This window comes from Cherax quadricarinatus, chromosome 23 (genome assembly GCF_038502225.1).
Source record: "Cherax quadricarinatus isolate ZL_2023a chromosome 23, ASM3850222v1, whole genome shotgun sequence".
Classification (NCBI taxonomy): domain Eukaryota; kingdom Metazoa; phylum Arthropoda; class Malacostraca; order Decapoda; family Parastacidae; genus Cherax; species Cherax quadricarinatus.
Window position 1 is genome coordinate 1,824,489 of NC_091314.1, and position 72,089 is coordinate 1,896,577.

General features: G+C 39.1%; 1 protein-coding gene across 9 annotated transcripts; it reads right to left on the reverse strand.

Moving 5' to 3' along the window:
• Positions 1-7,409: 7,409 nt before the first annotated feature.
• Positions 7,410-48,891, reverse strand: LOC128685803 (nucleosome assembly protein 1-like 1). 9 transcript variants are annotated; one of them, XR_008406557.2, is made up of 9 exons: positions 48,627-48,772; positions 44,656-45,017; positions 43,268-43,372; positions 32,489-32,667; positions 32,084-32,378; positions 31,774-31,921; positions 25,460-25,627; positions 11,481-11,548; positions 7,410-8,784 (listed from the first exon to the last, which is right to left on the reverse strand). XR_008406557.2 is itself a non-coding variant. In XM_053772464.2 (9 exons), exons 1-8 carry the CDS (start codon positions 48,745-48,747, stop codon positions 9,581-9,583), a joined length of 1,401 nt encoding a protein of 466 aa, XP_053628439.1. In that variant the 5' UTR covers positions 48,748-48,772; the 3' UTR covers positions 7,410-8,784; positions 9,555-9,580. The 9 variants fall into 9 exon arrangements, 8 of the variants coding, with proteins under 8 accessions (XP_053628439.1, XP_069943864.1, XP_053628438.1 ...); XM_053772464.2 differs by lacking the exon at positions 11,481-11,548 and adding an exon at positions 9,555-9,603; XM_070087763.1 differs by lacking the exon at positions 11,481-11,548 and adding an exon at positions 24,806-24,830.
• Positions 48,892-72,089: the final 23,198 nt, after the last annotated feature.

Genomic DNA, 72,089 nt, shown 5'->3' on the forward strand with positions numbered 1-72,089 from the left:
TTGAAATCAGTTAAATATATAATTTTGTTACGTTTAGAGTGATTTTGCCGATTCTGCTGATTCGGCAGAAAACACTCCTGGCAAATAGGCCAAACTTGCCGGTGTATGTGCATGTGTGTGCGTATATATTAGTTATTATTTTTAAATTAAAACACTTATACCAAAGGTATAAAGGTACCACCTACAGCTGTACATAGCCCTAACAATTCTCTTAATGGCACATGGCCTTTTATGAATAGTTCCACTGCAGTAAATAAAATTCCATCCTCAATGAATTTGATATCCTATGATCTCAAGCATTGAATGGTTCTGAAAATAATGCAAGAATATCTCAACCAATACAAGCACTAACTTCATTTTTCAAAGGAAGCAGCTGGAGTCCATATTACTGTCTAAACCTGGAGAAAACACTGCACTGTGACAAAAAGCTAAAGTTTTAATAAAAAAATTAACAGAACACCAAAACAATTTGAACTGTCAGGCAGAAGAGAGAAATTGACAATTCGAGTTGTCAGGCACATGAGAGGCAAATAGATGAATTGAACTCTTTAAAGCCAAGTGTTCATATATTGCAGAAAATTGCAACTCGATATAACCATCTAATGGGTGTCTGCATTAGAAAAAAAAAGCACCAGGGTAACCATCTGTTAACCCAACTGTAGTCCAGAATCACACAGTACATGCTGAAAAACATTTACATACTTCATCATTCAATGGCTAACATTTACTTATACCAAAAATCAAAGTATGGGCATTATCCTAACATTTAATATAAACAAATGGATTCAAGATTTTAAGAATAATTAATTAGTAAATGACACAGCAGAGGGATAAGTAAATGAAATACAAGGCGAATATTACTGTCATAACAGCAGATGACAACAGCTATACTAAAATGGAGCACAGTTGGCAAATACAATACTGAGCATGATGAAATTGAGGTATACACATACATTACAAACTATGAAGCACTTACCGTACTAACAAGGCATTATGCAGGTTAAATACACGAGGCTAAATAACGAAGTACTGTACTGTATGACACTTACTGTATTACTCCATCATGCAGCAACCATGTCATATGGCTCTGCAAAATTAAAGGTATTTCAAGTAATAACTAAATTATTAATATCTGGAAAAGCATATCTTAGGAAAAAATAAAATAGGGCGATTCTTATTTTAATGCACAGCACTAAACATGCAAGGCATTCAGTGCTAGAGTGAGGGGAGGCTGAATTTATAAATGCAATCATTATGATTATACAGTGGACCCTGTTATCAGCCGTTCCGCTTATCCACCAACTCGGTTATCAGTCGGTTTTTCGGCTTCCGGTTATCGGCCATTATTTAGCTTATCGGCTGTATGGGACTCGTCAACCCACCGCCGCTCGCGCGTCAATCTGGCCGTGTCTGGGTGAGTGAGGAAGCTTCTGCTCATTCATTCAAACATTTCGCTATAATCCATAGTTTTTGATGGTTATTTATTAAGTGCAACTACGAAATAAGTAACCATGGCCCCAAAGAAAGTTCCTAGTAAAGTTCCTTTAGTAAAGAAAGTGAGAAACACGATGGAATTTAAAGAAAAATTGTAGCAAGGTACAAGAGTGGTGGTGGTAGAGGGTGGTAGTGGTTGTGATGGTGGTAGTAATGGTGGTAGAGGGTGGTAGTGATGGTGGTAGAGGGTGGTAGTGATGGTGGTAGAGGGTTGTAGTGATGGTGGTAGAGGGTTGTAGTGATGGTGGAAGAGGGTTGTAGTGATGGTGGAAGAGGGTTGTAGTGATGGTGGTAGAGGGTTGTAGTGATGGTGGTAATGGTGGTAGAGGGCAGTAGTGATGGTGGTAGAGGGTGTTAGTGATGGTGATAGGTGTTAGTGATGGTGGTAGAAGGTAGAGCTACAAGACCTTCATCTGGAACAGCAACAGACCACAGCTGAGTAAATTGCTTCAGAGGGAGGGAGGGAGAGGGGAGAATGTGCCTTCTTCAGTGATTAAGGACATGTGTGCAAAGTGGAGCGAGTTGCAGGGGTACAGTGACTCAAGCCTCTCTCCTCCTTCCTATCTTCCATGTATTTATTTTATTTAGTTCTCATTGTTTTGTGTATGTAAAACTATAATTAATCTTCAAAAAATTACTTTTTCTGTGAATATTTTTGGGTGTCTGGAACGGATTAATTGTATTTACATTAATTCTTATGGGAAATATTATTTCGGTTTTCGGTTTTAGGCCTCGCTTCTGGAATGGATTACGGCCGATAACCAAGGGTCCACTGTACTATTTTTAAGATTTAAGTTAAAAATTATATATTACAAAATACTATTGGGTATAGACAGGGAAGTATATTTACCATGGATGCATCTATAAACATTTAATTACTTCATTTTAAAAGCCCATCAGCCTTTCATACATTACCAAGGATGCAATTCACCAGCATACTTTAATTCCCATAATAGGGTTTAAAGCAAATTTTCATCAATGTAAGAGTAAAGAAATGAAATGAGTTATGTAAACAGCAAAAGTAAACTTCAAACAGGCACAAAAATAGATATGACAGAGCTAATTCACATCAGTTGACAAAGTTTCGAGTTAACCCACACCCATTCCCATAAAATTTAAAGTATTAAAAAATCTTTAAAGGGATATTTATCAATAATGTAGTTGTAAGTGATCATTCTCAGTTGTAGCATTATTATTGCAATATGTATTAAACACTAACTTCAGTTTCTAGAAAAACTGGGAATTCAGAATCTAGAAACTGGCACTAAATCCTGTGCAAATGCAATTATAATCAATGTTATATTGCAGAAAATCATACCTACACATCCAAGTGCTCTTTTTTGCACCAAATCATATCCAAGGTTATGTCAGCCAAGAAAATATGAAAGTTGAGCATTTAAGTACAGTATTGTGGTTGATTACATAATACAATTTACAAAGGTTTGTAAAAATATGTTAAAAGCAATTGGGCTGACAGCTACACGATGAATTATTAAACCTCAAGACTGAACATGTATACCATATGAATATGCAAGTTCAACAAACTGTGGCAAGCCTGCTCTAACATTCATATATTATAGATAACTGTAACAGCAAGATGGGCTGAAAAACTGTAAGTTATAAATTTAGTTACTATTTACAAAAAAAGTGTGTACTAGACAGGAAAATTAGTCAATAAGCAATTTGAAGCTAACATTTCTTACAAGTAGATCCAGTGGTCATAAAAAAAAAAAATGATCAGTATCATTATATAAAAGTACTGAGGAGCACAATGTGTGATATATTAACAAGGCAAATGTAATTTTTAAAAGGCTAAAAGTACTATTAAAGAACTTTGCGTTGGATCATACTTTTATTCGTCTGTAGATGAGCTGACATACAATTTGGAGAGAATGCTTACTATAATCAGCATTTCTGGACCAGTGTAATAAAAAAAAAAAAAAAAATGAAATAAAAAAGGAAAAGAATGTATGAGTCATTTGAAAAAAAATAAGTGGGAGAAGGAAACACTAGACCTCACTAATTGTGGCAATGGTGAATGAAATTATTTTACCTCGTTTTCCTATCTGGCACCGACAGGGAATTCCAAGCAACTTTGAGAAACTGTCAATTTTTTTTTTTTGCACGATTTTAAAGCTTACATATGGCAATACAAAGATTTTAACTTAAGTGCGCAATTTTTTTTTTTGGATCTTGTGGATTACAGCGTTCCTTGCAATTTTCAAATGGTCATGAAAACGTTATGTAGCTTAGAGTAAAATATGAAAGCTGATCAAATATTTACATCACTGAACTCCCTATTTGTGAATAGCAATTTTACAGTGTACCTACAGTTTTCGTAGTTACAAAAATAAAAAGGTACAATACACAATAACCCACAGACTGAAAGAAGCCTTTATGCTGTATCAAATATTATAAATACTGAACATTTAAGTGGACAAGTTCCAATTGGTTTTAGCTTTATTATATTCCAATCATTTACCACTAAAATATTTTAAATTTTACATAGCTTATGCTAGTTAAAAAGTTATGGCTTCATGCTCTGCATTGCTGGTACCAGGAAATTATCCTCCACCTTTCACAATTCAAATCTTTTCTCTCATCCACCTACTAATGTTGGTTCCCAAATCTCTCTTGCTTTTAAGCAAATGTAGGCAAACTGCAGCTCCCAAGACAATGTTTCATTGCCATTTTTCCTAAAATTTTATATTAATCTGTAGTATACTATGTACCAGTATCAGTATCAACGGCCGACTTGTTGGGAAAAAAAAAAAAAAAAAATTATATATATATATAAATTATATGCGTAATTCACATTCTCTTTTCAAACATCCATATGCATTGTACATGTATACAACACTGACAAGATTTAAAATTACACACATGTGCAACAAAGATAACCAGATGTTGCACATGTCTAATTTTTCATTCATATGCATTGTATCCAAACTGCTGTTTAAACTCTAAACATAATCAAAACGTTTTAAACAAGTATGGATGATGCAACTGGACTCTGCGCCATCACTCTTCATGCAGTACACCCAAGTTACATGCTTGCAGCAGTAGCAGTGTAGATAAGTATTTATTAATCAGAAAAGTACTTAAGATAAATTTAATGTTAAAAAAAAATTTAAATAGTCTGTGGCTCTTGAACATTCAAAAATGCATGAAAACTATTGTATGTGACTCTTCCTATCGATGAACTTGCCCACCCCTGCTCTTAAGCTTCATTATAATCTTCAATTTAACCTGCCATATGTAGTAACAGTTTCTTTCATACAATATCCTGAACTACAAGTACCCAATATTAGAGAGAGAATAGGATATATCTAATTCAAAGCCAAACAGCTTCTCACTGACGATCAAGACACTAGAACAATGGCTCCAAACTGACAGTTCACACACCATCTATATCATTAAAGCTGTTTTAAAGTCACGCATGATGCATATATTCTGCAGCTACATTAAATGATAATCACTAATTTCAAACACCCAGGGTTATGACATCTTAGGAACATGAAATACAATGCAAAATAATTGCCATTAAAGATATTATTGACATGTTGCTAGTTACCTTTCCATGCAACTGATGAACCTTCATTTCAGCAGTCAGGAAAACTGGGAGCAATTAAGCAGTTTCATTAGTAAATGTCCACAAATAACTGCTGGACTTCGCATAGTCTAAAAATACTTAACCATGACTTTGCTGTGACAACCAATGCACTTCAGTGAGAAAAAATGTGTACGCTCACTGTCTGCATCCTTTAATTTAGACTAGATTTGGCAAAGTTTATGATTTTCACTGAATCACTAAACACTGACAGCCATTTCATGAACTCCTTTTACTAAGACAAGATTATTTTTTGCTTCATTATGGGACCCCGAGAGGTGCAACTACCAGTACCCATGAACTTACAGGGTACATTATACCTGTTGGGCTTAACTTTTGATGAACTAACTTCAAGAGACCACTTTAATCCCCTCCCCCCTACTACTGCAACTACTAATCAAGGTGTGCAATTTCCAACATGTCCTAGATTTCTTCCAAGCTCATCCTTGCCCACTGTATGCATCAATTTACTTAATTACTTCTGTTCTAGTACATTCTAGACAAATCTCTAAACCTTCACATGATTAAACAGTAGAAAGCCACAATGTCGTCTCTATAGTACCAGAACGTAGAGAATTCAATGAAGTTTCAAGATCTACCTTCACCTATGGAATATACCAAGGGTCCAAGACCTCAAAACCCAACTTCCATTTACAAGGAAAATCATTCATTATTCATTAGGGATTTACCGGTACTTCTGGCCTGGAGGAAAATCATTAACAGGCACATCAAGACTTCCTGATCAGCCTGGCTGTGACACTTCCATTGCCATGCATACTAACATACAAGATGGCCTAAAAGGCCAGACCAGCAAGTAAGAGGCCTAGTCCAAGATAACACTATGGTGGGAGACTTAGCCCTGCTAGTCAATCCCATACCTCCAGACAGCTGGTAGTATTACACAAGAGATTTTGGTCCCACCTAAACTGCCAAAATGAGCAAGTCTATCTGAACCACTGCAGTTTCCTTCCTTTAATTTCTCGGATCATTCCACTTTACAATGGAATCCTCCTTACCATATTTGTTTATTTGGGCAAGATCCTATAATGGCTGTCTTTCAGTTCAGCATCCCCATCTTTACCCTGATTATATCCATCAGCAAGTCGAGATCTTTTTCTTCTAAGATCAGTTTCCTCAGCTCGTGTACCAGGTCTTCACACATTCCACATTTCACTATTCTGTCAGCAGGATGGTGTAGCACCATCTCAGGGAAGTAGGAAAGCCTAAATTAAGGAATGTCAGACTAAGTAACTGTTTAAATAGGATCAGCCCATTAGTTATAACGAGATTTGATTCCAGGTTCACCTACATAGTATGTTGTACTAGTTGATCATCAAAGGATTACCTTACAATTGCCTGGATTCCCCCACCCCTAGGAAAGGTTTTTGTCCATAATTTGAAGTCTCGTCCAAGGTTAAAGATTTTCCATCACTGGTGTATTCCAACTGGGAAAATGTTCATGCAACTAGTGGCATATAGAACTGCCTGCTACATCCTTTGCTTCTAACTGATCTCCAGTCTGAAAAAGATCTACAACCAAACTAATAATGACACTTACGTTGGATGCCATACATCTAACTTAAGCAATTTGCAATACACATTATTTTCTTTAGAATCAATGACCTACAAAATCTAGTTTCAGCACATGGTCAATTGCTACACAAGGTTTTTAGCTGCCCAATTATGTAACCATTGCCAAAGAATAATTTTGGTATGGTCTTGGCAACATTTCACTGGTGCTAGTTTTGTAAATTCACACCAAGTTATTTTTATTGGTTGTATAGTAAACTTAAGCAAAAACAGCTTACTACACTTAAAACTGGTGCAGTACTGGTCTTTAAAATAAGCACCAAGTAGAAATCAATGATATCAGGGAAAAGAGGATGGCATTTGTTCCATAATGGTCATCAAAAGGAAAAATTAAGGAAAAAAACATTTATTCTAGGATAAGCAACAACCGTGAGAAGAGGGTGCAAGGCAATATATTACTAGTGCCAAAGGGAACAATTTATTACCTTGAAACTGGACTTCATACACGGACTAGCTAATTTTCCACTAATTTGAGGCAGAGATCAGGAGTGAGCACAAGCCACGTATTGTAACTAAACTACAAACACTAAACTTTTGCAGTATATTTTACCTTGCAAAAAAAAAAAAAAAAAAAATATAGCTTGATAGAACAAAAATTACAGCTCTCCAACTAGTGTTTTTACTTCTGGCCATGCAAATCAAGTATCAGTCTTAAATGATTAATAAACAAGTACTCCGATGCTGCTTACCCAATAGGTTCATTAACCTTTCCAACTTACATTTTTTATTAATTTATTGTCTTGCTCTTTCCCAAGTGATAGAAAAATAGAATATGTGCAATCCTGCTATAAAAGGTTAATGTTAGAGAATGTCATAATACATGCAATATATTCTGCAAAGGTAAATGCAGAAATAAAGTATATAAACTTAAAAGGACATTTATAGGACTGATAAAATATGAATTATAAATAGGACATTTATTTGACTAAGGGTGAGTATTGGGAATTGAAAATGTGGTACAAATTCTGCACACAGCTAGTACAAAACAGCAAAGATAGGGTACAGAAACATTTTTTGAAAAAGGAGCATATATATATATTAGCAGTAGTGGTAACAAAGCTATTACAATGATTTACCAAGCATACTGGTTACACCATTTATCCATAGTTTATCAGGCAATTAACAGGCATTAAAAATAATATCCACATTAAAATTTAAACTCCTACAATAGGAAAATGCAACACCCTTGTCAATCCCCTAGGTAAATATACCTCTATGGTAACTGCCCAAAACATCGCCAATGGGACTTAGGACTAAGTGCAACATAACAGCCATCAAATACATTGTTAAAGCTCTGAGTAATGCAGTGACACTTGTAAAAAATAATGAACCTAAAACTTATAAATCTCAAATGATTACAGAACCGTGCAGACATTTTTAATATGCATTATATCACAATTAACTTTTTAGTACCCTTATGGATGAACAGAGATCCCATCATGCTGGTCCTACAACAAGTTAGCATTGTGGTAAAATAGTCTACAACCCACATTACAAATGAACAACTTAACTGTAGGTACCAACAATCATCCTTCCATTTTATTAATCTAAGAATATTCTTTGGAATATACATAAATTTTTAATAGAAGGAAATTGATCAGATCTACATAAAATTCCCCATACTCAAAAGATTTGCTAGTCCCTGGGTATTCAGCAACTCTGGGGGACACATTCTGCTGATTTGGCATGGTAAACCCACAGTACTAGGAATCCTCTTGAAAAAAAAAATCTAATTTCAAGAAAACAGCAGCAGGCAGGCAAACCTATTGCTATTTTTGCATGATCCAAAGTCTAATGCCAGTGGCAAATCATATTTTTGCTTTCCTTTAAACTTTCAATATCCTTTATACATTTTTCACAGCTGAATTAACTGAGAAGGCAATCCACCAATTTTCAAATCATTTACATACAACCATACAGCCTTTTCTTCGCCACCAAACATGCCAGATGTTGCTGCATCAGGTTAATGAAGTCCTAACTTTTACCAGAAGGTCACTGCTGTTTACACTCGGGTGGTTGACCCTTTGCTGCTTTGTCTTTTGTTGGATCATAATCTGGATCGTCTTCCTCCTCGTCATCACCTTCCTCTCCTTAAAAATAGTAAAAGCATGTAAAAAAAAAATTCATTGCCAATTACATTCTACAACGTACTGAAAATCAGAAATTACTAATATATCATGAATATAATCACATAAAGGTTTGTTGTTCAAAACTATCTTAATATTAATGCTAAGAAGCACTAGATTGGTCTCATTCATAGTGTATATTAAAGATGTTCAGCAAGTTTAATTAAATGCCCTACTTGCTGCAATAACTGGTCAGTATCAGAAGGCAATGTGCAGCTCTTAAGCAACTAAATGCAAGGGCTACTTCCAATTTGTGGGAGGCATTTAACAGAGTTAAGTTTCAGCCCTGTGAAAACCAATGGTCCACTCCCAGTACAAGCATTAGATTTACTAAAAATGGAATGAATTTTATATCTCAAAAAAATGAAGCCTGTTGTGAGAGGTGACAACAAACAAGACTGATAAAATTAAGGTGGTGTGAATGAGGTGAGCATGGATAACTTTCAAATGCCACCTTGCTGGACAAGAAATGTTTAAAAAAATTTATATTTTCAAGTATCAAAATTTTGGTTTAAGCTAACCATATACCACCAGGACTGGCCAAATTTTAATTCACAGATGACAACCATGCTTCTTCCTTCAAACCACTACAATTACAGCAAAGCATCTAATTTAATAACTGGTTTATATCTAGGCTTAAAGATAACCAACTGCAAACATGCATAAAATCAACAGCTATAACAAATTGCTAGAACTCTCACTCTTCAAAAATAAAGTTAGTGTTGTTAGTATACCTGAACTTCTGGGTGATGCTATGGTGCTACACTGAACTGATTATTGACCCTGTGAATATAATAAATCTTGACAAACAAACCTTATAAAACTAGTACTTCTGATACTCAAACAAGAACAACAAACCTTCAAATGATAACAACCAATCCTAATAAATTAATATCTTGCTGCCTTTTTTCCCTCCTGCAATTTCCATCTCTATGGGGAGGACTAACAAGTATCCAATTTGTAAACAGCAGTGCATAAGTCATGTTCAGCATACAGTCAAACACTAATGAACTGGCAAGCTAGAAGTGGTTAAGGTATAACAATTATGTGATGCTCCACTAATTTTTCCTTGTGACATCAGTACATTGGCATTCTGCTGGAGTGTAAACATGGTATAATCTACATAAAGATGGTCAGGGATAAAAAAAAGTTATAGTGACAGCACAGAGTAAGCTAGGTGATGCTTTAGTTCAGTGAATTTATGGATTGATTATCTATTACATTACTAGGGAAAAGGCAATTTTGACTATTCTGCATCACCTAACCAGTTTAATATTTACTGAAATATATTTAGGAGAAACTTCAGATTTACACTATGCTACATGAAAGCACAGTTCTGCTGTGCAAAATCTGCACCAACTTTAATATTAAAAGTTCACAATGAGCACTAGACCAATTGCCCCAAACTAATGCAAAATGAGCACAGCATTTGTGTACTGGATACTGGACATGATTATCAGCACTTTTTTTTTTTTTACATACAGTGAAACACTTAAGCCACAAAATGTGAAGGGAAATAGGGGGAGGGGGGGGGGGGGGAACCTGGAGAAAAGAGGGAAGGAAGAGGAATGACAAAGGGTTAAGGAAGATAGGAAAGAAAAAAGGTAGGGGAACAGGGAAAAGGAATTAAAGACCAGGAGGCAGCAATAAGTTTAGTTCAGCTCCCATGTCAAAGAGGATAAACCGAAAACAAGTCTGCATGCTGAAATGGATCAATGATGAAATCTGTAGATGAAAATACTGAATGCCTGATGGCAATCAAAAGTAAATTTGAAATCTCCAGACCTATTTAACATTGGAAATTCATTATTACTCCATTTCAGAATTTGTTTCTCCTGTAATATTTAGCCCTTTTTAACACTAATGTTTCTCAAGTTGAGAAAGTTCTGATGGATTCATTTATAGCATCCCCTTAAAGATGATATTTGGAGAGAACAAGGCAATAAAGAAACTTTGCTTAGGATATGTATATATAATCAAAATTAAGTATTTTACTTTGGATACAAGACATTTTCTTCAAAATAAGTCAATGTATATAAACAGGATGCACACAATCTTACATTATAGAAAAAATTACACTTAATTTTGTTTTTTAAAATATCAGGCACCATCAAAATAGTAAGCAAGTAATTGAGCAAAGTATGGTGGCTTAAAGCTTGCCGCAAGGTCAAGTGCCAGATAATTGGGTTAGGAGCCACAAACCATAAACACATTAATCCAATCATTACACAAATATCTGCAAAAGTTGTAAAGGTAAACAGTAGGGATTTAGAACAGGAAGATTATGTAAATGTTTAACAGACTAGATTTTCATTGGCCTGGGCAGATGTAATTTAAGGAAAAATCACCAATACCTATATAACAAACTGACAGTTTAGGCTCTCATTTGCAATTAAAGACACTAAAGCCAAGTAACAGAATATTGCCAGTAGATGCTTTAGGATGGAAATGGAAAGTGTTATGACACTATCACTGTATTCCAGGATGAACTCTTGCCTGAAAAGTGCTAGTGAAAATCATTGGCTTGCAGGGTAAGGTTAAACCATGCTTGCAGACTAAACCTACTTGGTAGAGGCAGCTGTTACCAGGTGTGACTGAATTTATAAGGGGGAGTAAAATGTAGAACCCAGACCCCTCCCCCCAACTAAATATTATCTCACCATATTTGCATGATACACGGGTGACCACTGACCAAATCAGCCCTTCGATCCGTGGAAAAATCACATCCCTGTATTATATTAAACCTTTCAGTTAGTCGGAATGCTTTGAGAGGTACGAGACTAGGTTATGTGAAACAGGGTCATAGATTATGTTGACTAAGGTAGGTACAAAGTTTACACAAAGTAGAAAAACAACTGCATATTAAGTATTTTAAACTGAACAGTGTCAAGGATGTCAGGTAAGGCAGCAAGGTGAAATGTGGAAGTCAGTGGGAAATTAGGCATGAAATGTTCAGGCAATTAATATACTAATCAAGTTTAGCATGAATTTTTAATTAGTATATTATGCTCAACTAAGAGCTAAACCCATTAGTATAATACACTTTCACCCAATCAAAAAAGCAATCTCTTATCAAACAGGGCTGCACATAGAATAAGGCATATCCCAGGGGAATATCTAGAAGCATATTTGCGTGTAATTTTTTTTTTTTTTTGCAACACTGCCCGTCTCCCACCAAGGCACGGTGACCAGAAAGAACTTTCACAATCATTCACACTGTCTTGCCAGAGGCACACACAGCTACAACAGTATAGATGCCACTAAATAGCAAATACCCCAAATCCCTCCTTTAATACATTATATAATTCAATTCAGTGTGCCAAACCCATATGGGTCATACAGAATAATAGTAAAAAAAATTGTTTTAGTTTCAAGTCTAGGGCAAATCAAGTCATAAAATTAACAGTTTTTGCAACTGACTAATTTGTTAAAAATTTAAGAGTTAGTCTGCATCAAATGTGGGACTTCCGAGGACAGTTAGCGTCAAGATGTATGAATTCAGCGTGCTTTGAATTGGTAGCTAGACAAGAGATTCTGAGGTGTGTGTGGCAAATTCATGAATGCATGAGCAGCATCACTCTTCTGACAGTGATGGGAAGACTATGGCTAGGAGCATAACTGTCATTTAAAGGGAAAAAAATTGTATTTCAGATCTATGTTGTTGCCAGCAGTTTTAGCATTCCAGGGATTTCTGGTAAATGGACAGACCTGTAACCAGTTAAGAAATGGTCTTTGGTACAGTTGTAACAATAGCAACCCCATGCTGCTCTTCAAATCAACTGCACAAGGAAGTCAGGAAACCACTAGGGAACATTTCTGAAAATATTTACCCAAAGGCCAAGTGATGTCAAGAATAGCTGCAGAGTTGGTAATCAAAATGTCTCAATAGCCTGTCCATAGAGATTCAGAGGGTAAGGAAAAGAACTATTGAAGTTTGCACCCAATCCACCAATTGCCACAGATCCGAGAGTATGGCAGAATTAACCTTTACACCATCTACATTATTATTATTATAATCAAAAAGAAGCGCTAAGCCACAAGGGCTATACAGCGCTGCAGGGTAGGGAAGGAAGCAAGGAAATTGGATGGCAGAAGGGAGGGGGGATGATCAGCAGGTTACAGAAAACAGCGGGGCAGGGGGTAGTACGGGGATAGAGGGTAGCAAGAGATTGAAGTAGAAAGGGCTGAAGGTATCAGAATTTGTGAAGTCAGTCAGTTGTTGTCAAAAAGTCAATGAGAGAGTCCGGATGAAAGGTGGGTCCATCAGCGAGAAGGGAAGGTAAAGAGAGAGCAGCAGAGCGGAGACGACGACACAGGTAAATTCTGCGTGCTCGTTGATAAAGTGGGCAGTCCAACAGAATGTGGCTGACTGATAATGGAGCTTGGCAATTCTCACAGAGAGGAGCAAGACGCCTCTCCATGAGATATCCATGAGTAAGACGAGTATGGCCAATGCGAAGACAGGAGAGAGTAATATCCCAACCTCGACACTGGTGATAAGAAGACGGCCAGTAACCTATACTCGGTTTAATAGATTGAAGTTTGTTGCCGAGCATAGTAGACCAACGTTGTTGCCAATGGGTGTGAAGGTGGGAAGATATTGCAGTAAAATAGTCCGTAAATGGAATACCTCTAAGAAACTGGTAGGTCATGTACTGCTGACCGCGCAGCACTGTGTGCCTGTTCATTGCCCTGTACGTCAACATGACCAGGGACCCAACAAAAAACTATCTTTATGCTTGGTAAAGATGCGGCGTAGCCAAAGTTGGATACGGAGGACTAAGGGGTGAGGTGTATCAAATTTTTGTATACCCTGTAAAGCACTAAGGGAGTCTGAGACAACCACAAATGATGACACGGGCATAGATGCAATACGGATAAGTGCTGTAAGGATGGCATATAATTCAGCAGTAAAAATACTAGCCGAAGATAGTAAATGCCCTTGTACGACGCTGTCCAGAAACACTGCTGTGAATCCTACGCCGTCAGAAGACTTGGAGCCATCTGTGTACACAGCAATGGCATGAGAATGAGTGAAAGTGGTCAAGAAAAAGAGCGGGAAGCGACCGTAGACAGTTGGGCTTTCGAGCAAGGGAGGGAGAAAGAACAGACTCGAACAGCTGGAACTTCCCAGGCGGGTAGGGAAAAGTGAGATGCTACATGTACATAGAAAGGTGGTAGTTGAAGAGAAGACAAGAGCAAATGAACGCGAAGAGAGGAGGGACGGAGTAAACAGAGGCGGCGAACAAATAAAGAATGTCTACTAATATCAGTGACCATTCTATAAATGGAAGGATTGTGGAGATCATGAGAGCGTACATAGTAGCGCAGGCAATGGGCATCACGGCGATCGGATAAGGATGGAACGTTCGCTTCTGCATAGAGGCTCTCGACAGGGGAAGAGCGAAAAGCACCAAGGCATAAACGTAATCCTTGGTGATGAATGGGGTTAAGGCTAGAGAGAGTAGCAGGAGATGCCGCTGAATAGATCTGGTCACCATAATCAAGTTTCGATAAAATAAGGGTGGAATGTAGGCGAAGGAGGGTTCGACGATCAGCTCCCCATGAAAGATGAGCAAGGGTTTTAAGAAGGTTCAGCCGGCTGTGACAAGTTGCCTTCAGAGAGGTAATGTGAGGTTTCCAGGATAACCTACGATCAAAGAGGAGGCCCAGAAACTTGACTGTATCACGTTCAGGGATACGGGAGCCATAGAGGTACAAAGGATGATCGGAGATGACAGAGCGTCTAGTGAAAGTGATTTGGTGGGTTTTAGTGCTGGAAAATTTAAACCCACGTGTGGTGGCCCAATTGGAAACACGGTCGACTGCATGTTGGAGAGAAACTGTAATGAGGTGACAGTCAGCGCCTGCACAGGCAATAGCGAAGTCATCAACATAGTGATGACCAAATATTTGATGGAAGACTAGAGGCCAAATCATTAATAGCAAGGAGAAAAAGTGTTGTGCTCAGAACACATCCCTGGGGGACACCTTCAGCTTGGATAAAGTCCGGGGAGAGCACATTATTAACCCGAACACGGAAATGCCTGTCAGTTAAAAAGTTCTTAAGGAAGGATGGTAGATTGCCTCGAAGGCCTAAGGAGTGGGCTTGGGCTAAAATATTATACCTCCAAGTTGTGTCATATGCCTTCTCAAGGTCAAAAAATATGGCAATAACTGAGTGGTTATTCGCAAAGGCATTACGAACATACGTATCCAAGCGTAGTAAGGGGTCTATGGTAGAACGTCCCTTACGAAAGCCATATTGACGAGTGGAGAGACTGTTGTGTGTCTCTAAATACCACACTAAACGTCTATTTACTAGGTGTTCCATTACTTTGCAAACTGCACTGGTAAGAGCAATGGGACGATAGTGGGAGGTTTCATATCCCGTAGTGCCTGGTTTGCGGAAAGGGAGAACAATGGCGGATTTCCACAGCTGTGGAAGAACTCCTTGTGACCAAATAAGATTGTAAAGGCGTAATAGGACTGCAAGGGCTGACTGATGTAAATGTTGTAGCATACGAATATGAATGTCGTCGGGCCCAGCTGCCAATGATCGACAAGCTGAGAGTGTTGCCTCCAGTTCTTGAAGTGTAAAAGGCACATTATACTGTTCTTCTCTGAGAGAAGAAAAGTCCAAGGGTGCTAACTCTCTGGCAGACTTTGAGGAAAGAAATGAGGGGCATAGATGGAGTCCCTGAGAAATATGGACCAGATGATTGCCAATTTCATTGGCAACATCTAGTGGGTTTTCTATATCAACACCGGCAACCCGCAGAACAGGAGCCGGGTCAGAATATTTACCACTCAGTTTTCGTACTTTTTTCCAGACTGCACTCAGAGGAAGCAGAGGTGATGTTGGAGACAATCTCGCCAGCAAGTGCGTTTAGCGTCACGGATGACACGGCAAGCGATCGCACGCTTCTGTTTAAAATCAAGGAGTCGCTCTGTGGTTCTATTGTACCGGTACCTGCCCCATGCAGCGCGTTTCAAACGTACTGCACGAGCACAAGCAGGAGACCACCAAGGCACGCATTTCTGAGAATGCCTGCCCAAAGTTTGGGGTATAGAATGAGAAGCTGCGGTGAAAACGGAGGACGAGAAGAGGTGTAAAAGCTCATCGATGGAGGACGGAGAAGGAACCTCTTTAAAAACAGTTAGGTGTGAGTAAAGGTTCCAATTTGCCCGATTAAATTGCCAGCGTGGGGTGCGAAGAGGTGGCGAATATGAAGGGGAAGAAAGAATGATTGGGAAATGATCACTGTCATGTAAGTCCGGGAGAACAGACCAAGTGAAGTCTAATGCGGCGGAGGAAGAGCAGACTGAGAGATCGATGCAAGAGAGAGTATGAGTCCGAGGATCAAAATGGGTGTGAGTACCTGTATTTAAAACATGGAGGGGGTGGGTGGCAAGAAAAGCCTCTAACTGAATTCCACGGGAATCACAGTGAGACCCCCCCAGAGGAAATGGTGGGCATTAAAATCACCAAGTAACAGAATCGGTGGCGGTAATGACGAAACAAGGAAGGCAAAATCCGGAATAGATAATGCCCGAGAAGGAGAGAGATAAAGAACAGAGCATATACCACCTATGTACGTGGATACGGGCTGCTGTGTAATGCAGCGAAGTATGAACAAATAGCTGATGGTACGGAATATCAGTGCGGAGAAGAAGGGCACTTTCATTAAAGGTCCCATCAGGAAAAGGATCTGAAGAATACAATAAATTATAGCCTGAGATGTGAGAAATAACAGCAGAGTGTAATTTTGGTTCCTGTAAGCAAACACCAACAGGGGCAAACTGGGAGAGTAACGTCTGAAGCTCACCCCGATTACCCCTGAGGCCGCGTATATTCCACTGTAAATAGGCCATGATTGGCAATGATAAAGATACTTGAAATCCGCAGGTAAGGGTTCCTACGGACTAGAAGGGTTAGAAAAGTCCACATGCGGAGGCAGTGGAAAACGTTCAAGCAGCGAAGGAACGGTGCGCTGTGAAGAAAGGAGTTGCGCAGATGGAGCAGAGGAGAGAGAAAGAGCGGAAGGTGGATCAGTGTCCAGTGATGGTTTGGTCTCTGCAATATATTCAGAGATTGCTTCAAGTGTTTCGGAATTCAGAGATGTTGTATGGGAGACAATATTGGGAATGGTAGGGGGAGGATGAGTAAAGATTGGAACTGTATTGGACTGTACCAAGGTAGGGGGGGGGGGGGGGCGAAAGGGTGGAGGGAACTGGAGAAGTGTGGCAGGGGACAGAAGAGGCAGGAACCTGGGAGGTGGCAGAAGAGGAAGAAACTTGGTAGGGAACAGGGGAGGAAGGTACAGTACGAGGAGGAGGGTGAACCTCTACACTTGTAACTGAGCCAGTGAGAGGGGAAGAACCAGGGACAGAGACAGGGAGGGTAAAATGAGGAGGTGGAAGATGGGTAGGAGGTGTTAACGGACCTTTTTTTGACTTTTGAGAAGTAGAGGGACGATTGGGAGGAGGTGTCGTACGAGGTCTCGTCGATACTAAGGCTTGTGAGAGAGAACTCGAAGCGAGATTAGACTGAGGCGTTCAAGTAGGGACGTCTGAGCCGAGGACAGCAATAGGATTAGATACAGGAGTGATTATGGGAGAGGTAACCACAGAGGTGGGTGTAGAAGATGGGATACCAGAAGTGGGGGGACGTTTTGAAACACGGGAATAAGAGACACGTGGGAGTCTCCCTTGGAGGCGGAGATGAGAAACTGCCATGGCATAAGGGAGACCTTCTGTCTCTTTGAGGTAACGGATTTCCCGCTCGTTTAAATAGACCTGACAACAGCGAGAGTACGAAGGGTGAGCCTCATGACAGTTAAGGCAAGAGGGAGATCGATTGCAAGACGTATTAGAATGGTCATCAGCACCACAGACTGGGCATTCGGCGATAGATCTGCAATATTTCGCTGGATGGCCAAATTGCCAGCAATTTCTACACTGTTGTGGTGTAGGGATCACCTTTCGAACTTTTAACCGATATCCTGCTATATAAACTGAGGATGGGAGTTCTCGGCTGTCAAAAGTTAAACGAGCCACATTGCTAGGGTATCGTCTCCGCCCACGGGCAGGAAGAACGTAAGTGTCTACCTTGAGGATTGGGAGATCTTGGAGTTCCAGCTGTTCTAGAATGTCAGTGCCACATGTCTGGAAATTTTGTTGAATTATGGTATGGGGCAGAATGACGGTACCACTACAAGAATTGAGGGAATGTTTTTCAAGAGTGACAGGAACAGTATCGATATGGGAAAGACGAGAGAGCTCATGAGCCTGGGTAGCATTCTGTACGGTAATGATACACGTACCGCTCTTAAGAGCATGAAAAGAAATATCTTTACCAACATGGCGTAGGAGTGCCTTGCCAATACTATGGTCAGAAAGATAGGCAGTAGAGGAAGTTGGTCGTAAAGTGAAGAATTTAGTCCATTGTTCAGTCTGAAACTGAGCGTGGAAAGGTAGTGAAGGACGTGTCAATCGTTTCTGAGAAGAACGAGAAGGTGGAGAAATATCATCAGCAGGTAATTGTCGTTGGCGTTTAGGCGTGGGACCAGAGTTGGTCCGACGTGGAACGGGTCGGCGATTTGAAAATTGCCGCACCGTAGAGGGAGAGGCCGGAAGCATAGTCAGAGGAGAGCGAAGGTCTGATAAATCGAAGGAGTCAGTCGAGGCCTCAGTACCTGAAGCGGGTGAGGAAACAGCACCGGCAATAGGTACAGAGGCATGAGGAATGTCTGAAGAGTGGTCCAAAGACGAGGCGGGGTCAGAACGGGGTGCGGTATCAAGAAGGGGCCCGGGGGTACCAGGTTCATGGACTAGGGCTGCCATGGTTAGGTTACTTCTTTTTGTTTTTAAGAAAAAAAAAAGAAAGAATAAAAATAAAAAAAAAAAAAGAATAAAAAAAGGGGGGACCGGGGAGGGATAGTTCCTAGGAGGAATGAAAGGGCCAGAAATCTCCCTCCGCGCCCAAGAGGACCTCAGCACCGCAAGTAGCGCAGATGCAGCATGGAACCCGTGCCATACCCTACCCATCATGCTAGTAAACTAACAATCCGGGATAGCAACCTCACATCTGCCGAGCTACCTCGGTGGACAAAAGAGAGGGCGGCCGGATATCCGCCACAAAGCATACCTCCTTCGGCCACCACCCCCGGAATCCGAAAGGTGGCTTCCAGAGATACACTCGTCGCCCGAAAGACACCCAAAGCTACTCCGGGATACCGGAGAGGGATCGGGACATCCCCAGGCGATCCAGATTCCACGGCAAACTACGCCACCGCTAAGAACCTCAACGGAATGGGATGGACCCCGGTATCCTTTCCCCTACCTAGGAACTAGCGCGCCTGTGGGAGAAATCCCAAAGGACAAAAAGAGGAAGGGCAAAAGGGAGGGGTGGGGAGGAGGAGGAGGAGGAGGAAAGGAAAAAGGGGAGGATGGGATAGGGGAGGGGAGATTGGGGGGTAATTAGGTTCGGTCTGAGGAAGAAGACCGATAGGTCTAATTCCTCAGACCAAGAGCCTCTTCACCACGCCAAGGAGCCCCCCTTGAAGAGGACACCATCTACAAAAATCTTCGTTGCTGATGCCAGCATCGCTTACGTAGATTTAAGCACATTCTAATGGCTTCAAATCTAGTAGGAGAGGCCTGGTAGGCCTAGCCAATAGAGATTGGGTCTGCATGGCCAGTATAAAAAAGTCAGGGCCACCATAGTGCATTGTGAGAATACCATCTTAGTATACCATTGTTCAAGCTCTCCCTCTTAGGCGAATTCAACATGCACTGATCTCCAATGACAGCAACAATGAGGATATTGGATTCAAGGGTGAATTTTACAGGGTCAAATGTTTAGCGACAGTTAAGCTCAGGATGCCAGAAACAGCACTGAAAACCCCAATGACAGCCATCCTCCTCTGGGATAAATACATCCAGAATACATCCTAGCAACTGATCACTAGTGATAATTGCTAGACTGAAGTGTCAATTTATACAGTGATGCACAGTCTGGTAGTCTCTCCTGCTATCATGAAGGGATGATATCAAGAGACTACCAGTGTCTTGCTATCATCCCTAGAAGTTTACCTCTCCCCAGGCATCTCTGCTCTGCTTGTTTACTAAAGTAAACCAATAAAAAAAAAGCTTAGGTCTGGCAGCATCAGACATTGTACTCCATCTGACCATTATTTACAAAGCACATAAGGAAGGCTGGATTGCAGCATTTGCAAATTCTACCAAGCTGCAGCTGTGCAGTTTAAAATGCAGGGATGGCAGACATTAACCAAGCCCACCCAACTCAAGCAGCTCAAGGTTTTAACTGAAATTATCAAGCCTGATCTGAAATAATTAAAAGTACCACAGGAGCAGGACAGTTGAGGAAAGGATGTATTGTCAGTTTAGTATCTTTCATGTACTTTTAGCCAAATATCTGAATCCTTTGAAACTTTCCATTTTTCATCCATACCAAATGCTTTAATTCAATGTCTTCATCTACTTTGACTTTTAAGTCTTAATTTTGTTCAACCCTGCTGCTTTTCCTTTAATTCTTACTTTTTCATCCATGTACTTCAACCTCCATGTTAACCCTTTCACTGTGCAGAGTCCCAAAATTAAAGCGATCAGTTTCCCCATTCAAAGAAAATTCTAAATAACAAAAAGGCACAATACCATGACTGGAACAATACACAACTAACCTGCACATAGAGAGGAGCTCACAACAAAGTTCCAGTCCGACTTGAACCATTTACCAAGTCGCACAAACAAAGAGAAGGAGGGAGTATATATAGGCCAGCAGACAGTGACAGGACAAGAGGCAGTAGAGGAAGATGTCCCATCCTGTCCTGTCCCAGTCTGCTGCCTATATATACATTCCCTCCTCTCCTTTGTTAGTGTGACTGCAAATGGTCCAAGTCGGACCAAAACGTTGTAAGCTCTCTCCTATGTGCAGATTATTTGTGTAAAGAAAATTCGAAAATGTTAATCTTTCCGAAAGCAATGATGCCAAAAAATACAAAATATGATGGAAAACTACCACAACAGGCAGAGTTTGTGGTCTGGGCACAATTTACAAATTTGCTATTTTCATTTGCTCAATTCGGCCAAATTCTTAGCTGTATCACTACTAAACCTTATATACTGTACAAACCACCCATTCAACTACCAAAACTATCCTAGAAGGTGCACAAAAGTTAGTAATTTGGTAAATTTTATGCAAAAATTAAAATTCAAGACATTTGGATAACATCAGGAATTACTGGTCATGGTTTATGGCATCCCAATAATTGATTCAGACCTAGTAAAAACCCATAGAACAGACTTGGGGTGTAGGAAGGCCTTGCCTGTCCAAGAATATTGAACCGTAACATTCCTGCTACTTTGAGGCTGAGTTCAAACTACACCTACCATCCGACTTACGACAGTTCGGTTCCAAGAAACCAGTCGTAAGTCGAAATGGTCATAAGTCGAACTTTACTACTGAATATCAACAAAACATTTTTGTAATGACATTGTTTTATTTTGGTATTTCATGTTTTACTTTACTTTTTATGCTGTTAGTACTGCATTTTATACTGTAAGGTTTAGGATAAACACTGTGTACAACAAATAGTTGCTTTTTTCCCCAGAAATTTGGCATAAAAAACACAGTCGTAAATCTAGTGGTCGTAAGTCGAGCAGGTCGTAAGTCGTATGGTAGGTGTACTTTCATTCCTGTAATCAGCTAAAACCATTATCTCTTACAGTAGTATATCTTCCATTCTATCAAATGATACCAAGAAAGCCATTAAAACCATAATCATAGAAAACACCTCAGTCAAACAATGTCAGTTTTGCTTTGCCCAATTATGAACCACAAGGCAGTTTTTTTTTTTTTTGTCATACTGTGCACTCACTGCACAGACCCATTCCCTGCTATTCAGGCCAAAATTTACAACTCTGCTTATCTGGGACCATGACAGATATACATGACAGCCTATGAAGCCAACTAGTTCTACACGAGAGTGAAAAGGTTAAACACTGAACTAGTGAAGACAAGTCAACATTCTGCTCAGAGGCAAGCTGATGAAAGGAAGACTGAAAAGTTGATACATCCCTTGAAAGATGAGAGAACAAAAGTGCTTTTGGTGGCACAAGTGAAAAATAGGTGAAAGTAATCTTAATTCCAAATTTCTTCAGAATTCATTTTGTTTTTTACAAAAATCTCTGCTGCATTCACTGAATGCAGAGAACTTAAAATTTATCCCTTAGCCCTCAAACTGTCAAACATACTAGTATGCAGCTAACTTATGTCCAATGAACTAGAATGCACAATTTTCATACCTTCAAATCTGCCACCTGCCATAGTTTTGACCCCAGCACACTTTGGGTCTTCTATAATCTCTTCAAAACTTTGAAAAATATCAAAGAGGGTACCAAGGCATTATGGTTAACTACACAAGTGACTATGCAAGACTAGTGTGCCTAACTAGAACGTAAATGAAATCAGATGTTCCACCACCAACTTCCCTATGAGCAAACAGGTGCAGAAGTGTCATGACAATGACTTATTCCAAATTTGTTACAATTTCATGATACTAACAGTGGCAGTCAGCCACAAAGCACAAGTAAATTTAACTCAGGATAACTAAATGTTTCACAGTAATCTGAAAGGCACACAAGTGTTATGGACTTAATACCCTTGAAACAACTGTACGGTTAGAAGACCAAAGCAGTAACAACTAAAATAAAAAATAATTCAACAATATATACTGGATATTTCATGAGGAGCAATGTCAGGCTAAGCATTTACCCAGGTTTGAAATGCTAAAAGAATCTTTCAACATTTAAGAAACTAGTATACATAGTATTAAACATTAAAAGCAATTAAACTGAAAAACAAGATGTCATTTCTTTCTTTCTAGGGAGTGGCACAACTGTTTACTGAACTCGACTTTTACAGTTACTTCATTTTAATAAGATGAACACTGCCAAAACTTAATTTCTTTATTCAGATTTTACTTAATTCATCCTTTATTATTAGAAATTAATGAAAGCAAACCAATTTAGAAGAGGCAAATTAATAGATTTGTCATCACTAGCGAAAATAAATAATCCGAGTGGACACAACTTCATATATAGAGGAAAAAAAAACACCTGAAGCACAGGAGTCATTTTTATATCATGAGCTCTTTCTACATTCTTACCTCACTTGCAAACCATTTCACTAATTCTATACTTCAAGTACAAACTTGTATCGAACTGTTCCTTCAACTGCATCAGTATGCTTGTTAATGCTATCCCAGTGCAAAACATTTACAAAAACTCCAATACTGTGATGCAGATTCGTGATATTGTACACCAAACTAAGGATATTTATGTTAAAACATGTAAACCTTATGGAATGAATTTACATATTTTAACAAGCTTAAGAAAGGACAGATAATTCAACCAGAATTTTCTAAAGAACAGGCAACCAGATTATACACAATTAGCCAACAATTTACCTCTAATAAATTTACTGTAGTATATTTTGGCTTTCAATCCAAGATTGAGCAATTTCACAGAATGATTTATGCAACACCTTTACTTTCAAGTCAATCACCATGTGTAACTGTTCAAATAATGTAATTCAGTGATCAATAGTGGTTTAAGTCAGATTCATCAACAGGACAAAAGGTGAAAAAGCTGGGGAAAAAAATGCACAACTTATAGTAAGAACAACTATCCAATGGACCCTGCTTCAATTTTAAAGAAACAATTGGACAGGAAGGCAAGGAAAAAAATTATAAAATTCTATTAAAATAACTTGGTAAACCTCAAATTATTGGAAGGGAAAAAACACATTTAATACTTAACATATTCATCTTTCAAAACACCACATGCACAAGTATCAAGTACAAAATTTTACACGCCAAATGAAAAACTTCAGAATCTTAATTTCAGAATGCACTCATTCAGGAACACTGCCATGAATTCTTCCTAATTCTAAATTTCAGAAATGCTTCCAATTTTAGACCATATTTTCTAATTCAGTATAATCTGAAGACCACTGTATTTAACTGTTTAAAGTGGTGTGAGGTAGTTGTATATTAAGCAGCATGGCTGTATGAGTAACCTAAAGATTGACCCATCAGTAGGTAATGTTATCCTGTACATTACCAATGGTGGTACTTACATTATCCAGTCAACCTGTCTACTCAACTTTATGAACATTTAGTATTTAGGTAAATACTAAACTTTCTGCCCACTGCAGATAAGGTATTCTACCTTATTTACAAGCATAATACAAACAAATGCTCAATTTCCAATAACTTCACTTAGTTCTATTTTTCTGCAAGAATTGGGGGTTGGTTTTCAAGTTAACAAGTTTTCACGAACATTCAACATTTGGGAAACAACAACTGGCTGTTCCGCTACCAGATACTATTTGAATAGGAAAATGTTTTTCACACATTAGCCAAACCAGCACAATGAATCTAAACACGTTTCCAATGCTAAGATGAAGTAATTGCTTTATGGTAGAAAAACCATTTGAAGATTCTACATTCTAGCCAATTAAAGGGATTACCCAGAGAATATTTTAAAGGTTAAAAATTTTGAACTTCTGTACTGTGGTACTAATTTGAAGGTCCTCAAACTCTGGACAAGCTAAATTCTCTTACACAACCAATTAATAAAAAACCTTAAACAGCCAGTTGTCAACAGACTCGGGTTGTACTTTTCTTCTAACAATGTGCAATTAGTTTTTAAGACATTGCAGCTAACCAAGATGCTTTTGAAGCAGCACTTTAAAGAAGTACCTTCTGAAATCTTGTGCACCAATATTTGATTACACTGAACAAGAAACAATTAGCATAAGAGGCATTTCCACAAAACACCATATGTAACAAAACCAAGCTCAAAGGTTTAGCTATGACATCTGTAAGGTCATCAAGACTACTGCATGCCATTACACTATTTTTGAAGGCCATTACCTGATATGTATCCAAAACCTTACCGTTAAAAGTCCAGTCAGATGCATCCTGGGACCACAAATGGGTGTTTGCCAGCATAATTTGTTCAATAAAATATTGACGTTACTACGAGTCCAACAAGAAACTCTCAGTTTTTACTTCACCTGGTATGTTTGCTACTGCTTGATGAAAGTCGAATGAATTACCAATGACAACCTAAGCTAACCTGAAATTTACTTTAAGGCCCCATCAGTAAAGACTTCAGCGTGTTTATTTACATGTGCGCTAAGGCTTTGGATACAACTGCAGAACTTCACCCGAGAAAACAGCTACCAGAGGTTTGGCCACATTTGCAAAGCTGGCTATTTGCCACACATGCTTTCAATAACCTTAAGAAGACCACTGCCATTCCAAACTTTGTTAAACTGATAACCCAATACTCTAAGAACTAATCTGAAAAACATTTATATACCTGATAGGTCACATGACACTTAAAGGTCCCCCCCTCCAACTAATTTTAACATGGGACATTTATGATCCTGGGAAACTGACTGCATGAACTTAATAGCTTTTGGAACAATGGCTTTCACCAAAATGGCAACAAGAATATATCAAAGATTAACTGAGTTGTATTAAGCTGTGCCACAATGTCTGGAACAAAGTATATTATGGTTATAAATAAATGTATGGTTTCTTACCTTCCTCTCCCTCCTCTTCCTCAAAATCTTCATCATCCAACGCTTCACCAGTATAAAAGAGGACTGCTCTGGGAACAATTCGCTCACGAATATAGTGGCCAATTTCAAAATCTGCAGTCAACAAGGCCTGGGTATCTTCATCCATATCCTCATCTGGATCTTCAGGAACTGTTGGGCAACCATGGCAAGTTAACAAAATTTTTCAAGTATTCCTTTGGCTTTGCCAAATTATTTGAACAAGCATTTTTTTTTTTTCCAACAAACCAGCCATATCCCACCAAGGCAGGGTGGCCCAAAAAGAAAAAAAAGTTTTTTTAAATTTAGTAATTTATACAGGAGAAGGGGTTACTAGCCCTTTGCTCCTGGCATTTTAGTCGCCTCGTACAACACACAGCTTACAGAGGAAGAATTCTGTTCCACTTCCCCATGGAGAGATAAGAGGAAATAAACAAGAACAAGAACTAGCAAGAAAATAGAAGAAAACCGAGAGGGGTGTGTATATATATATGCTTGTACATGAGGTAGTAGGTTGATAGACAGCAACCGCCCAGGGAGGTACTACCGTCCTGCCAAGTGAGTGTAAAACAAAAGCCTGTAATTGTTTTACATGATGGCAGGATTGCTGGTGTCTTTTGTCTGTCTCAAATATGCAAGATTACAGGCATGTCTTGCTACTTCTACTTACACTTAGGTCACACTACACATACATGTACATGTTTATTTATACACACTCATCTGAGTTTTCTTTGATTTTATCTTAATAGTTCTTGGTCTTATTACTTTTCCTTTTATATCCATGGGGAAGTGGAATAAGAATCTTTCCTCCGTAAGCCATGCGTCTTGTAAGTCAACTAAATTGCCGGGAACAATGGGCTAGTAGCCCCTTTTCCTGTAAAGATTACTAAAAAGAATAAGAAGAAAATTGTCAAAGTGGGAAGTCTGAATGTGCGTGGATGTTTTGCAAATGATAAGAAAGAGATGATTGTGGATGTTATGAATGAGAAGCTGGATGTCCTGGCTTTAAGTGAAACAAAGCTGAAGGGGGTGGGAGAGTTTCAATGGAGAGGAATAAATGGGATTAGGTCAGGGGTTTCAAATAGTTAGAGCTAAAGAAGGAGTAGCAATAATGTTGAAGGATAAGCTATGGCAGGAAAAGAGGGACTATAAATGTATTAATTCAAGGATTATGTGGAGTAAAATAAAGATTGGATGTGAAAAGTGGGTTATAATAAGCGTGTATGCACCTGGAGAAGAGAGAAGTGTAGAGGAGAGAGAGAGAGATTTTGGGAAATGTTGAGTGAATGCATGGGGAGTTTTAAATCAAGTGAGAGTAATGGTGGTTGGGGATTTCAATGCTAAAGTGGGTAAAAATGTTATAGAGGGAGTAGTAGGTAAATTTGGGGTGCCAGGGGTAAATGTAAATGGGGAGCCTTTAATTGAGCTATGTGAAGAAAGATTTGGTAATAATTAATACATATTTTATGAAAAAGAGGATAAATAAATATACAAGGTATGATGTAGCACGTAATGAAAGTAGTTTATTATATTATGTATTGGTGGATAAAAGGTTGATGGGTATGCTCCAGGATGTACATGTTTATAGAGGGGCAACTGATATATCAGATCATTATTTAGTTGTAGCTACAGTTAGAATAAGAGGTAGATGGGAAAAGAGGAAGGTGGCAACAACAAGTAAGAGGGAGGTGAATGTGTAAACTAAGGGAGGAGGAAGTTCGGGCGAGATATAAGCGACTATTGGCAGAAAGGTGGGCTAGTGCAAAGATGAGTAGTGGGGGGGGGGGGGGGGGTTGAAGAGGGTTGGAATAGTTTTAAAAATGCAGTATTAGAATGTGGGGCAGAAGTTTGTGGTTATAGGAGGGTGGGGGCAGGAGGAAAGAGGAGTGATTGGTAGAATGATGAAGTAAAAGGTGTGATAAAAGAGAAAACGGTAGCTTATGAGAGGTTTTTACAAAGCAGAAGTGTTATAAGAAGAGCAGATGATAGAGTGGGAGAGGCACTCAAGAAATTTTAATGAAAATAAGAAAAAATTTTGGAGCGAGTTAAACAAGTTAAGAAAGCCTAGGGAAAGTATGGATTTGTCAGTTAAAAACAGTAGGGGAGTTAGTAAATGGGGAGATGGAGGTATTAGGTAGATGGCGAGAATATTTTGAGGAACTTTTAAATGTTAAGAAAGAGAGGCAGTAATTTCATGCACTGGTCAGGGAGGTATACCATCTTTTAGGAGTGAAGAAGAGCAGAATGCAAGTGTGGGGGAGGTACGTGAGGCATTACGTAGAATGAAAGGAGGTAAAGCAGCTGGAACTGATGGGATCATGACAAATGTTAAAAGCAGGGGGGATATAGTGTTGGAGTGGTTGGTACTTTTGTTTAATAAATGCATGAAAGAGGGGAAGGTACCTAGGGATTGGCGGAGAGCATGTCTAGTCCCTTTATATAAAGGGAAAGGGGACAAAAGAGACTAAAAATTATATAGGAATAAGTTTACTGAGTATACCAGGAAAAGTGTACGGTAGGGTTATAATTGAAAGAATTATAGGTAAGACAGAATGTAGGATTGTGGATGAGCAAGGAGGTTTCAGAGTGAGTAGAGGATGTGTAGATCAAGTGTTTACATTGAAGCATATATGTGAACAGTATTTAGATAAAGGTAGGGAAGTTTTTATTGCATTTATGGATTTAGAAAAGGCATATGATAGAGTGGATAGAGGAGCAATGTGGCAGATGTTGCAAGTATATGGAATAGGTGGTAAGTTATTAAATGCTGTAAAGAGTTTTTATGAGGATAGTGAGGCTCAGGTTAGGGTGTGTAGAAGAGAGGGAGACTACCTCCCAGTAAAAGTAGGTCTTAAACAGGGATGTGTAATGTCACCATGGTTGTTTAATATATTTATATATGGGGTTGTAAAGGAAGTAAATGCTAGGGTGTTCGGGAGAGGGGTGGGATTAAATTTTGGGGAATCAAATTCAAAATGGGAATAGACAGTTACTTTTTCCTGATGATACTGTGCTTATGGGAGATTCTGAAGAAAAATTGTGAAGGTTAGTGGATGAGTTTGGGAATGTGTGTAAAGGTAGAAAGTTGAAAGTGAACATAGAAAAGAGTAAGGTGATGAGGGTATCAAATGATTTAGATAAAAAAAAATTGGATATCAAATTGGGGAGGAGGAGTATGGAAGAAGTGAATGTTTTCAGATACTTGGGAGTTGACGTGTCAGCGGATGGATTTATGAAGGATGAGGTTAATCATAGAATTGATGAGGGAAAAAAGGCGAGTGGTGCGTTGAGGTATATGTGGAGTCAAAAAACATTATCTATGGAGGCAAAGAAGGGAATGTATGAAAGTATAGTAGTACCAACACTCTTATATGGGTGTGAAGCTTGGGTGGTAAATGCAGCAGCGAGGAGACGGTTGGAGGCAGTGGAGATGTCCTGTTTAAGGGCAATGTGTGGTGTAAATATGCAGAAAATTCGGAGTGTGGAAATTAGGAAAAGGTGTGGAGTTAATAAAAGTATTAGTCAGAGGGCAGAAGAGGGGTTGTTGAGGTGGTTTGGTCATTTAGAGAGAATGGATCAAAGTAGAATGACATGGAAAGCATATAAATCTATAGGGGAAGGAAGGCGGGGTAGGGGTCGTCCTCGAAAGGGTTGGAGAGAGGGGGTAAAGGAGGTTTTGTGGGCAAGGGGCTTGGACTTCCAGCAAGCGTGCGTGAGCGTGTTAGATAGGAGTGAATGGAGACGAATGGTACTTGGGACCTGACGATCTGTTGGAGTGTGAGCAGGGTAATATTTTGTGAAGGGATTCAGGGAAACCGGTTATTTTCATATAGTCGGACTTGAGTCCTGGAAATGGGAAGTACAATGCCTGCACTTTAAAGGAGGGGTTTGGGATATTGGCAGTTTGGAGGGATATGTTGTGTATCTTTATAAGTATATGCTTCTAAACTGTTGTATTCTGAGCACCTCTGCAAAAACAGTGATAATGTGCAAGTGTGGTGAAAGTGTTGAATGATGATGAAAGTATTTTCTTTTTGGGGATTTTCTTTTTTGGGTCACCCTGCCTTGGTGGGAGACAGCCGGCTTGTTGGGGGGAGGAAAAAAAAAATATACGTGTAGTGTGACCTAAGTGTAAGTAGAAGTAGCAAGACGTACCTGAAACCTTGCATGTTTATGAGAAAAAATGGACACCAGCAATCCTACCATCATGTAAAACAATTACAGGCTTTCGTTTTACACTCACTTGGCAGGACAGTAGTACCTCCCTGGGCGGTTGCTGTCTACCAACTTACTACCTAGTTGAACAAGCATATCTACTCAAAAATATTTACATATATTATGATTATTCATTTATGTTAAACTGGGCAAGTGGAACAGAATTCTTCCTCTGTAAGCCACGAGTGTCATAAGAGGTGACTAAAATGCCGGGAGCAAGGGGCTAGTAACCCCTTTCTCCTGTATACATTACTATGTCTGAAAGGAGAAACTTTCGTTTTTCCTTTTGGACCACCCTGCCTTGGAGGGATATGGCCAGTTTGTTGAAATAATAATAATTAGGAACAGTATTTGAGTTGTCAAAGAGCAGCCCTCCAGCTGTCCTTCCTCTACTTTTGACTGACATGAAACTCAGTATCTTAGAGCCCCTATGTGAAGCACAGTATTTTCAGGTCCTTAACAAGCATTTAACAATGAAATTATTAGTCACTGGGAGTGAGAAACCCTGAAGGTTCATACAATGCAAAGGAAATGGAAGGCATATAGATTTAATGCAAGGGCAGAAGTACAATTTCTCAGATCAAGAGCCCCTAAATGGCACCAGGCAACCTCATCAAAGTGCATCTTACTTCCAGATATACCAGTGACTTGTGAGAATTTTCCACCAATATTCTTATAGCATCCCTGGTGAGAAGACTATCCTTTATCCCGTATTTGTCATATGACATCCTCCAAGCTCCAGTGATAAGACCTAGCTCCTATTCAAAACTAAGTAATTCAGACACCTGTTCACATAGTTCTTAAGCTTCATTTTACCTAAGCAAGGCTCCATACCTGGAAGAATGAATTAAGTTAACATCAGCCATCTCCCACTAAGGTAGGATGACAAAAGAAAACCATTTTGAGTAGGCATGTGAAATTAAGGTAGTAGGTTGGTAGACAGCAACCGCCCAGGGAGGTACTACCGTCCTGCCAAGCAAGTGTAAAATGGAAACCTGTAATTGTTTTACATGGTAGGATTGCTGGGGTCTTTTTTCTGTCTCATAAACATGCAAGATTTCAGGTATGTCTTGCTACTACTACTTACGTCACACTACACGTACATGTACGAGCTTATATATACACACCCCTCTGTTTTCTTTCTAGTTCTTGTTTATTTCCTATCTCCATGAGGAAGTGGAACAGAATTCTTCCATAAGCCATGCATGTTGTAAGAGGCAACTAAAATGCCGGGAGCAAGGGCCTAATGACCCCTTCTCCTGTACAAATCACTAAATTTAAAAAGAAACTTTCGTTTCTCTTTTTGGGCCACCCTGCCTTCGTGGGATATGGCCGGTTTGTTGAAAAAAAAAAAGTGAAATTAAGCTATGAAAATGGAAAAGTACCACTCTTCCCAAAAATATAAATTTACAGTACAATTCTACTAAGTCATTAACCAAATAGCTTAAATGCACCAGACTTACGAAATGACAATTATTAATCACCACTGTAAATTAGCAGGTTTCAATTACTCTACAGATGTGCAACCCAAAGTCATTATTTCAATGTGCTCCAATTCAAATCTCAATCATGTAACTGTTAATGGCTCCATATAACCAAGTCATGGTCCAGGCACAACCTTAAATACAGGAATGTACTGTATTTATCTATTCAAGGGGAAAGCTCTTAATATAGTTGTAGAGCCAAGGGAATATAAGGGGAATAAAAAGTTTGATCCATCAAATGGGAGGGTAGCTAACATCCTGACCCCTTCATCAGGATCAATGCACCCATCCTTGAGGGTAATACTTAGTGACTTACTACCTGGATTAGGTCAACATTAGAGGTAATTACTATTTAGTTCTTCCTAACAGGTAGTTTTACCCAACATTTTAGTCTTCTGCTGTCTTTCATTTTGACTTTTCACATATTTCTTAGTTTCCAGCCAATGCATTTTAATTTTAAAGTGTTAGAAACTAAACAGATGAAGGTATTCATAATGGAAACACTGGCAAAAGTGAACCAATCAACATTTACAAAAGTCAATCACATTCCTGCCAATGCACCGATTTGAGACTTCTGAAAGTTACTGAATGCTTACTTACCTGGTGGTGGATTGAAGAAGTTGAAAAATGAATCATTCTGCACAGTTTTTGTTACAATCCTAACAGCCCCTCGAGATTTATGCTTTTGCTTCTTCTTTATTGTTTTAACAGTTACATTCTTTCCCTTCTTCCAGTCTATGGTACATCCCTGGAAGGATCAAGGCAAACTATACAAGAGGCATTCAACTATATACATATTTTTTTTTATAACAAAGTATTCTGAATAAACCTTTAAAGAAGATTTAACCTATACAGTATGCTTAATAAACATTAATAGTAAGAAAAATATTAAATCAACAGGCATACACACCTTGCATTTGAAAATCTCAGGTCCCTCAAATCCAAAGGGATCATCCTTGTCTGGAACACACTTCATTTCATAATGCTTTGTTAAAACATTATTTGTGAAAAACTCGTTGTCACTAAAGTGAAATTCTAAGGTGAAACCCATTGGTTCATCATGGAACTTCAACTGGATATCAGTTAAATGCTTTAATATTGGCTCATCATAATCTTGAACCATCTCTGCTAGAAGGTCAACATTCTTGAAAATCGTCAGCCAAAACTCAGGGATCCCTTTAGTATTTTCATCAAATGCGTGCACCCTAGGAGAAATTTGAAGCTATCAGTAACGAACAGCACTTACTGAAGAATTTCTTTTTGTACAAAATTTACTTTCATTAAATAAAGGCTTAAGTTAATAACTCAAACTCACTTTGGGTCTTCTTTCTCGTCTATTTTAGCCTTTTCTTCCATGTCTTTACTAAGGCCTTTATCTTCCTCCTCCTCTTCATCTGAAGGGAAGTCACACTCGTCATCATTTGGTTCATACTCTGAATTTACTACTAGTCTTCGTTTCTCATACAAAGCCTGGTGCATCTTATCATACTTTACCTGCACAAGGTACAAAATTTTTTTAGCCAGTGATTATACTACAAAAATTAAGTACAAGTGCCTTATCTATAAACCATTACACAATGCAATGGTCCAACATTCAAAACATAGCTAAAATATACACATTAGTATAAATTCGTCATTACATCTGCTGTAGTGTAAAGGTAGACATGAGGTGGTTCGGATATGTAGAGAGAATGGAACGAAACAATGACTTCGAGTGTATAAATCTGTGGTGGAGGGAAGGCAGGGTGGGGCTCGGCTAAGGAAAAGTTGCAGGGAGGGAGGGGGGGAGAGAAAAAAAAAAAAAAAGGTTTTGTGTGCGAGGGGCTTGGACTTCCAGCAAGCATGTGAGAGTATTTGATAGGAGTGACTGGAGACCAATGGTTTTTAAAACTGTGTTGGAGTGCGAGCAGTCAGTGTTATGGAGTCGCAGAAACTTGCAGGCCAGACTAGAGTCCGGGAGATGGGAAGTACAGTGTCTGCACTCTGAAGGAGTGTTACTGTTGCAGTTTTATAACTGTAGTGTAAAGCACCCCTCTGGCAAGACAGTGATGGAGTGAATGATTAAAGCTTTTCTTTTTTGGGCCGCCCTGCCTTGGTGGGAATCTGCCGTGTTAATAATAAAAATTAATTTCAGAAAGTATGAAAAAAAATAATTTCAGGGAATACACTTCTGTAATTTTTTTTTATCCATTATCCCAGATATCATTTATTTCTGACTACTTGGCCATGACCAATGTGAAACATTCATCTACTAAAAGAAAATGCCTGCTGACTCCTACCCTACTGAGATGTTAAAAAAAAAAAATTAATTGTCTTGCCAGAGGCATCAAGCCTCACAGCTTCCATGACCCTCAGGATAGCAACACATTGGATAGGGAAGTATAACATCCTTTAGGAGCGAGGAAGATCCAGACGATAGTGGAGGTGCACAAGGCAGTGGGTAAAATGAAACTGAGGGGAAGGGGCGTAAAACAGCTGGGATCATATTAAACACAGGAAGGAATAGTTTTGTCTGTTGGTACTTTCATTCAATAAATGTACGAGGGGAAGTTGCCCAGGGACTGGCAGAAAGCATGCAGTTCCTTTGTATAAAGGAAAGGAGAACAAGTAAAAAATTATAGAGGTATAAGCCTGTTGAGTATACTAGACAAGTGTATGGTAGTCATTTACATTCCCAGGCTTTACACATGAATTCCATTTTTATTTTTTATTCACACAAAACCAGAAGATTTAGTTATGCAATACTGTAACAGTTTTATAAATCAGCACATTCGTGAACAAAGACCCACCAGTTGGACGTGTACTGGACGAATGATGATTTGTTTATTCTTGAATACTGGCAAAAATCAAACATTTCTGGTACTGAGCCCAATTTCAAGCTATTTTCAGTCCTGAAAACAATCAAAATAATCTTTCTATAACATCTTCCATTCTATCAAACATGACCAAGAAACCGAGAATACAACCATAAAAGCCATACAAAAATACACTGCAAAGTAGTTTTAAACCAAAAACTAGTCGTTTTTTCCTCATGCACTGCAGTTTTGTATGGTGCAAACTTACCAGACCCATTCTCTCATATCTAGGCCCAAATTTACTACTCGCTGCTTATCCAAGCGAGCCAGGCTCACGGCACAGAACTATGCCATGGACAGTGGCCTCAAAACCGTAGTACTATGGCATGGCTAGTGAAGTGGTTAAGGCATCTGAGACTCCTCCATGGAGGCAGAGGGGAATATATAAATACAGTGATACCAATACTTAACTGTATGTGAAACATGGGTTGCAAACATTGCAGCAAGGAGGCTGGAGGCAGTGGAGATATGGTGTAAATATGCAGAATATTCATACCTTTTCTTCTTATTCTTTTTAGTAATCTTTACAGGAAAAGGGGTTACTAGCCCATTGTTCCCGGCATTTTAGTTGACTTTTACAACACGCATGGCTTACGGAGGAAAGATTCTTATTCCACTTCCCCATGGATATAAAAGGAAAATTAATAAGACCAAGAACTATTAAGATAAAATCAAAGAAAACTCAGATGAGTGTGTATAAATAAATGTGTACATGTATGTGTAGTGTGACCTAAGTGTAAGTAGAAGTAGCAAGACATGCCTGTAATCTTGCATATTTATGAGACAGACAAAAGACATCAGCAATCCTACCATCATGTAAAACAATCACAGGCTTCGTTTTACACTCACTTGGCAGGACGGTAGTACCTCCCTGGGTGGTTGCTGTCTACCAACCTACTACCTGCACTTTAAAGGAGGGGTTTGGGATATTGGCAGTTTGGAGGGATATGTTGTGTATCTTTATATGTTTATGCTTCTAGACTGTTGTATTCTGAGCACCTCTGCAAAAACAGTGATAATGTGCGAGTGTGGTGAAAGTGTTGAATGATGATGAAAGTATTTTCTTTTTGGGGATTTTCTTTCTTTTTTGGGTCAAGTTGTGTGTGGATTTACTAAAAGCATATTCAGAGGGCTGAGGAGGGGTTAAGGTAGTTTAGAGAGGATGGAGTAAAATAGAATGACTTGGAGGGTGTGCAAATCTGTAATGCAGGGAAGGAGGGTTAGGGGTCACCTTGGGAATGGTTGAAGCAAGGGGAGTAAAGGTGGTTTTGTATGAAAGGGACTTGGACATCCAGCAGGCATCGAGACCATGTCAGTAGAGGCAAATGGTTTGTGGGATTTAAACTGTTGGAGTGAGCAGGGTACCATTTTATAAAGGAATTCAGGAAAACTGGCTAGCCGGATTTGAGTCCTGGAGGTGGAAAGTACAATGCCTGCACTCTGAAGGTGTGGGGATATTTGCAGTTTGGAGTGGCATTTGAACTAAGTACAGTGGAACCTGTTTTTGTATGCCCTAGTTTGTATGTAAAACTATAGTTATTCTCTATAAAATATATTTTTTGTTAATATATTTGGGTGTCTGAAACATTATTTGGATTTACATTATTTCTTACGGGAAATATCATTTCTTATGGGAAATATATTTTAGACAATAACTAGTTTTGTTGGATTATGTATTGGTAGATAAAAGACTGTTGAGTAGACTTCAGGATGTACATGTTTATAGAGGGGCCACAGATATATCAGATCACTTTCTAGTTGTAGCTACACCGAGAGTAAAAGGTAGATGGGATACAAGGAGAATAGAAGCATCAGGGAAGAGAGAGGTGAAGGTTTATAAACTAAAAGAGGAGGCAGTTAGGGTAAGATATAAACAGCTATTGGAGGATAGATGGGCTAATGAGAGCATAGGCAATGAGGTCGAAGAGGAATGGGGTAGGTTTAAAAATGTAGTGTTAGTGTGTTCAGCAGAAGTTTGTGGTTACAGGAAAGTGGGTGCGGGAGGGAAGAGGAGCGATTGGTGGAATGATGATGTAAAGAGAGTAGTAAGGGAGAAAAAGTTAGCATATGAGAAGTTTTTACAAAGTAGAAGTGATGCAAGGAGGGAAGAGTATATGGAGAAAAAGAGAGGTTAAGAGTGGTGAAGCAATGTAAAAAGAGAGCAAATGAGAGAGTGGGTGAGATGTTATCAACAAATTTTGTTGAAAATAAGAAAAAGTTTTGGAGTGAGATTAACAAGTTAAGGAAGCCTAGAGAACAACTGGATTTGTCAGTTAAAAATAGGAGAGGAGTGTTATTAAATGGAGAGTTAGAGGTATTGGGAAGATGGAGGGAATATTTTGAGGAATTGTTAAATGATGAAGATAGGGAAGCTGTGATTTCGTGTATAGGGCAAGGAGGAATAACATTTTGTAGGAGTGAGGAAGAGCCAGTTCTGAGTGTGGGGGAAGTTCGTGAGGCAGTAGGTAAAATGAAAGGGGGTAAGGCAGCCGGGATTGATGGGATAAAGATAGAAATGTTAAAAGAAGGTGGGGATACAGTTTTGGAGTGGTTGGTGCAATTATTTAATAAATGTATGGAAGAGGGTAAGGTACCTAGGGATTGGCAGATAGCATGCATAGTTCCTTTGTTAAAGGCAAAGGGGACAAAAGAGTGCACAAAAATTATAGGGGGATAAGTCTGTTGAGTATACCTGGTAAAGTGTATGGTAGAGTTATTATTGAAAGAATTAAGAGTAAGATGGAGAATAGGATAGCAGATGAACAAGGAGGCTTTAGGAACGGTAGGGGGTGTGTGGACCAGGTGTTTACAGTGAAACATATAAGTTAGATAAGGCTAGAGGTCTTTGTGGCATTTATGGATTTGGAAAAGGCATATGACAGGGTGGATAGGGACACAATGTGGCAGATGTTGCAGGTGTATGGTGTAGGTTACTGAAAGCAGTGAAGAGTTTTTACGAGGATAGTGAGGCTAAAGTTAGAGTATGTAGGAAAGATGGAAATTTTTTCCCAGTAAAAGTAGGCCTTAGACAAGGACATGTGATGTATATGTTATTTATGTGTGATGTCACCGTGGTTGTTTAATATATTTATAGATGGGGTTGTAAGAGAAGTAAATGCAAGGGTCTTGGCAAGAGGCGTGAAGTTAAAAGATAAAGAATCACACAAAGTGGGAGTTGTCACAGTTGCTCTTTGCTGATCACACTGTGCACTTGGGAGATTCTGAAGAGAAGTTGCAGAGATTGGTGGATGAATTTGGTAGGGTGTGTAAAAGAAAATTAAAAGTGAATACAGGAAAGAGTAAGGTTATGAGGTTAACAAAAAGATTAGGTGATAAAAGATTGGATATCAGATTGGAGGGAGAGAGTATGGAGGTGAATGTATTCACATATTTGGGAGTGGACGTGTCAGCGGATGGGTCTATGAAAGATGAGGTGAATCAGAATTGATGAGGGGAAAAGGGTGAATGGTGCACTTAGGAGTCTGGAGACAAAGAACTTTGTCCTCGGAGGCAAAGAGGGGAATGTATGAGAGTATAGTTTTACCAACACTCTTATATGGGTGTGAAGCATGGGTGATGAATGTTGCAGCGAGGAGAAGGCTGGAGGCAGTGGAGATGTCACGTCTGAGGGCAATGTGTGGTGTGAATATAATGCAGAGAATTCGTAGTTTGGAAGTTAGGAGGAGGTGCAGGATTACCAAAACTGTTGTCCAGAGGGCTGAGGAAGGGTTGTTGAGGCGGTTCGACATGTAGAGAATGGAGCGAAACAGAGTGACTTCAAGAGTGTATCAGTCTGTAGTGGAAGGAAGGCGGGGTAGGGGTCGGCCTAGGAAAGGTTGGAGGGAGGGGGTAAAGGAGGTTTTGTGTGCGAGGGGCTTGGACTTCCAGCAGGCATGCGTGAGCGTGTTTGATAGGAGTGAATGGAGACAAATGGTTTTTAATACTTGACGTGCTGTTGGAGTGTGAGCAAAGTAACATTTATGAAGGGATTCGGGGAAACCGACAGGCCGGACTCGAGTCCTGGAGATGGGAAGTACAGTGCCTGCACTCTGAAGGAGGGGTGTTAATGTTGCAGTTTAAAAACTGTAGTGTAAAGCACCCTTCTGGCAAGACAGTGATGGAGTGAATGATGGTGAAAGTTTTTCTTTTTCGGGCCACCCTGCCTTGGTGGGAATCAGCCAGTGTGATAAAAAAAAAAAAAAGTTTTACATACAAACTAGGGTATAGGAAAACAGGTTCCACTGAACAGTGGACCCTTGTTTTTCATAAGCATCCAAACTAAATTTTCGCAAATCTTAACGTTTTTTTAGTCAAAATATTGACTCGCGAATAGTTGTTTGACCCAGACGCGTACGAGCGGCCCCAACACAGCCACTGTCAGTGTGCCATTGTTTCATCAGCGAGTGAGCACAATCCCATGCGTTCATACGATACATTTTGTAATATTCCATTTGTTTTAGTACTTGCAACTGCTAAATAAGCCACCATGTGCCCGAAGAAAGCTATTGCCAGCCCTTTGCTAAAGGTGACAAGAGAGAATTAAAGAAAAAAGATTATAGAAAAATAGGTAAGTGGTGGTGGTAGTGAGAGATTTGTGCAATGTGGAGTAGGATGGAAAGATTTGTGGAGGAACATCACCCTAACAAAGTTGTTGCAAGCTGTGTCGGCAACATGTACAATGACTTGTCCCATTTTAGGGAAATTTTAAGAAGACACCAAAAACAGAGCTCTCTGGACACATGTAGTGCCACAGGTGTGCAGTGACTCAAGCTAGTCCTAATGGCATTTACCCTTTCAGGGTTTCGGCCGTACTAGTACGGCTTACGCCCCAGGGTTTTTGATGTACTAGTACGCCTAAATTCTAGCGCCCTCAAATCTAGCGAGAGAAAGCTGGTAGGCCTACATATGAAAGAACGGGTCTATGTGGTCAGTGTGTGCAGTGTAAAAAAATCCTGCAGCACACAGTGCGTAATAAGAAAAAAAAATTGACCGTGTTTTTGGATTAAAACAGGGACTTTGCACTGCATTTTTGTATGGTATTTATGGTTGTATGTGTATTCTAGTTTTCCTTGTCTCATTTTATAGAATGGAAGACATTACAGAAATTGAGATGATTTTGACTGGTTTTACAATGAAAAGTACTTTGAAATTGAGCTCAAAGTAGCAGAAATGTTCAATTTTTACCAAAGTTCAAAAGTAAACAAATCATGCCAAGCATTCATTACACGTCAACTGGCGAGTCTAATATTCTTTCGCAAGTGCACTGATATTATTTATACCATTTCTACACTAATGCAGTAGTCTGCATAACAGTAAATCTTCTATTTTTTGTAAGAATAAAAATTCAAAGTGGAAAGCCAAAGAAATATAAGAGGAGCCTAGAGATGTGACTAACAGAGAACTTGTTATTTTAGTGCCAGGAATGTGTCTTGTTTATTCTGGACCCTATTCGGAAATTGGCATCTTTTGAAGTTTGAGTGAAATTGGCAAAATTGCTAAATTCTGACCACTTTATTGATAGTTGAAATCAGTAAATGGGTGGTTTCTTGTACTCATTCGATAGAAAAAATGGAGTTCTAGCAAAACAGTTATGATTTTTTTGACTAGCACACTGGAATTGGCCGAAAATAGAACTCAAAGTGGGCAAAAATCGCCGATGCATAAACATCGTCGAAACCGCTAACTTCACGAGAGCATAATTCCCCAAGTTTTCCATCAAATTTCATACTTTTGGTGTCATTATGATTGGGAAAAGATTCCCTATCTTTTCATAAGAATTTTTTTTTTTTTTTAAATTTGGGCGACCCTGAGAACAAGTCTCGGAAGGGGATTCCCCTTCCAAACAGTAATTCCTCCATTGTCTTTCCTCCCTCCCATCTTCCATACACTAAGAGGAATCTTCAATAAAGGTGTGTCTGTTTTATTCTTCATGTCTCACTGTTTTCTGTCTATGTACATCTATATTTCACAAAGTTTTGTTTTAATACTTTTGGGTGTCTGGAACGGATTAACTGGATTTACATTATTTCTTATGGGGAAAATGGTTTTGCTAATTGTCAATTTCACCATTAGTCACATTTAAACAGATTAATTACGAAAAACGAGGGTCCACTGTATATGCACATCTCTGGCAAGACAGTGGTGTTTTTCAGGTCACCCTACCTTGGTGGGAGACTGCCAGTGTAATAGTTGTTACATGTTTACACTGCTGCTGTTTTAGAAATTTATTTTTGCAGGCACAAATATTACTGATACCCACTCTTCAGCTCATTCAGATACACCTATTTAAACCCTACTTACTCCCCACTGAACTTCTTCCCCCTTTAACCTTTTTTCATTTTTAGTTTTATTACACCCATGCACATTCAAATATTAAATTATGGTGCAGTAATAATTTGAAAAATGACATTTTAAACTGGTCACAGCTATAATCATATCCAAATACAAAAGCATCTGAAATTTAAATTCTTACACAATTTTGGAGCACCAATTAGCAAATATAACTAGAAGTGAAAAAAAATGAAAACTTCCAAACCTAGTAGTCTAGTGACTAAAGTCATGCATAGCACTAAAATGTTCAAACATTTTTATCTAAAACATTTCACCCCTAATCCACAATTTTTGTTTCATGGTGTGGCACAATTCACTAATGTGAGGGACTTGCATTAACAGACAAGCAACCTAATGTAAACATGTCTTACACTTATATTAATGCCTGTGCATGTTATTACAGAAGTCCTAAAACTTCAGTGAGGAAATGCCTCTACTGTAAAGTGGTTTTAATTTAATACCTCGAGAGGGTTCCGTGGGTCAACGCCCCAGCAGCCCCCTCTGATCAGGCCAACCATTTTGAAATTTTTTTTTAATAAACCAAGTTGGCATTTTTTAATTTGGTTTTCCCAAATGCTAGAGAGCAAAGCAGGCACTAGAGTAATTTGGGTTAAGTTAATTTTAAATTTTGGGTAATTAAAAAGAGCTTTGGTACCAAGTCTAGGGTAGCATAAGTGTGTATGCCAAAATTTAATTTTCTAAAATTCTACTAAACAGATAAATATAAATTTGAACCATTTAACAGCCACAGAACTAGAGATGGAATGCCCCTATTGCCTGCACAACAGGCAAGAATATTTAGTAGTGTAAACTACAACATAGAATGTCTAAAAAATCAGCCGAAAGAGATTAACCAAATTCTGTAAGTACAAATTTCCATGCATGTTAAACACTTAGAAGTTTCTATGCTAACCCCCCCATCCCCTTCACTAGCATGGGGAACTGAACATTACTGCCCATAATACCAAGCTCAATCACTTCAAACAACCTGAAAAAGTGGTTGCTCACAAAAATCTGGGAAACTGAGCATCCTCATCGAACTTTTGAAATTTACCATGTACAGCAAGTGAACCAGTTATATCCAATATCGGGATATCAATGCTAAAAGTAAAGGGTTTACTGAAAAAATTAGAATAAACAGTAATCAATTATGAAAGCAAGATTTTAACCAGTTCAAGGTCAGTGCTGAACTATGTGATGAGCTCAGCTCACTCAAAATAAGTGGTATTTTTTTTTTTTTTTTGCTTAGATACGAGATTGGGTCTATGCAGCAAGTGTACAGCATAAAAAAAAATCCTTCCCCATGCAGTGCATAACGGGAAAACCCAGACTACTTTTGGTTTAAAATAGCGACTTTATAGTGTATTTTCACATGGTTTTATTCTCAGTTTCATTTGACAGAATGGAAGATATATTACAAGAATAAAACTACTTTGATTGAGCTCAAAGTAGCAGAAATTAGATTTTTGCTGATACTGCACAGTACAAAAATTAAGTCACTCGTCCAATACGCATCCAACTGGAGTCTAATATGCATTCAGGAATATGCTGACATTTATACAATTACAATAATTCAGTAGTCTGCATAACTAAATCTATTTGTGTGAAAAATTAAAAAGAGAAAGGAAGCATAATACAGTGGAACCTCAACTTACGAGTGTCCCAACATACAAGTTTTTTGAGATATGAGCCATCATTGTCGATATTTTGCTCTGAGTTACAAGCCAACATCCAAGTTACGAGAGCTTCCCCCCCTCAACCCACCTCGCTTGTTTATCTACGATTTCATGCTTTAATTCAATGTGCCTTTTTCTGCGATTCTGCAATATGTACGATACTAAAGCAGCAGGAGCCTATAAAGGCTATAGCAGCAGCCAGAGATGAAGTGTAGCATTAACTGTAGCAAGTTAAGCGATTAATCGATAGAAAAAGGACAGCACGAACCTAACTCCTCCAATGTTGGAATTATATAGGGCGACTGACAACACCGCCGTCTCTACCGCTGCTGCCGCCTCCACCACACGTATGGCTTATGTTTCAGTGGCCCTTATACACCCAACACAGCAACACTCGTGACATACTTAATAATTTATTTTATTCATTCTAGAGTATATGTCATGTTTCTGTTATTAATATTGTTTATGTCATATTAGATGAATTGTGCTAGATAAATAAGCCGTAGAGCTGATAGTGTCATACTGTAGGACTAGCTTCTCTCTCCCAACAACATTCCTAACATGCCAGAAACAGACCTTTGGAAAACTGAGCAACTGGGGTCCAGTGGCTCTCAAGTTGGTCCTAGTGACATTAAAAAACAAAGGAGGGAAGTAACCCAGGAATAAGGACTTGGTACCTGAAATCTTTATGAAGTGGGATTCCCCTTCCAAACAACTGTAAACTCCTCCATCCTCTCCCCTCTTCCCATCTTCCATACATCATGTCTTCAATAAGGTAAGTGTGTTGTTATTGTTTTCATGTATCACTGTTTTCTGTATAGGTAAATGTACATTTCGTGTAGAAAACATATCTAATACTATTGGGTGTCTGAAACGGATTAATTGGATTTCTATTATTTCTTATAGGGAAAATTAATTTGAATCAAGTCAGATTCGGTATAAGATGCTCTCTGGTACAGATAAATTTACGCTATCCAGGGGTCCACCGTATATTTCTCAATGTTTATACAGCAGTGTACTGTATATTGCAAAACAGAATAAAGGAAATCAGCTCTAATATGCATTATTTAGGTACGCATACTGGTCAGAGCCTGCTGTAAGTCCGAGTCATTAGTACAGGAGTACGTTACTAAGCGAGGAGAAGCTGTATACAATTAACCACCTTCCCATATCTTACCTCCTAAAGCATACCTCATGCAGGATTCAAGCCACCCACCATTGCCAACAACTCACCTCTAGAGCATGAACTTCTTTGTAGAAGTCTGCCTCTAAATCTGTGTATTGAAGTTGTAACTTTTTCAATGCCTTTATACGTCTCTTCACAGATAATGGCAAAGACTGAAATGGAAGAATTTACAATTTATCAAATTTTATAATAGTCAAAATAACACCTGAAATACTGTATAGCTACTGACAATAGAAGCAATATATATACTCCAAAAATTTAACTAACTGGCTAATATAATAATTTTGGTTTCCTTCAAACCATGAAATAGTTGAATCTAGAACATTTTTTTCAGCAGGCAAACAGTAAATTAGTTTACTATTAGAAAAATAAAGCTTCGTCTCTCCCAAGCTCCCTAAGAAAAGGGACCAACACCAGCATAACCCATCTACAGTCTATTAGCCAGTTTCTCCTGAATTCTATAATTGCCCACATGCTTTCACTAGAAAGTTAAATCCTAGAACACCATTCACTCCACTAAAAATTTGCCTACCAAATGTTAAATACTAATTCAAGCAAATTAAAATATATTTAATTTTAAGGCAAATTAAACCAACTAAAATTAAATTTTATGCTACTCTCATACCACTGCAGCATTGCAACACCAATACAGTAATACAAACAAGTGGCAGCTGAAGCCATACTATGAGGATTAGCTCATTCTGATCTTGAATGGAATAGGATAACCTACTACACTACATTTACTAAGCACAATTTAAAGAAAAAAAAAAAAAGCCTGTATAACCAATTAAATTTATTAGGCATTACTATTTAAAAATTATATACAATGTCTTCAATATTGAAAAATTTCAGCTTTAAGTTTTAACTAAATTACCTTAGTTCTTAAACATGCACAGACTGAGGGAGGGATAGAAAAAATGTGGGGGCACCAATTTTAAGAAATTAAAATGGCAGTGTAGGTTTCATCTATTTGGGTGGTTAGCAGCAATAGTTGCTGTGAAAAAGGCCAAGTTTAAAATATATATGAATTTACTGCCAACCTTAAAACTTCAATCAGCATAATTTATGTATGCATGTAAAGATTTTAAACAATGTAATGAGGTTGCATGTTAAGAATACTGTCATTTAGATAGTCAATAAGGCAACCAAACATCTAGCAATGCCAAATAGAAACATTAAAATTTGGAATACTATGCTGTACATGCCATATTAGGATGTAATTTTGTACACTAGTGTTAATACTATTTTTACATCTACAGGTCATTAGTCAAACTAGATTATTTTTTTTTATTCACTATCAGTTATAAATTAAGCTTTATGTGCATTTTACCCCCATGCAGTTGGGTATGGAGTTACGCTAATAGCATTCCTGCTAAAACTATTAACAATGATTTAATCATTTTGATTAAATCAAATCTCCACCCCTGCATCTTACACTAATGTAACCCGAGGGAGTGCCAAGGAAGCGACGGAGTTTGGTCTGGAGGGCAGCCAGCACCTGAGGATCCCTCATTAGTTTGTCTACCAGCTCCTTGCGCTCACCACCCTCTTCCTCCTCTACTTCTTCCATCTCTTCCTCAGACCCATCTTCCTCTGCTGCTGGGGCAGCAGGAGTGGCTGGGGCAGCAGGAGTGGCTGGGGCAGCTGGAGTGGCTGGGGCAGTGGGGGCAGCAGGAGTAGCTGGGTCAGCTGGAGTAGCTGGAGCAGCTGGCGTGACTGGTTCAGCAGTTGGTGCTACAGCTGTTTCCGTTTCAGTTCCCTTCTCCGGATCTGCCATTGTTTTAACCTGGTCAAGTTCTGAAAGGAGGGAAAAATGTAAATTTCTATGCACAATGAATAACTATAGTTTATAACCTAGATTTAAATACTAATGCAATAATTCCATTTTACACTTTTTATTATCTATAGTTAACACCTTACCTAGTATTAAATCTAAACTGAACCAATGCCAGATTAGCAAATCTAAAATATTTAGTTAACCATATTTCGTTTAGTCCTATCACTATTTAATTCCATAACTATGCCCCCTAGCCCACACAAAATGTTGGCACTACCGACTCTTTACATCCACTGAACTTTCACCACTTGTCCCCATCACATTGTTTTTTTTTGCACCTATCTGCCAATTATCTACTTCCTCCAATGTCTAGCTCATAAATGAAGGGTCCTGAATCAAATCCAGGATTAGTGGAAACTTTGGGCATGCTTCCTTACACCTGTTTTCACACAGCAGTAAGAAGGGGCTGGTGTTACTTCAGAGCTGCATTCTGAGGGAGAGAATCAAAGGACCCCAATGGAAATAAGCACAAGTCTTGGGTTATCCTGGGTAAAACTTACAAGACAAGCTAAATAAAAAGAAAAATCTCAATCTTAATATTCAATCCTTCATTCCTTTGACAACTTTTACTCTCACCCTTGACACTGTGGGCAGGAAGTACTTAAAAATTTGAAATACCAATGCCTGGACTAAAATTAGTAAACTACAGATAGATTACAGCATAATAAACCAGATGCCAAAATATAAAAGCATTTGTCTCGGCAAAAATCTGGAAACTTAGTTATCCTACATAAATCTACAATTTACGACTAGCCATTGTATAATTCATTAAACCATATACATTATATTTATGCAAATCACAAGTGTGTTTTTCAATGTAATGTAGCTGGAAATTCAATCCTCCATCCTCCAAAAGTGAAAAACCCAATCTACAATGTTTATCTTACTGCTTGGCTGTATCATACATCTTTTGCAAGCCCTCAGGAAGTTTACATCAAATATTTTTTGGATAAATACATGTAAATGAAAGGTAAAAATAGGGGAGAGGATGTTTATATAAATGTAAGCCAAGAATAAGCTAGCCTGGAAAATAATGTATGCAGCCAGGTCTTCTGAAGTACAGTAAAACATATGGAGTCTCCATACAGCAGAATGACAAATATTTTGGTTGAATTAACCCAGAGGGTTAGCTACCTAGAATAACCCAGTAAAGTCAGTGCATTTAATCTTCTCCCCCAAGATGTAACCTACAGTCATCTAACACCCAGGTACCTTCTTTCTGAACAGTGGCAGGTGTAAGGATACACCTGTTGCACCTATGCAGAGTGAAATTTTGGCAAAGTTAATCCCCAATAACAATCTTCCTTTTATGCACTAAACTTGCATTCTGGAAAGATAATGAGGGGAGGGGGGTGCCATTAGTGAAGTGTACAAGCTGAAAAAATAAGGGTACAGTCTCAGAAGTATTTACCTACCAGCAAAGAGTTTTGTATATAAAATCATATATTAACCTGAATTATGATGTTTAGATTTTAATTGCACTGAAGCAGCTCCTTTGATAACTTGCCAATGTCGGATTTCATCTGACATGCAAAGTCACCAACTTTATGAATCTCCATGATTTATCCGATAGCAGGGTCTATAAAATATAACCAGGAGTCATCCGGTATAAACATGGTTTAGGTTAAATTAAGGCTTGTCAACTTTTAAATTTATACATTGGAAAACTTTGCTAGTAGGAAAGTTAGTATCTGACCTATCAGTGACCTCGTAACAAAGTTACGTCACATTCAAATGAAGTGCTGAAAATATCTTAGACTGCACACCACAAACTAAAAATTTAGATTAAAGGGTATAGGAAATCACTGGATGGCAATTTTGCTGAAAATTAGTCTAACAGAAATCGGTACTACAACGTATTAAGCTCATGTGGAACACGAGAGAAATGGAACAAAACAGACAGTGGAAAGTGAAGTGTAGTATAATAATCCATCAACATTCCACTTGACTTCGTGAAGGCCACTGTGGGCAAATTGTCGTCAAAGGATTACATTATACGTTTGTCCTTCCACCGTGTGGGGCACTAGCATAAGCTAGTTGGCATACTGCAGGGCAATTTTGTCAAGATTTAAATTGAATATTTAGAAATTTAGATAAGCACCTATTTATGACAAGCTGTGAATTAGGCCATTTTACATAAAGGCTATGTTGTGGTAATGGTGGCCCAATCCAGTCAGCACCTAGAGGCAATACCAGCCCAAGCCTGTATTACCTAGAGGCAATACCAGCCCGGTTCGATCAGCACCTACAGACAGTACTTGCCTATTCTAGGCAGAACCTAGATTAGTGACCCCATTTTAGTCACCGTCAATGGTGCAGAAGGCCTGCTGCAGTGCTTAGATCCTTTAATGGGTTTCAAGAGGCTTTCCACTCTGGCAAGCTTGGGCAAGTAGGTCTTCTGCAGTACTCCTTCAAGGATTTCTCCTATACAGTTGTGTAAACCCTACCATAGTTTGCCTACTAACGGCATGAAATTTAAGGCTACAACTGTATGCCAACAAACAAAATTAAGCATGACACTACACTCCTGCTATACATAAGAGAACACTGCAGGAGGCTTACTGGCCCATATTATGAAAGTCCTTGTCAAACCCAAATAAAGTCATGTTATACAAATTCGTTTTAGGCACAGGTAAGAACATAAGAGCATTCACGAGCATAATTATCATACACTAAATTAACTAGGATATCCCAAAAAGGTCAAAGTGACATTTCTATTACTATCCTAACCATTCTGTTGACTTTAAAACAAATGCCATCTCACCACAAGGAACAAGGTAGGTCGTGTTGTGTGTACCCCAAGCACAAGAGCACGTTAACCAAGATGAATTCAGCAATAAAGTCAGACCAGGCTGACAATGGGTGTGGGATGAGACGAGCTCAGGGGACAGCCTACGCAGCCGCCACCTCAATACTAAAGTTGGACCGCCTCATCCACCCTCCCACCCACCTCTTCTCTCTCTCCTCACTTAAACTAACATGCATACTAATAATTTCCTACGGGAATATACACGGAAATTAAGTAAAGCTGGAGACGGATGCATAACTGGGGGGAGATATGTAAGTGCTGTGAACGGGGGATTTGAACAGACGGGTCGTGTGGTATCCCAGAGATGGAAAATTTAAGGATAAAGGTGAGGGCAATGGACAAGTAATAATTATGGGAGAAGGTCCGCCCACAGTAATAAGGGCGCGGGCGGCGCGCATGGCGGCTGTGGCCCACGTGAGCTCAAAGACAAAGACATTTAGCCGCCTTCACCCCTTCCTACCCCTGTCACCCTTCCATTAGCCTGCCATCACAAACTGTTGTCACACCCTGGTCACCCTACATAGTCCCCTGCTTCAAAACCACCCTACACAACAACTAACACCCTCCTCACTACGCTGCAATCCCAGCACTTTTAAATGTCCGGCCTTGGAATGTCTCACTCCTTTCAAAGTTCCACTTATTTGCGACCAAAGCGCATTATACCTGCGCGATAAGGCTGGTTAACAGAACTGATGGACTTGGAGCTAAGCGGGGTGTAAATCAATAACGAGGAGAGGCCTTAACTTGCACACCAACTGACCTTCTCCCTCTGAGTTCCGGAGCCAGACAGGCCAACATGCGGCAAAGATGGCGCGAAACACTGGGTCACGTGACCACAATGGATTTTTACATGGAGGAAATATTCTATATGTTCGGGTCATCCTTCTCTAAAAACTACGAGTAAACCTACACAGCAGAACAAGCAGCTTACGTCTCATAGATTTATCCTGGAAGTTTCTTGTAATATATAATTGAGAGGTGTTATTATAGAGAAGAGTTACCTCCGCTAGCAAGTAGCAATGGCTGGAGTGACGTCACAGCTGCAGCCAATCAGAATGGTTGAGGAAGTTTGGCGGGAGAATGTACACCATAGGTGACTCACCAAGCAATACTAATTTATATCACTGGAAATACATATCTCTGTACCACATAACTCATACTGAAATTACTTACTGGATTCCTTATTTTTTTCCTCATTAGGAGGATTGCTTAAATTTAATCTTACAATGTAAGTTTTTTTTTCATATTTTATTTGAAACTTCTACCTGTACAAGATATCCATTATGTTTTAATATAAAAAGATTTCAATAAAAGCGTATCTCACAGCGCAGTATGGGATCCACCACACGAGCTTACAGCATAACTAAAATCTAAGAAATAATGAAGCAAAATACAATAGACACACCATAATAAACAATAAAACACACTAGATAACAAGGCTGCCATCTGTATAATATAATAAGTCTGCACTGACTCGAACATAACAGGGAGGTCATAATGGTCATGTTGCTCTTGCTATTACATTACACGACGTGTCAACCACTGAAGAATTCGCATAACATGAACACTGTTCCTCAAATGTCGTTCATGACATTTCTCGGGCACTGTACATATCTGGAAGCAGTTAACCTCTTCAATCTCTACTGTGTACAAGTCATTTGACTTTATTGTACAACTCCAGGTGATTCACAAATGCGACCATGTCAGTTGTAAAACTCTAAGCTTATTGTATGCAATATACCAGAATAATCTTACTCAACCACAGACGCTGCGCAATACTAGTTTATTTACGAATAAGACACATGTAACACTTGGCTGTATATAACAACACAATTATTCCTTCCAGAATCCCACTACTCTCTGTATTTGTCTGAATAAGCCTGATGTGCAGACGAAACGTTCCAACAGTAATCTTTTCAACATATCACTACAAACTGGCATGGTGCCAGATAAGTGGAAAATGGCAAATGTGATACCTATTTTCAAAACAGGTGACAGGTCCTTAGCTTCGAACTATAGACCAATAAGCCTAACCTCCATAGTGGGAAAATTTATGGAATCAATAATTGCCGAGGCAGTTCGTAGCCACCTTGAAAAGCATAAATTAATCAACGAATCTCAGCATGGTTTTACAAAGGGGCGTTCCTGCCTTACGAATTTATTAACTTTTTTCACTAAGGTATTTGAGGAGGTAGATCATGGTAATGAATATGATATTGTGTATATGGACTTCAGTAAGGCTTTTGACAGGGTCCCACATCAGAGACTATTGAGGAAAATTAAAGCACATGGAATAGGAGGAGAAATTTTTTCCTGGATAGAGGCATGGTTGACAAATAGGCAGCAGAGAGTTTGCATAAATGGGGAGAAATCAGAGTGGGGAAGCGTTACGAGCGGTGTTCCACAGGGGTCAGTGTTGGGCCCCCTGCTGTTCACAATCTACATAAACTTGCAAACTTGCCGATGTCGCTCTTTATGCCCTCATCTATATGAGGGCATAAAGAGCGACATCGGCAAGTTTGCCGATGACACCAAAATAGGCCGTCGAATTCATTCTGACGAGGACGTTCGAGCACTCCAGGAAGATTTGAATAGACTGATGCAGTGGTCGGAGAAGTGGCAGATGCAGTTTAATATAGACAAATGCAAAGTTCTAAATGTTGGACAGGACAATAACCATGCCACATATAAACTAAATAATGTAGATCTTAATATTACGGATTGCGAAAAAGATTTAGGAGTTCTGGTTAGCAGTAATCTGAAACCAAGACAACAGTGCATAAGTGTTCGCAATAAAGCTAATAGAATCCTTGGCTTCATATCAAGAAGCATAAATAATAGGAGTCCTCAGGTTGTTCTTCAACTCTATACATCCTTGGTTAGGCCTCATTTAGATTATGCTGCACAGTTTTGGTCACCGTATTACAGGATGGATATAAATTCTCTGGAAAATGTACAAAGGAGGATGACAAAGTTGATCCCATGTATCAGAAACCTTCCCTATGAGGATAGACTAAGGGCCCTGAATCTGCACTCTCTAGAAAGACGTAGAATTAGGGGGGATATGATTGAGGTGTATAAATGGAAGACAGGAATAAATAAAGGGGATGTAAATAGTGTGCTGAAAATATCTAGCCTAGACAGGACTCGCAGCAATGGTTTTAAGTTGGAAAAATTCAGATTCAGGAAGGATATAGGAAAGTACTGGTTTGGTAATAGAGTTGTGGATGAGTGGAACAAACTCCCGAGTACAGTTATAGAGGCCAGAACGTTGTGTAGCTTTAAAAATAGGTTAGATAAATACATGAGTGGATGTGGGTGGGTGTGAGTTGGACCTGATAGCTTGTGCTACCAGGTCGGTTGCCGTGTTCCTCCCTTAAGGGCGCCCGAAACACCTTGAATAATTCTCTAAAGTATTTTATATGTTTTGTCTGTTTACGTACAATCAAGAACTTACACTAAGCGATTAATCATACACACAAAAAAAAATCCTACACAAATATACTTTTCCCAAAGATAGTTTCATTATCAAATTTATAAAAAATGATTTGACAATGGTCAAGGAGACTGAAATGTCATCATGGTTCCTCTCTTAAATGAGGATTATTTGTAACACTACCTGGAGGTTATTCCGGGGATCAACGCCCCCGCGGCCCGGTCCATGACCAGGCCTCCCGGTGGATCAGGGCCTGATCAACTAGGCTGTTACTGCTGGCCGCACGCAGTGCCGGCTGATCCGGCACTGACTTTAGGTATCTGTCCAGCTCTCTCTTGAAGGCAGCCAGGGGTTTATTGGTAATTCCCCTAGTGGTTGATGGGAGGCTGTTGAACAGTCTTGGGCCCCGGACACTCATGGTGTTTTCTCTTAGTTTACCAATGGCGCCCCTACTTTTAATTGGGAGCATTTTGCATCGCCTGCCCAGTCTTTTACTTTCGTAGGGAGTGATTTCTGTGTGCAGATTCGGGACCATTCCATTATCACTCAACTGTGTCTTATATCATTAAGCAAAAAAAACTGGAACATATATAAATGATTAATGAATATTTTTTAGCCTTAACTCTCAATAAACATCAAAGTTGCAATCTACCCAGGGACTCTCAAGTATTGATATATTCTTAGTTAATATACTTGTATACATTGAGTGAATATAGTTATGTACACTTATCAATGTTTATAAGCCAACACACGCAACATCTTCACCATAATATGGACAAAGAACAGTAACTTCACACAAGACATATAAAGTAGTCTCCATTACATTGCCACATAAACTGTTGAAGTCACTCGTTGTGAAATATTTCCTTACGTAAATGTCCTGAACTGTACATAAATGATCTTGTCCTCAGATTATAGCTTGAGATGTTACGTGTCCATAACATCTGTGTGCCCTTAAGTCCACATTAAAAAAAAAAATGTATGTTATGTACGCTAACCTAAATAACTGGGTAGCATCAGTCACACGGCTAACATCAACTCATTCACAATGAAGCTAGATGCAATACACACACACACACACAATGCATACAAAAAATAATACACACGCAAAATAATAAACACAAAATATACACACACAAAACAATACACACAACACAATACATCAGCCCTGAAACCTATGTAACTCAATAAGTTTTCACAGATTCAGGAACATGACAGATATACTTTATATACTAGACCATACAAGATACATTATGCCATCACCTAACAGGGCTTGGTAGCAAGTACCAACACTTGCCTGTATTAGAACAATTACAAAACCCAAAGAGATTCATGACTTATCAGGTTTGAGACGCCGAGACATGACCTCCACCATATTACTAACTACAGTGTAAAACATGTGGCACATTATACATATAAATGGATGGTCAATACCTTTCCGACTTTTACTCATATTGCACCTTGCAAATAGACTGACACATACCATAAGATTAACCTAACGTATAGCCCAATAATGTAGCGAATTACACACAAAATCTACTACAATAATACGCGTTCCACAGATAGACATTATTACTAAATGATGCCTTACCGAACCGCTCTGGCGGTGGTGAGGTGAGGACATGCCTAGCTGCGGCTGCCTCTGCTTGTATCTGTTTGTTCCTATTTATTCCTACCCATGCTCCAATGATACAGAGGCAGCGGACAGGCTTGTCAACGAGGTACCACGGATTCTGGATGCAGATGATCGTGCGGGCTTGAGTCTGCCGATTGACAGGGAGGAACTGTGATAGGAGCTCAAGGAACATAAGACGGGTAAGACCCCGGTGGTGTTGCACTCTGGCCTGAGTTACAAAACACGTTAGTCCGTTTATACAACGGCATGTTGGCTAGTCATCGCCTGGGTGTCTGTCTGACATGTGCAGTGGTTCCAGTCCGAAGAGGAGGATAGATTGGGTTCAGGAATGATGCCCTGTTGCGTTCCTTTGCATCGACTAGAAGCTGGTAGCGAATGTCCTGATGAATTGTCTCTGGCGTTTCTTCCTGCATCTGACCTTCGCAATGCCAACCAATCTGCGGGGTCCATTTGGAGCCGTATAGTGTAACTCTCGCATAACTGCATGCAACTGTTGTGGTCTTGGATTTTGAGGATGTCTTTAGGAAGGTAGGTATACCTGGAGATTTTTATTTTCACAAACCTTCAACGTTTTGCTTCACGAGGAACACTGAAATGTGTCCTCCACTTACAACTTACCCAGGATTATATTAGTGTCTGGTGCCTTCCCATTTGTCATCGCTTACATCATCTTCATAACCTCGTTTTGCCTTTCAACGTCCCATTCTCTTTGAGATTACAATAACTCCTTACCTGAGACACTTCCGTTCTCTGTCTCCCACTTAGTACCTCTCATACTACACGATACCATGAGTGGCATTTATTATTGTTTGGCTGTAAACGTAACATCATAACTTAGGCAGTTTACCATGTAGCTTTCACAAGTCAATCTGAAAAGCTTAGGTTATACAGTGTAACTAGGCTCAATATCTACAATTATAACATTGTTATTAGCAGTATTATCTGCGTGTAGTAGGGCCATGTAGGGGCGCAGTCAACCACTGTTAATTTCAAAACAGTAAGGATTTCTAAATTATTACATTTTAGATATTAAGCTAAGAACCATATTGGATTTTTAAAGCCTTGCAAAATCCTTGAGAATCATTTGAAGCTTTGTGAGGCGTATTAACTTGGTTAATATATACATAGTGATTTATTGTGTCATTTTGACTGTATGTTTTGTGTTTTTTGATATTGTTCGAGATTACGTTCAGTCATACGTCCGCTGAAACGAACTGTGCCTCATTAAGGTGAATTAATGAGTATTACGGTAGCAAAACTGAACATTGCATTGATGACAATTAATCTAATTGCATTACCATGGAGTCGGTAAGAAATAACTATCATCGAGGCTTAAAAGGGCGAGAGAAATGTATAAATGCATTATATGTGCGTAGCTGTCAGTGCTACTTTAGGTCCAATATGGCTGACAAGATACGAGTCAGTAACCCTTGACGTCACATCTTTATTATGCACCCCATACCCATCTTGTGGGCGGTAGTCAAAGGATTACAGAGGTACATAATGGGTCCAGGGACTGGGCCCCAAAGTTTTGATAGCTAAACAAGGTACAAAGGTAATGAACTCCAGGTAGATCTGGTCACAATCATGACCAAGTTACAAGGTAATGAACTCCAGGTAGATCTGGTCACAATCATGACCAAGTTACAAGGTAATGAACTCCAGGTAGATCTGGTCACAATCATGACCAAGTTACAAGGTAATGAACTCCAGGTAGATCTGGTCACAATCATGACCAAGTTACAAGGTAATGAACTCCAGGTAGATCTGGTCACAATCATGACCAAGTTACAAGGTAATGAACTCCAGGTAGATCTGGTCACAATCATGACCAAGTTACACACAAAAATCTCAGTATAACATTTTACTAAGAAGTAAAAACTATGTTTACCTAACACGCCCACAGGATTGTTTTTGTCATACTTCATCACACAGGATTGTTTTTGTCATACTTCATCACACAGGATTGTTTTTGTCATACTTCATCACACAAGATTGTTTTTGTCATAATCACACAGGATTGTTTTTGTCATACTTCATCACACAAGATTGTTTTTGTCATACTCCATCACACAGGATTGTTTTTGTCATACTTCATCACACAAGATTGTTTTTGTCATACTCCATCACACAGGATTGTTTTTGTCATAATCACACAGGATTGTTTTTGTCATACTCCATCACACAGGATTGTTTTTGTCATACTCCATCACAGGATTGTTTTTGTCATAATCACACAGGATTGTTTTTGTCATACTCAATCACACAGGATTGTTTTTGTCATACTCCATCACACAGGATTGTTTTTGTCATAATCACACAGGATTGTTTTTGTCATACTCAATCACACAGGATTGTTTTTGTCATACTCCATCACACAGGATTGTTTTTGTCATTCTCCATCACACAGAATTGTTTTTGTCATTCTCCATCATACAGGATTGTTTTTGTCATACTCCATCACACAGGATTGTTTTTGTCATAATCACACAGGATTGTTTTTGTCATTCTCCATCATACAGGATTGTTTTTGCCATACTCCATCACACAGGATTGTTTTTGTCATACTCCATCACACAGGATTGTTTTTGTCATTCTCCATCACACAGGATTGTTTTTGTCATTCTCCATCACACAGGATTGTTTTTGTCATAATCACACAGGATTGTTTTTGTCATACTCCATCACACAGGATTGTTTTTGTCATAATCACACAGGATTGTTTTTGTCATACTCCATCACACAGGATTGTTTTTGTCATACTCCATCACACAGGATTGTTTTTGTCATACTCCATCACACAGGATTGTTTTTGTCATAATCACACAGGATTGTTTTTGTCATACTCCATCACACAGGATTGTTTTTGTCATACTCCATCACACAGGATTGTTTTTGTCATAATCACACAGGATTGTTTTTGTCATTCTCCATCACACAGGATTGTTTTTGTCATAATCACACAGGATTGTTTTTGTCATACTCCATCACACAGGATTGTTTTTGTCATAATCACACAGGATTGTTTTTGTCATTCTCCATCACACAGGATTGTTTTTGTCATAATCACACAGGATTGTTTTTGTCATTCTTCATCACACAGGATAGTTTTTCCTCTCGTCCTCCATCACACAAGATGGTTTTCCTGTTACACCTCATCACGCAGGATGACTTTACTGTCATATTCCATCCCACAGGTTAAAGCTCTTAGCGTGAACTGGGAGACTTCAGTAGGAAAATGAAAATATCGTTAGACGGTTGTAGGACAAAACTCCCCCTTGGACAAAACTCTCCCTTGGACAAAACTCTCCCTTGGACAAAACTACCCCTTGGACAAAACTACCCCTTGGACAAAACTACCCCTTGGACAAAACTCCCCTTTGGACAAATAATATGCACTTGCATTATAAATTTATAGCCCACTGTCTTACAGAACAAAATTTTATGCACAATCATAAAAATGAGCATAAAACACATCACAGCTTTGAAAAATAAAATAAGCACAACATTGAAAACCTTATTAAGTGCTAAGATGCATTTAAAGCTCATTGCACTACCACCTAACCTAATAAGCACACTCTAATTAGCATAACCTAATAAGCATACCCTAATGAGCATAACCTAACATAAACTGAGCATAACATAACAGCCTAATGAGCATAGCCCAACATAACCTAGTGAGCATAACCTAACATAACCTAATGAGCATAACTTTATATAACCTAATGAGCATAACCTAATGAACATAACCTAATGAGCATAACCTAACAGAACCTAATGAGCATAACCTAACATAACCTGATGAGCATAACCTAACATAGCCTGATGAGCATAGCCTAACATAACCTGATGAGCATAACCTAATGAACATAACCTAGCCTAACCTAACCTAATGAGCATAATAAAAACAAAAAAAATATAGCTGAGTTTTTTTTTTGTCCTACTCTGCACTTCAACTGAGAGGGTTTTATCCTCGGGGGTTTTATCTGGACCCATCATCAGGTATTTCTTGAGAGGTTCCAGTATCTGTGGTAGCTTCAAAGGTTTCCTTCCAGCCTAGCTTGAGGTACTTTCACATAGGTATTTCCATTTTGGATGGTATATTTCATACAGATATAGCGGAAAAAATACAGCGCAATGTGCAGATATTGTTTTTTTACCTAAAATTTGAATATTTCCAACAGATACAAGAGTTTCTCGTACACAAAAATACGAGTTCCAGCAGGCTGGTGTTTTCATGCACAGAATACGACTTTCAACAAGACGACTGAAGTTTCAAACACACTTGCATATCACTTTTTCTTCCTGGATGCGACCCGCTACAGTTACCCAACACTAACGTTCCTCTTTCTATTGCAAGGTTGACCGGGGCAATAATGTAGGGGAAATGTGCCCATACGTGTCGCCTGCCTCTTCCACATGTGATAGTCAGTAGTGAGTTGTACTGTCTACATCTTTCCTTAAGTTCAAGGGCTACTAATGTCCAAAAAGTGAGTTTTATGACTCACTCGCCACGAGTTCAATCCCCTCCCGGGGGCATTGAACTTGTGGCATTACGCTTTCGTGAGTGAAGTTCGATATTACACTTTCGAGGCTTCGTATGTAATATCCTGACCTATTGGATAAATTGCATGTACGAGTCACCGTGCAAAAAATAAAGCAAATATATATCAGGATAGTGACAGGATCCCTTAATGATCAAGTTTTATTAACCCGTTTCAAAAATCTTGGATGATTAATCTCTGAAGAATCCCCAGTGATCAGTCAATCTAAGATATCTCATGATCAGTTCCTTAATTAACGATCCCTGATCAGTCTCTCAAGTATATCTGGCGAAGAACTATTCCAGTCATCAAATGACAGGGAATACAGGAGCTATACCCGTCTCTCTCTGTGGGGTGAGATCTCTGTAAAACTTTGCAGTAAGTCACAGTTGGTGGCTATGCAAACATTCCAAAGTCTACAGTATTTGATATGTTGGATGATCTCATTACTGAGGATCCTCGTGTCTTCTCTTTCAAGTCTCACAACTCTCTCTCTCTCTCTCTCTCTCTCTCTCTATATATATATATATATATATATATATATATATATATATATATATATATATATATATATATATATATATATATATATAGTTTACCTGGAGTTTACCTGGAGAGAGTTCGGGGGTCAACGCCCCCGCGGCCCGGTCTGTGACCAGGTCTCCTGGTGGATCAGAGCCTGATCAACCAGGCTGTTACTGCTGGCTGCACGCAAACCAACGTACGAGCCACAGCCCGGCTGATCAGGAACCGACTTTAGGTGCTTGTCCAGTGCCAGCTTGAAGACTGCCAGGGGTCTGTTGGTAATCCCCCTTATGTATGCTGGGAGGCAGTTGAACAGTCTCGGGCCCCTGACACTTATTGTATGGTCTCTTAACGTGCTAGTGACACCCCTGCTTTTCATTGGGGGGATGTTGCATCGTCTGCCAAGTCTTTTGCTTTCGTAGTGAGTGATTTTCGTGTGCAAGTTCGGTACTAGTCCCTCTAGGATTTTCCAGGTGTATATAATCATGTATCTCTCCCGCCTGCGTTCCAGGGAATACAGGTTCAGGAACCTCAAGCGCTCCCAGTAACTGAGGTGTTTTATCTCCGTTATGCGCGCCGTGAAGGTTCTCTGTACATTTTCTAGGTCAGCAATTTCACCTGCCTTGAAAGATATATATATATATATATATATATATATATATATATATATATATATATATATATATATATATATATATATATATATATATATATATATATAGAGAGAGAGAGAGAGAGAGAGAGAGAGAGAGAGAATTATTATTATTATAATCAAGGGGAAGCGCTAAACCCGTTAGATTATACAGCGCCTGAGGGGGGGATGTGGAAGGTAAACCTGAATACCTTCCTCATCCCCCCTCAGGCGCTGTATAATCTTACGGGTTTAGCGCTTCCCCTTGATTATAATAATAATAATAATAATAATAATAATAATAATAATCTCTCTCTCTCTCTCTCTCTCTCTATATATATATATATATATATATATATATATATATATATATATATATATATATATATATATATATATATATATATATATATATATATATATATATATATATATATATATATATATATATATATGAGTTGTTATGAGGTGGAACAATCTGGGGAGTGAAGTAGTGGAGCCGGGATCCATACATAGCTTTAAGTAGAGGTATGATAAGGCTCTTGGAACCGGCAGAGAATGGACCTAGAAGCGACCAGCGAAGAGGCGGGGCCAGGAGCTGTGAATCGACCCCTGTAACTACAAATAGGTGAGCACACACACACAAACAAACCCACACTCACACACATGTACCCACAAAAAATACACAGACGCACACATGCACAAAGACACCATCAAAGTTACTATAGAGAAGATAGTTGAGTGTTGTTGCAACAGGTAGCAGCATTTCAACAGCACTAGAGAAAAGCCTATTCACTGTTAGTTCCTCTTTAGTTGGCCGCACTCTCTTCAACAACAGTGGCTTTAAAGTGTGATGGAACACTGGTCTGCAGGGCGGCTATACCAAAAATTATACATCACACAATACCCGCTACAAAGAAGAAATTACTAATTGAACCTGTCAATTAAGATTTTTCCACTCATTATAGTCTTTGTTACAAACTTATTATTCACAAATGTTCACATATGTACAATGCACAGATAAATTGTTAATAAAAAATAAACTATTTTTTTTACAGAGAATAATTTTTATCTAGGCTCTCCATTTGCTAACGAAATATTAGAAATATAACGGAAAAGATGGAATGCCGTTGCAGATTTTCATGTGTGTCTTGGTGTGAAAGGTTAGGTGAACGAGTTAGGTTGTTACACCATTATATAACGTTTTTATCCATGGAGATTTTTGCAATACTCCAGCGCTGCTAGACGTAAGTTACCCATTTTTTCTAATTTCGTTATTAACGATTAAATACTGATATAGGCATTACCCTGTGTCAGCTTTCATCAGCATATATCATTATTATACTATATTAGCTTATATCAGCATATATCATTATTAGCTTATGTCAACACTTCTCACTATTATACTTTCTTAGCTTATATTAACCTGTTAACCTATACCAGTATTAGCTTATATCTATTTATTATATAAGTTAATTTAAGCAAACCTAAGTTAACTTGCAATGAGAAGGCAATGAACGCCCATAAATTGAAGGAAATGAATAAACTTGTCGGTCCTTGGACCTAGTTGCTGCTGGTGGCCCGCTGCCCCACATATCACAGCCTGGTTGATCTAGCACCTGGTGAAGATATTTGTCCAGTTTCTTGAAGACGTCTATACTTGTCCCAGCAGTGCCTCTGATATCTTCTCGTATGTTAAATAGGCTGGATTATTATTATTATTATAATCAAGGGGGAAGAGCTAAACCCGTAGGATTATACAGCGCCTGGGGGGGGGATGTGGAAGGCATTCAGGCTCAATTCGGGGAACTGGAGCACAGATCCAATTCCCTAAATCAAGAGCCCCTCACCAACATCAAGGAACCTTCCCTGAGGGGTGAATAGGCTGGAGCCACGGATGTTAACACATTGCTCCCTTATTGTGCCTACTGCACCCCAGCTCTTCACTGGTAAATAATACATGCTGGAATTCGAGAATATTTCGGGTTTGTTGGTTTAAGGAAGTGAATTTGTTATATCAGTAGAGAAAGTGGTATTAGTCGAGTTGTCTTAACAAAGTGGAGGAATCGCGACTTTACCTCGGGGTGTTAGAAGGAAGGAAAGGCACAGTTCCGTGGCTTAAACAACCCACAACTCGCCAGCAAACTGGAAAGAAAAGCTAAATGACTTTTCGATCCGTCATGGACCATTATTAATTCGTGACCTGATAATGGTCAAGGATGGAAGGAAACGCATTGTTTTCATTCGTGGGTTGTTAACCAATCCCTTGATACTAGGATGAGATTTAGTTGGTTTCGGTAGCATAGGTTAAGTTAGGTTACAATGGATTTGGGTCGATATTAAGTGTTCATATGTTACCACGACTATCACTAATGTTTACTGAACTAGTGAATACAACAACCACAACTTAACAAATCATCTATACTTTGCTGGAGATATGAAGGATTTGATCTGAAGAATTGAAGCTTCCTTGTATGAACGATATGAACTTAGCACATACCCAGGAATATAGTAATTATAGTTACATAGGACACCAACAAGAATATTTTTTTAGTCAGAACTAAATAAAATGAAAATCTCAGGATTTTTTTTTTTTGTGACCTCTACAATATAATGGAGTCCACCCTTATTTAACACAAAGGGTATTATGTATCCCTTCACTTCCTCACAACTTATGTATTAAAGAGGAAAATATTAACATATAATTTTAATAATAATGGTATTTAAAATCCTGTAAGATTTCAACTAAATTTAAGAGCTTATTACATCCTCAAATCAAATATAGAGTTTAATATCCTTATTTGTTCAGACGTGTATCGTTCTCTGTAGTATTACTAACAGGATATATACACTGAGAAGTGTATTTCTCTCAGTGTATATATGCTGACACCCCTACTTTAGGGATTAAAGTATTCTTGTCTGGTGAAGGAAAGGTTACATGCAGCCATAATGACTCCTATGTAGTCGATAGGTTTAAAACCCTGTTAACCAACCAGACTTTTGCTGAATCTCATGATAATTATGTACATTTGACATTTGGCCTTTGATGTGTGTTTACATATTTACTTTGTTGCGTTGGAATTTACTCTATATTTTGAGATCACGTTTCCCAGAAACACGGATGAAAATCTATTGATTTTCGCGAAAACCCGGTTACCCGGCGAGGGTATGGTCACGTCAAGTGTGTGACCTGACAAGGTCACTCACATCAACAACTTCTCCTGCCTCCTGCACGTATACTCCACAATTGTCGCGTTTTTTTAGTAGATTGATGATAATAATAATACTAATAATAATAATTATTATTATTGTTGTAATAAAAATAGGAATAATTTAGGAAGCGTTAATAGTATGCCACTGCCTGGGGCAGTGGCATACTGCCACCTCATAAAGGTGGCAGCAAAACAATCGCAAAAATATCTAAAGACCGATAGCACTGATGTCCCATGAACTCGTCTCCGAAAGAGTAATGAGAAGTGAGAATGCCGGCCATCAACATTTACAGAACCTGGAACAAAATGGGTTTACAACAGACCCCTCCCATCTCTCACGACTGCTAGACGATTTCGGACTCCATATTCTTCTCTAGATCATTATGATATGGTAGTGGACGTGTTATAAGACAAGGAAAATAAATGCATAAGGTATCCAATGTCTGTGATAGCTGTTGACCAGTGTGATCAAGGAATCATAGCCCACAAAATGAGTCCACAAGGAATTAGTGAAGAAGTGAGATGTATCTTCTATTTTTTAACGAATCAGATCCTAAGTTTACAGCCAAGTAAAATAGAGGCTTCTAGGGTGGAAAAAAAGTTGTTTCTCAAGGCAGAGTATTCGCCCAAATTATTCTTCTCATTGAAACGCAAAGATATAAATCATAACACCTTAATATCATTCGCAGACATACAAATATTCGGAGAAATAGCATTTATCGAGGACAATAAACCTCCAAGTTTAGTTTAATATGTTTATTATGCACCCCATACCCATCCTGTGGGCGGTAGTCAAAAGATTACAGAGGTACATAATTGGTCCAGGGACTGGACTCCAAAGTTTTGATAGCTGAGCAAGTTACAGAGGTAATGAACTCACAATTTACAAAGGTAATGAACTCACAATTTACAAAGGTAATGAACTCCAGGTAGGTCTAGTCACAATCATGACAAGTTACAAAGGTATTTACAGATTACAGAGGTACGTAATGGGTCCAGGGACTGGGCCCCCAAAGTTTTGATAGCTGAACTAGGTACAAAGGTAATGAACTCATAAGTTACAATGGTAATAAATCCTGTAAGAATGGTTACTTACGTTTAGTTAAATAAAAATTGGAACAGAGTACATAACGCAACCAAATCACACAAATCAGGGGGTTTGTGGTATGAGATCAAAGGTATAATACCCACAAATGGCGAATAAGATACATGTAGAGCATGTATCTTATTAAGAGATTTTTCTCCTGCACAGCAGACTTTATCAGTCTTATACAGAAATATGAGGACGAAGATTTTCTAAATGGAGCCAGTAGAAGAGGTGAAGATATGAAGCAGTTGAAGACGTAGTCACATGTGGGTTGGGCCCACTGGTGGAAGTACGCCAGGTCTTTAAGGTAGACGATATTCTCTGTGCCAGATTACATGGTGTCGCTGTATCAAGCTTAAAGTAATAACTAGAATTGTTTTGCGTTTATGAAAAATAATGGCGTTGCCACCATTACTGTAAGGAAATTAGTGGCTGGTTAGCTAAGATGAACATCTAATGAAAGAGATGCCAAATCAGTAATGTTATTCGTCAAAGCACTAATAGCTCTGTTTAAAGCAGGCGAAATTGTATATCTGAAAAATATACAGAGAAAATGCATTTAAGTATAAAATCAGTTAACTACCTGAATTACTGGGCGTTTAAAACCCTTCAACGTGGAGCGAGAAAAATGCATCACACTTCACACACAGAAACTGTTGCAGGTTCTGGTTCTAAATCTGCACACTAACAATATTCCTTACTAAAAGGTGACTGGCATGGTAGACAGTGGTGGTTCGTACGTCAGCTTACGTGCGGCCAGCAGTAACAGCCTGGTTGATCAGACCCTGATCCACCATGAAGCCTGGTCTCAGACCGGGCCGCGGGGGAGCTGACCCCCGAAACCCTCTCCAGGTAAACTCCAGGTAATAAGCAACGACCTCCCATCAGATATATGAGAAATAAACAACAGGTCCAAAATGTCTTGAAGACGAAACGTAGTAAGGTCGTGAAGACCTGGAACACGTTCTTCATGTGGTGATGAGAAGGCAACACATGCAGCGAGCACCAACAATCTCATTGATCAGGCAGCCAACAGAGAGGTCTCCTCTGGGACCACGCCGTGGAGACGATGATCATTTACTAATATGCCTCTGAGCCCATAATAAGTTTTTCCGTCTACGAAATCTTTGTACCACATCTTTCAGAATAATCGTTGTTGTTAGTACTGTTGTTATTGTTAGACCTATTTAGAGACTTTGAAGCCCCCGGGGAATTGGAGGTAATTAGGTCTGATCCAAGACAAAGGAAGATCGCTCCAGCTTCATAGATTAAAAGCATCATGGAAGGTTCTGTAGACTGGTTTAAGTCCTACCTTAGCAACAGGAGACAAATAGTCAAAATCAACAAAACAGAATCAGAACCCCTGCCGATAACATGTGGAGTTCCCCAAGGTAGTATTCTGGGTCCCTTATTATTCTTATGTTATGTCAATGATATGCCTATCAGTGTCAAGTGCAAACTCCTACTGTATGCAGATGACAGTGCTCTGTTAGTGTCAGGTAAAGACCCACAAGATATTGCTAATGTTTTAACACTGGAACTGGAGTCCTGCAGCAAATGGTTAGTAGACAACAAACTATCATTACACCTAGGGAAAACTGAAGCCATTCTCTTTGGCACGAAACATAAACTGAGAAGGGTAAATAATTTTAATGTTCAATGTAATGGGGAGCCCATCACTTTGGTTTCATCAGTAAAATATTTGGGAATCCCCTTTGACCCATGCATGTCAGGAGAATTGATAGGGAACAGTGTAGTAAAGAAAGCGAATGCCAAACTGAAGTTCCTGTATAGACAAGCACAGTGTCTACCTACTGAGGCTCGCAGGACCCTATGTCTAGCCCTTATACAATGCCATATGGATTACGCTTGCTCTTCTTGGTACTCTGCCTTGACAAAAAAACTGAAAGATAGACTGCAAATCACCCAGAACAAAATCGTAAGATTCATCCTGGGGCTGGGACCAAGAGAACATGTAGGCCAGGATGAATTACAGCAGTTGGATATGCTGAATGTTGAAGACAGAGTAAAACAACTGAAGCTAAATCATGTTTATAAAATTGCTCACAAACAATGTCCAGAATATCTTGCTGTCAATTTTGTCAAGGTTGGGAACCAAAGCAATCATAGTACTAGGGGGAGAGAGCACAACTTTGTAGTACCCACAGTCAGTGGCCAGGCTTCAAACACCTTTTATTGTACAGCAATAAAGGAATGGAACAGACTACCCGCACATGTCAAAGCCAGTCATAGCATGAACCAGTTCAAGAAGAGTGCCAAAAGGTGTCTGATGAATGTAGCTACAGAAAGGGAGGGGAATGATTTTCTATTTTTTAGCTAACATACGTGTAAATTTTACCTTATTCCTTGTAATGACCCTCGTATTGTAGATAGTCTTAATGACCTTGGTGTAGCAGATAGTCTTTTTAGTATGATAATAAGATGTTATCTTCATTGTAGAATAATAAGAAAATATTATAACCTTTATACTATAATAATAAGGTAAAAGGACCCCAATGGAAATAAGTCACTCTGTCTGACTTTTTTGGGTTATCCTAGGTTCTCTACACATATGCTGCTATGTATGATAATTCTATGTAACTGTATTTGTGTATACCTGAATAAACTTACTTACTTACTTACTTACTTACAAAAAGAAAGCAATGGACCAAGAGACGGTGCATGCTTCTTCTTCTATGCCTCGCTCTGAAACATAAGCAGTTGAGGTGTAGATACTAAAGTTGAGTTCAGTATCTGGTAATGTCAGTGTATATTAAGAGAAATTACTTAAACACTCACTATGATAATGCAGGAGAGGAGTGTATGTCAGATAGTAAATGTTACTGAACAGTTTGAAATGGCATAGGTTGAAGATGCGAATTTGTGTAATGGATGCGAAGAGGAGGAGGATGTAGAAGACAACGAAGGAGAAGAGAAGGAGGAGGAGGAGGGGAGAAAGGAGAATAGGGTGGTGATGGTTGTGGTAGTGACGATACATTTTAGAGCAACCTTTGGAGTTATATATGAAAGTGAACCGTCGTGGGGAATGTATAAATATGCGTAAGGCGAAGTGAAGTGTGGATGATAGTGTAGGCTGGACAGGCAGCCCAGGATCCATGTGGATGAGATGAAGGGATGTTCGGATGATAGAGACGTGTACTCACCTAATTGTACTCACCTAATTGTGGTTGCAGGGGTCGAGATTCAGCTCCTGGCCCCGCCTCTTCACTGAGTGCTACTAGGTCCTCTCTCTCCCTGCTCCATGAGCTTTATCATACCTCATCTTAAAACTATGTATGGTTCCTGCCTCCACTACCTCACTTACTAGTCTATTCCACTTCTAGACTACTTTATGACTGAAGAAATACTTCCTAACATTCCTTTGACTCATCTGGGTCTTCAGCTTCCAATTGTGGCCCCTTGTTTCTGTGTCCCCTCTCTGGAACATCCTGTCTTTGTCCACCTTGTCTATTCCACGCAGTATTTTATATGTCGTTATCATGTCTCCCCTGACCCTCCTGTCCTGCAGTGTCGTCAGGCCGATTTCCCTTAATCTTTCTTCATAGGACATTCCCCTTAGCTCTGGGACTACTAACCTTTGTACTTTCTCTAGTTTCTTGACGTGCTTTATCAAGTGCGGGTTCCAAACAGGTGCTGCATACTCCAGTATGGGCCTGACATACGACGGTGTACAGTGTCTTGAATGTGTGTGTGTGTCTTTCTCCCTGAGTGTGTAGTCTTTGTCCACCTGTGTGTGTGTGTGTGTGTGTGTGTGTGTGTGTGTGTGTGTGTGTGTGTGTGTGTGTGTGTGTGTGTGTGTGTGTGTGTGTGTGTGTGTGTGTGTGTGTGTGTGTGTGTGTGTGTGTGTGTGTGTGTGTGTGTGTGTGTGTGCAGAAAGCAAAAAGTTCTTTAAACTGTTTTTTTTTTTAACATGTATAGCGCACTTACATTTACACAAGGCACAGTACTCACTCCCATCCTGTTCCTCATCTTCATATCTGACACAGACAAGCATTTAAGCCACGACATTGTGTTTTCCTTTGCAGATGACACCCGAATTTGCATGACAGTGTCCTCCATTGAAGACTCCAGGCGGACATCAACTAAATCTTTAAATGGGCCGCAGAAAACAATGTGAAGTTCAATGATGAGAATTTTAAATTTCTCCGATATGGAAAACGTGAGGAAATTAAAACTGTATCGGAGTGTAAAACAAATTCCAACCACACAGTAGAGCGAAAAACTAATGTAAAAGACCTGGGAGTGATCATGTCAGAAGATCTCACCTTCAAAGACCACAAAATTGTACCAATCGCATCTGCTAGAAAAATGACAGGATGGATAATGAGAACCTTCAAAACTAGGTATGCCAAGACCATGATGACACTCTTCAGGTCGCTTGTTCTATCTAGGCTGGAATATTGCTGCACACTAACAGCACCTTTCAAGGCAGGTGAAATTGCTGACCTAGAAAATGTACAGAGAACCTTCACGGCGCGCATAACGGAGATAAATCACCTCAATTACTGGGAACGCTGGAAGTTCCTCAGCCTGTACTCCCTAGAACGCAGGCGAGAGAGAAACATGATTATATACACTTGAAGAATCCTAGAGGGACTAATACGAAACTTGCACACAAAAATCACTCCCTATGAAAGCAAAAGACTAGGCAGACGATACAACATCCCCCCCCCCCGTTGAAAAGCAGGGGGGCTACTAGCACGATAAGAGACAACACAATAAGTGTCAGGGGCCCTAGACTATTCAACATGCCTCCAATCATACATAAGGGGGATTACCAATAGACCCCTGGCTGTCTTCAAGAAGGCGCTGGACAGGCACCTAAAGGCAGTACCTGACCAGCCGGGCTGTGGTTCGTACGTCGGGTTGCGTGCGGCCAAGAATAACAGCCTGGTTGATCAGGACCTGATCCACCATGAGGCCTGGTCACAGACCGGGCCGCGGGGGCGTTGACCCCTGAAACCCTCTCCAGGTATCCAGGTTACATTGTATGTGGCTTTTAATATGCCTGAGCTTAACATCTCACTATAATAATAATAATAATAATAATAATAATAATAATAATAATAATAATAATTTTTATTTTAGCATGGTACATGTTTGTACAAAGGATTATAACAATTGGATATACATGCCAAAATCCCCTTCATATGCAGAGCTTCTCGGGCAAACTTAAGATTAATAAATCAATAACAGTAATAAATGTTCATATGGTCATTGGGTGAGTCATAATAATTACAAGAAAACTGAATAATTTATTGGTTCTTACTATATGGCTTTAGTAAGTTTGGTAGAGAAGAATTACAGTTTTGATTAATAACAACGTAACAGTGAAAATAATTTAGGTTTGTTGGGTTTCAAGCTTGTCGGTTGTACGTGATTTATTAATTAAGGTCGCAGTTTATAAACTAGGAGATGGTATAAACCTTGATAATAGATACCCATAAACTGGTTTAGAAAGACTCCTGCAAACACTAGGACATATTTAAATGTTTTCCAATAAATATGTCTTAGTTTTACTTATGTTTTTTCTAAACTAAACTAGGAGATATACATAGCTTGACGTGTATGCTTAAAACATAAGAAAGAAGGGGTACTGAAGAGGCCTACTGACACTTGCTAGGCATGTCCAACTCATACACACTCATGTACTTTCTAACCTATTTTTAAAGTTACACAAGGTTTTAGCTTCAATGACGCTAATCGAGTTTATTCCACTCAACCACAACTCTATTAACAAGTCAATGCTTTCCTATATCCTTTCTAAATCTAATTTTTTCCACCTTGGAGTCATTGCTGCTAATCCTGTCTTGGTTAAATATTTGTAGCGCATTATATCAATCCATTTATACACCTCAGTCAAATCCCTCCCTGATTTTACGCCTTTCTAGAGTGTGCAGATTCAGTGCCCTAAGTCTGTCCTCGTAGGGAAGATTATTAATACATGGGATTAAGTATGTTTATTCAGGTATACACAAATACAGTTACATAGAATTATCATACATAGCAGCATATGTGTAGAGAACCTGGGATAACCCAAAAAATTCAGACAGTGACTTATTTCCACATCCACATATATCACTCAGCATTTGGCTTTACACTAGGAATATTGTGTAGGAATATTCAGAAAAATAAAATCACTGTCATTATTCCAGAATTCTTTCATTTTAGATTTTATCGCCGTGGCAAGTAACCAAATATTTTCAAATCACATGCAAAACAAAGGCTGGTCTAGTGGATAATTCAGAAAATCGATAATGAGCAGAGGTAACTCAGTTTCCCGGGCCTTCCCATAGTCAGTCAAACAAGTTCTCATTTCAAGGTATGTTTGTCCTGATATGTATTCCTTGTGACCAAGCCAATAGAAAAGAGAGGAGAGGAATCGTCCAATACAGCAGAGATCAAACACAAATATAGGAGTGTCACAAAATTTGGTTCACTGTCCTAGTGATGATGTGTTCAGTTCACAGCCGAAAAGATCAAAGCTCGATTTCCTGGAGGTCAGAAAGGATTGAGCATATCTCCTTATACACTGTCCCAGCTCACCTGGCAGTAAATAGGTACTGTATATAGGAGATAGTCTACTGTTGTGAGTGGCATCGTGTGTTGGTAATGTACCTTATAGAGCTGGGATGTAAACTGAGCTGAGGCACGAGGACAACTTTTTGCCTGTAAACTAAACAATTAAAAAAAAAAAGTGGACATATAGAAAGAGATGTTTTGTTCGTCAGGAAACCGGACAAGTTTGTCTCGACAGCTGGTCTTTAGTCAGATAAAAACCTGTTAAGTGGATAAGGATCACTCTCTCCAGCAAGGTTTTACATACGTTTAAAAACCAGAGGATTATCATATAATAATGGCCCAAGAACATTTATGCGTTTTCGATATGAATTGGCCATTACCTTTGTTTTGGAAGGATATGTTCCCAGTACATTTTCATACTTTTAAGTTAGAAGGAAGTATAATCAAACTACATTGACTTTTGGTTTAACTGGCGAATGGTACCGACAAGTGTTTACCTGGAGTTTACCTGGAGAGGGTTTCGGGGGTCAACGCCCCCGCGGCCCCGGTCTGAGACCAGGCCTCATGGTGGACCAGGGTCTGATCAACCAGGCTGTTACTGCTGGCAGCACGCAAGCTGACGTACGAACCACAGCCCGGTTGGTCAGTGTGGTAAAGGGACACAGTATGCATATCAAGTCATCATTCTGACAACGTTTCGCTCAGTAGATAAATAAGACACACGAGCAACACTTGCAATGGATTAATAAGACATATGCAACACTTGGAAATCTTTATTGCCGAAACGTTTCGCCTGCGCAGAGAGTTTCTTTAATTGAATACAGAGAACGTTTCTACCGGAGACAGTAGAAGAATGGGAGATGTAAACTCAAGGTGTTCAGTCTCTTAACCTTGATAAAAGGTGTTCAGTCTCTTAACCTTGATAAAAGGTGTTCAGTCTCTTAACCCTGATAAAAGGTGTTCAGTCTCTTAACCTTGATAAAAGGTGTTCAGTTTCTTAACCTTGATAAAAGGTATTCAGTTTCTTAACCCTGATAAAAGGTATTCAGTCTCTTAACCTTGATAAAAGGTATTCAGTTTCTTAACCTTGATAAAAGGTATTCAGTTTCTTAACCTTGATAAAAGGTATTCGGTTTCTCTCTTAACCTTGATAAAAGGTATTCAGTCTCTTAACCTTGATAAAAGGTATTCAGTCTCTTAACCTTGATAAAAGGTATTCAGTTTCTTAACCTTGATAAAAGGTATTCAGTTTCTTAACCTTGATAAAAGGTATTCAGTCTCTTAACCTTGATAAAAGGTATTCAGTTTCTTAACCTTGATAAAAGGTATTCAGTTTCTTAACCTTGATAAAAGGTATTCAGTTTCTTAACCTTGATAAAAGGTATTCAGTTTCTTAACCTTGATAAAAGGTATTCAGTCTCTTAGCCTTGATAAAAGGTATTCAGTTTCTTAACCTTGATAACCTTGATAAAAGGTATTCAGTTTCTTAACCTTGATAAAAGGTATTCAGTTTCTTAACCTTGATAAAAGGTATTCAGTCTCTTAACCTTGATAAAAGGTATTCAGTCTCTTAACCTTGATAAAAGGTATTCAGTTTCTTAACCTTGATAAAAGGTATTCAGTCTCTTAACCTTGATAAAAGGTATTCAGTCTCTTAACCTTGATAAAAGGCAGTTGTATTAACTAAGTATTGAGTTTTATCGAGTCGTATCTTAATAAAACTGAACGTTATCAGAATAAAAACGTTCTATTGATACTCTGGGTTATACGTTTACTTATGTTTGGGTTAATTTACGTTTGACAGGCACAAGGTGTTAAAGTTAACATTATAAGTCGGTAATAAGTATATGTTGCGTTTCTGATTAATTTTAACTTATGTTAAGCTATATTTGTCGGTCCAATAACAGCCTGGTTGATCAGACCCTGATCCACCACGAGGCCTGGTCTCAGACCGAGCCGCGGGGGCGTTGACCCCCGAAATCCTCTCCAGGTAAACTCCAGGGTTTTACAAGGTAAGAATTTCTAGCTATTTACAAGCTAAGAGCTGTTACCTACATAAGCTCTCTCTCTCTCTCTCTCTAATATTAAACTAACTCTCTCTCTCTCTCTCTCTTTCTCTCACTCTTCCTGTCTACGTAGAACCTTTCTTACTTCTATACCTGGAGCTTACCTGGAGAGAGTTCCGGGGGTCAACGCCCCCGCGGCCCGGTCTGTGACCAGGCCTCCTGGTGGATCAGAGCCTGATCAACCAGGCTGTTACTGCTGGTTGCACGCAAACCAACGTACGAGCCACAGCCCGGCTGGTCAGGAACCGACTTTAGGTGCTTGTCCAGTGCCAGCTTGAAGACTGCCAGGGGTCTGTTGGTAATCCCCCTTATGTATGCAGGGAGGCAGTTGAACAGTCTCGGGCCCCTGACACTTATTGTATGGTCTTTTAACGTGCTAGTGACACCCCTGCTTTTCATTGGAGGGATGTTGCATCGTCTGCCAAGTCTTTTGCTTTCGTAGTGAGTGATTTTCGTGTGCAAGTTCGGTACTAGTCCCTCTAGGATTTTCCAGGTATATATAATCATGTATCTCTCCCGCCTGCGTTCCAGGGAATACAGGTT

What these genes read in the sequence shown, in the direction of transcription:
- LOC128685803 (XM_053772461.2), bottom strand. Translation starts at nt 48,747, where the DNA reads ATGACCCGAACATATAGAATATTTCCTCCATGTAAAAATCCATTGTGG. An exon ending in CTGAGATTTTCAAATGCAAG is followed by an intron (nt 31,922 to 32,083) that starts GTGTGTATGCCT and finishes TGATCCTTCCAG; the next exon opens with GGATGTACCATAGACTGGAA. An exon ending in CTTCTTCAATCCACCACCAG is followed by an intron (nt 25,628 to 31,773) that starts GTAAGTAAGCAT and finishes GTTGCCCAACAG; the next exon opens with TTCCTGAAGATCCAGATGAG.